Source organism: Myodes glareolus, chromosome 17 (genome assembly GCF_982192425.1).
Source record: "Myodes glareolus chromosome 17, mMyoGla1.1, whole genome shotgun sequence".
Lineage (NCBI taxonomy): Eukaryota > Metazoa > Chordata > Mammalia > Rodentia > Cricetidae > Myodes > Myodes glareolus.
In genome coordinates, this window is record NC_142042.1 from 321,552 (window position 1) to 393,640 (window position 72,089).

The 72,089-nt window shown below is 36.5% G+C and overlaps 1 protein-coding gene across 5 annotated transcripts; it reads right to left on the reverse strand.

Moving 5' to 3' along the window:
* Positions 1-11,996: 11,996 nt before the first annotated feature.
* Depdc1 (DEP domain containing 1) lies at positions 11,997-45,901 on the reverse strand. Of its 5 annotated transcripts, XM_048453493.3 has the most exons (12): positions 45,737-45,897; positions 42,603-42,868; positions 33,923-34,079; positions 32,343-32,464; positions 31,812-31,942; positions 30,834-30,881; positions 26,770-26,910; positions 24,412-25,251; positions 23,817-23,989; positions 15,006-15,182; positions 13,956-14,141; positions 11,997-13,287 (listed from the first exon to the last, which is right to left on the reverse strand). In XM_048453493.3, the coding sequence occupies exons 1-12, from the start codon at positions 45,830-45,832 to the stop codon at positions 13,147-13,149; spliced, it is 2,478 nt and encodes an 825-aa protein (XP_048309450.3). In that variant the 5' UTR covers positions 45,833-45,897; the 3' UTR covers positions 11,997-13,146. The 5 variants fall into 5 exon arrangements, with proteins under 5 accessions (XP_048309450.3, XP_085533612.2, XP_048309453.3 ...); XM_085677486.2 differs by lacking the exon at positions 26,770-26,910 and having other exon boundaries at positions 45,737-45,898; XM_048453496.3 differs by lacking the exon at positions 24,412-25,251 and having other exon boundaries at positions 45,737-45,895.
* Positions 45,902-72,089: the final 26,188 nt, after the last annotated feature.

The window sequence follows — 72,089 nt, forward strand, 5'->3', positions numbered from 1 at the left end:
CAGCACATGCACACAGGGGCATACATAGCTGAGTCATGTGTAGATCATGTGACCATGTTGCATGTATGTCACATTGGGCCTGAAGACCCTGGGTGGCTATGAAAATTGCCTGAGTATTCGCTGTTACATGAATGGCCCTGGAACCTGGAAGTGCCAGCCAAAGTGCTGGGTGATGGAAACCATAACATTCCACCCTTTGTTTATTATAAAAATGTGGTGGCCCTAGGGGTCACCAATGGGTGGAAATGGGGTACCAGGTTTCTTAAAGCTACTTCCTTCTGGCTTGTGTGTAATGATCTGCTCTGTCTCTTTAACAGATAAGCCACTCCCTCCCCCATCCACTGAAGCAGGAAGATCTTCCTTCCTGCTTGTAGCCGGAGTCTCTTCCCTTTCCTTCTCCCTCTCAAAGAGGCAGCTGAGGTCTCTCTCTTCTCTGTCTCTTTCTCTCTCTGTGTCTCTCTCAGCCTCTCTGCTCTTCTCCCCTTCTTCCTTCCCCCTCCATAACCCACTAAATAAATATCCAACCTCACTCTACATGTCTGTTTCTCACCTGCCGACACGTGTCTCCCTGCCCGGGACCAGTCACCTTTGGAGACCAGCGGTATGGTCTCGTGGTGTGCCCATCTGTCTGCCTGCATTTTGGGGACCTGCAGTGCTGTCTCATGGCCTGCTGCAGCTGCTGTGGATCCGCAGCATCTTTATTAATCCATTTCATTTTTGGCTTTGGAGAGTTGGGGTACTTGGCTGTGTTCTGGGATTGCTGGTTAATTCCGTGTTTTCTGAGCTCTGTGGAATTGACTGGCTGGCAGCTTGGACCTGACAATATGCTACCAAGGCAGAAGATTATGTTTAGAAAAAATTTAGATTCTGGTGATTGTGGGAGAAGGATCCCATGATGGAAGATGGAGGGGGGTTCCCCAAATTCCCAAAATGGAGGAAAAAGTTTCCCAGGGGTCCTGAGACCAGGAATGATACTTATCTTGGGTGACCAGGGAAGAATTATATGATACTTATCCTGGGTAAATCTGGTCTGTTTTCGTTGGTCTAAAATTTGGCTCTCTGGAGCTTATGAAAATGTTTAAATTTATAGAAAGAGATAAATTTTAAACACATTAAAAGTTTATGGTTTCAATAGTATAGTGTTGAAATAGAAGATTATGACTAGTTATAGTGAGACAGAAGGGAAGGGAAGAAAGGGGACTTATTAGACCTTTTTAATGTTTTACCTGAAGCAAATCTTACAGCACTTGTTTCTTTTAGCACCATGGTATTACCTTAACATCTAGGAGACAATGCTGCGGTCAAGGATAAATCAATTGTATTAAAATCTGTTTTGTGAGTCTCCCTTTGGAGTCTGGGGCTGTGAATGTCCCCAAACTGTTACTGTTTCCTACCACCTGGGCATCTGACAGTCTTTGTGCTTCTGACTCTGTGTTTAATGATGGTTCCTGTAATAACAGCTGAATGGTTAACTAGAAATTTAAGTATAACATTGGGAGATACAGAGAAATTGTTAAAGCAGGTAGGAGAAAGATGAAAAAAGGGAGACTCAGAAAGGAGAGCATATGGAGTTTCTGGCACAGGAAAGTTGAGTATGGTAGTGAGACTTTATTATTTCAGAACTGAGAAAGTAGCTGATTTTGGTGTCTTCTGAAACTTAAAGAAACAGGGCCGTGTTTGAGTTACTGTATACCAGGAGAGGGTGTCCTGGGCTGGAAAAGTAAAAGGCTTGAGATAAGATAGGTGAATTCCATGAGGGAGTCCTTTGAGTTTAGCAGCTGTGGGAGTTACAAAAATTACTTTAATGAATCCCTGCCATTTAGTGTTAAGGGGTGAGGAGAGTTAGTCTGGGGAAAAAATAGACACTAGCCCTTGATTTTAATTTTAGATGGGCAGGGTTTGGCACATGGTTGAGGTAGTGAGCAGTCAGTAAACTTCCATAAGAGGAAGCAAAGGTGGTGTAGCAATGGGGTGAGCAGGTGATCAGTGATGGGTGAGGTTTTAGGTGAGAGGCCAGAAGTTAAAACCGGCCACCCATACATGAGTGAGATTCAAAGGATGAGATGTAAAAGGGTCTTTTGGGGAAATCCCAGAGCTTAAAAAAAGTCAGAGGCAAAAGCTTTACCCAGTCAAGGTGAAGTTCTGGAAACATCTTAACAAGAGCAATTTTTAAGGAATGGTTAATTTTCTCTACCTTCCCTAAGGACTGAGGATGGTATGGGATATGAAAATGCCAGGGAATGTTAAGAGCCTTAGATGAAGTTTGAGAGATCTGGGAGGTAAACTCTGGGCCACTATCTGATTGAAGAGAGGCTAGAATTCCAAACTAGGGAATAGTTTCTTGAAGAAGGACATTAGAAACTGTCTGGCCTTTTTTTTTTAGTGGTGGGGAATGCTTCAAACAATCCAGACATGGTATCTACCAAAACCAAGAGATATTTAACCCATCTGACTCTGGGCATATGAGTAAAACCAAGCTGCCAGTCAGTTCCTGAATGGAAGTCCCTGGCCTGGTGGGTGGAAAAAGGTAAGCTATGCTATTTGGACTTGGGATCTGACTTTTGACAGATTTTACAGAGGCAGTGATAGTTTTCAAAAACTCTAAGTTTTCAGGGGTGAGTTGGAGGTGAGCCTTGATAAAGTGAGACAGAGCCTGGCTATTAAAATGAAAGAGCTGATGAAGGTAGGACAGAATTTGCTGAGTGTTAGGGAATGTCTGTGAGAATGTGGGTTGTACTATACATGTACTCCCTGAGATGATTGAGGTGGGTTTGGGCCCTGGAGTGCTGCTGCCCTGGCTGCTTGGTCAGCTCAGTTATTTCCCTTGGAAATAATGGAGCTGTTAGTCTGATGAGACTGACAGCAAATAATTAATTTAACTTTGGGGAGATGGGAGGACTTTAACAAGTCCTTAATGTAACCTTAGTTAGTTATTAATCCTCCTTTTGTCATAAGAAATCTGCACTCTTTCCAAATAGCTGCGTGGAACAGGAGAATATGAAAAGAATATTTGACATCTATATAAACATCTACAGATTGTCCCTGTGCCAACTGGAAGACAAGGGTGAGGGTTATTAATTCAGCCTGCTGGTTAGTGGTATGGGTGGGGAGTGCCTATGCCTCCACCACCCCAGTATCTCACACTATGGCATAATCTGCTCTACAGGTTCCCTTGCATAAAAAGGATCTGCTAACTGTGTAATAGGTATATGTAGCCTGGGGCAATTTGCCCTCCTGTATGTGTGAGGGATTATGTTCTCTAAGGTTTCTATGCGGTGATGAGATGGGGAATAATTAACATTAGGTTGAGGTGGGAGGTTTGAGATATTAAGGGGTGGGCAAGATTGGAAAGTGAATGCTGCATCTTCCATTAGTGCCACCTGTAGGGAAAGAACTCAGGAAGTAGATAAGGTTTGTAAGCCTTTATAAGTTAAGAGATGGGAGAGATTGTGGTAGGAGAAGACAGTAGTAGGTGACTCAAAAGTTAGTTTCTTTGACTCATGAATAAGGAGCTCAGCAGCCATTAAAGCACATATGCAGGGTACCCAGCTCTGCATAGTAATGTCTAGTTTCTTTGACAGGTATGCTACAGGTGTAAAGGAAGGACCCAACTGATACCCTAAGACCCCAAGGTCATTTCCCTCCCTTTCCATTACATAGAGGGATAAATGACAAGTTAGGTCTGGGGGATTGAGAGCTGCAACCTAAATAAGGGACTGTTGGAGTCTCTGTAAGGGCTTAGTAATGAGATTGGGAAGGGCTCATGCAAAGAGCTGAGGGCAGACTCATGTAAGTGGTAGGCAAAGAGAGAAAAAGAGGGAAATCAGGAACACAGGAAGCCAGCTATTGCCAGGAACAATGAAATCTCTTTTGTAGAAGGTACTGGATTATTTTTTTTTCTGTCTAGGGTAATAACTTTTTACATGAGGGTAATAATTAATGACCTCAGAGGTAGAGAGTTGGACCTTAGAAGGTGAGACTCTGTAGCCCTTGTTGGACAAGAAATTAAAAAGAGTGGAGGTATTAGTTTGACTGATTTCTAAGGACGGGCTGCAAAGTAAAAATAGCATGTACATACTGTATGAGATTAGACTTGGGAAGAGACAACAAAGGTAGATCAGAAGCTAAAGCCTGACCAAATAGGTGTGAGTTGTCCCAGAATCCCTGTGGTAGGATAGTCCAGGTGAGCTATGTGGAGAGGTGATTGTCAGGGTCAGTCCAGGTAAAGGCTAAGATATCTTAAGATTGGGAACTGAAAGCAATAGAGAAAAAAAGCATCCTTGAGTTCTAGAACTGAGAAGTGGGAGATTCTTGGAGGGATAGTAGAAAGAAGTGTATAAGGGTTAATTACTACAGGATGAAGAGGGACCACTGCAGAATTAATGAACTAGATGTCTTGAACCAGGCGATAGGTTCCCTTAGGTTTTCTAACAGCAAGTATAGGGCTGTTAAAAGAAGTGTTGTAGTGGGGGGGCACTTGTTTGGTTCCTGGCTGCCCAGTCCCAAAATAATCACACAGAAACTGCATTAATTAAATCACTGCTTGGTCCATTAGCTCTAGTTCCTTATTAGCTAATTCTTACATCTTAATTTAACCCATTTCTATTAATCTGTGTATAGCCAAAATTCCCAGCGTCTGTCTCTGGTAGCTCCATTGTGTTTCTCTGAATCTGCTTTCTTCCTCCCAGAATTCAATTCCATCTTCCCCACCTACCTAAGTTCTGCCTTATCAACAGGCCAAGGTAGTTTCTTTATTCATTAACCAATCAAAACAAGACATAGACAGAAGAATCTCCCACACCAGAGAAGAGAAGAGGTGGGGTGAAGTACCTTTTTTTCTTAGAAAGTCAGGGATGATAGGCTTAAGTCCCTAAGGTTTAGGATGAGAGAGGGCACTGAGCTTGGGTAATATACCTGGTAGAATCCTGTAATTCGATGACTATGGAGAAATGGTGTTTAGCAACAGAAGGGTTTTGCATGTCACAGACTTGGGGGTTCACCTGACAGGCTGGCAAAGAAAATGACACTTGGAACTGGGAGGTTAGGAGGCAAGGAGGAGGAGGAGAGAAGCTGTTGTTGAGTCTGGAGTGAGGCAAATGGAAGGAGCAAATAAAATGGAAGCTCCCATTTTAGTTAAAAAGACTCTTCCCATAAGAGGTACCAGGCAGGTTGGAATAACTAAAAAATGAATAAGTGAGATAAATACCCGTAAATATGCAATGAGGTGGTGGGGTCTGATGAGGTAGATAAGGCTGTCCCCTACCCCAACAATAGGGAAACTAGAAGCAGAGGTAGGTCCCCAAAACTCCCTTCGTACCAAGTATGTGGCTCTGGTGTCCAAGAGAAAGGAGATGGACTATTCTGATACTGTGATATTTACCCATTGTTCCATTTTACAGATGACAGTTGTGGTAGGATCAAAGGAGCCTCAATCATCCATGACCAGACCTAGAAGGTCAGTTTGGGAATTGTCTGGGTTTGATACCTCCATGCCAGTGTGGATCCTGTTCGAGGACCATCTCTGCCCTAGGGGGGTTGCTGTATTAGTCTGGTGAATCTCATCAGCATGTACTCTAGCCTGCTCCCAAACTAACCTGTGCTCCTCAGGAAGTAGGTTATTAGATAGGATCATAAAAAAATATCATGAACAGTGAGACTGTAAGATTGGGTAATGTATTGGAATTGCTCTATGAAAGAGGTAGAATTAGATGTGTAAGAACCCAGCTTTTGTTCTGTGTGATAGAGTTCTGAGAGAGAGAGAGAGAGAGAGAGAGAGAGAGAGAGAGAGAGAGAGAGAGAAAGAAATGTGTACCTTGACCATCCCATCCACACTGGCTACCTCTCACAACTGAGGAACTGCAGCAGGTTTGGTTTCATCACAGTTGGATTTCTTAGCAGCACTTGAGCATGAGAGGAGGGGTAAAAGTTGGTACTAGTGTCAGGCAGCTACCACATCATGGCACCAGAGAGGAGGAAGGATCCCGAGGGGCTGACAGAGTAGCTGGTGGGGCCGGGGAGAGAACTGAAGAGGTAGAAGTGACTGTCTGCTGAAGTTGGAAAGGTAGAGGTTCATTAGCAGGTTTTAGAGCAGAAGTGGGCGTAACATGAGGGCCTGCTTGTTGGGGTTTCTGTCCTGCTCAGTTCTCACAGCTGGTAAGCCCCAAAGAAATTACACAGAAGTCTATATTAATGATAAACTGATTGGTCCATTAGCTCAGGCTTCTTATTAACTCTTATAACTTATATAAACCCATCATTCTTATCTATGTTAGCCACATGGCTCAGTACCTTTTTCAGTGGGGCAGGTCACATCCTGCTTCTTCAGTGTTTGGACAGGACTGGGGAAAGAGCTTCCTTCTTCCCAGAATACTCCTGTTCTCATTGCCTCACCTCTACTTTCTGTCTGGTTGTTCCACCTATACTTCCTGCTTGACTACTGGACACTCAGCGTTTATTTAAAACATAATTGACAGAATACAGAATTGTCCCACAAGTGGGGTGTTCATCTGGCTTAGATGACTTAGCCAGGAACATGTGAGGAGGTGAATAGTTTATAAGGATGAGGGCTTAGAACTTAGATAGAAAAAGGCTTGGATATAAGAAAACCCCTTCTATCTGCCTGTGTGCTGGCAACAATCAGAAACCTCCTGCAAAATATTGGGATCTAAGGTGCTATTAGGCAGCCACTTTAGAATTTTCTCTAAAGGGTACTTAAGCCATTTTTTTAGAACAAAGGCAGACAAATATGGGAATCTGTAAGTAAAGCATTAAGTCTTGAGGCTTTAGAGTTTCTATAAAACACCCCAGGGGAGACTTTGGACTGATAGTTTTTGAGTTTCTCCCCACCCCCCATGTCTAAAAATGTGAGAAAGGTGAAAACCCAAAGGCAACTAATCAGGATGCCGTCGGAATAGTGTGTGGGTTGAGAGCTAGGCCAAACCAATTTCAAGATCTGTCAGTACCGGAATTGTGGGCTGGAAAGGACTGTTCCTAGCTGCTTGAGAGGACAAAAGTCTGAATGGCTGCAATAGGACCACTTCTGAGTGGTCCAAAAACAGGACCAAAAATCCAAATAGCAGCGGTGGTCAGCTGTTGGTGCCAAATCTGTCTTTATCCACTGTGAACAATAAGAGGTGAAAGTCAGTGAAGGGCTCAGGTGTAGCCTTAAAGGCCATTGTTGGGGGAATTCCCTCCATTTCTAGGACCATCAAAGGATTGTCAGGAGCTCAACAGTCAAGTCCTTGGGTTTGGAGAAATGGTTAAGCTGACCAGAAGGGAAAAACTCACCGATCGAAGTCACTACTGTGCATAGGAGTAAGCAGCCAGACAGATGGAATGTGGGTTGTTGTGAAGAATACTGGTCTAGGGTACCAGTCCTGAGAGAACCGATGGAGTCTGGGCACCAGTGAAATTATTGGGCATGAGTGAGAACAGGTCATGAAACACACAACAAAACACACTTTAAGAGTTTATTAAGAGAGAGGAAGACATATGCTCAGGCCTGAGGAAGTTGGTGCAGGGAAAGGGCATGGAACAGGCATGTCCAGCTTTTAAAGACTGCCAAGAGCATGCACATAGGGTCTTATGCATGTGCACAAGGGCTTATGTAGCTGGGTCATGTGTAGATTACGTGACCATGCTGTATGTACACCATGTAGGGCCTGAGGACTCCAGCAGTCTACATAAATTGCATGAGCACTTGTTGGTGCATGTGTGGTCCTAGAACCCAGAAGTACCAACCAAAGCACTGGGTGATGACAGCCATAACACTGCCTATACTTACTGCCTAGGTATCGGTCAATCCGCATTATATTAAACCAATATGACTGACAAATCTTTACAGTGTACAAGATCATTATCCCACAGCAAACCCATCTATGGCTCAACTTAAAGACTACCCATGTGCCAGCTTGCATTCCCACCAGCAATGCAGGAATGTTCCCTTTTCCTACAACCTTTCCAGCATAAGTTGTCATCAGTGTTTTTGATCTTGGCCATTCTTACAGTTTGTAAGATGGAATCTCAGAAATGTTTTGATTTGCATTTTTCTGATGATTAAGAATGTTGAACATTTCCTGAAGTGTCTTTCAGCCATTTTAGATTCCTCTATTGAGAGTCCTCTGTTTAGGTCAGTACTAAGTCCCTTTGGATGTCAATGTAGTGATTTCTCAGAAAATTAGGAAACAACCTTCCTTAAGACCCAGTAATACCACTTTGGAGTATATAACCAAAGGATGCTCAATCGTGCCTCAAGGACATGTGCTCAACTATGTTCATAGAAGCATTGTTTGTCATAGCCAGAACCTGGAAACAACCTAAAGGCCCCTCAACTGAAGAGTGGATAAACAAAATGTGGTACATTTACACAATGGAGTACTACATAGCAGAAAAAATAATGACATCTTGAATATTGCAGGAAAATGTATGGAGCTAGAAAACATTATTTTGAGTGAGGTAACCCAGACACAGAAAGACAATTATGTCATGTACTCACTCATAGGTGGTTTTTAAATATAAAGCAAAGAAAACCAGCCTAAAAAACCATAATCCCAGAGAATTTAGACAACAATGAGGACACTAAGAGAGACTTACATAAATCTAATCTATATTGGAAGTAGAAAAATACAAGATCTCCTGTGTAAATTGGGAGCTTGGGGACCTTGGGTGAGGACTAGAGGGGGGCAGGGAGAGGCAGGGAGGGGAACAGTGAAAAATGTGGAGCTCAATAAAAATCAATAATAATAAAAAAGACTATCCATGTGATCTATTCATACTGTAACTGGGCTAAGCTGTAATTGTGCTTAAGATCTCATCTGCTTTCTGAGTCTAGGATATTGTTTTGAAAATTATTCTTTTTTTTCATACTTTCCTTTTCTCACCATATATTTCTGTTCTACCAGATAAGAAATATCCAATCAGTCGGGCAGTGGTGGCGCACATCTTTAATCCCAGCACTCGGGAGGCAGAGGCGGGCGGATCTTTGTGAGTTCGAGGCCAGCCTGGTCTACAAGAGCTAGTTCCAGGACAGGCACCAAAGCTACAGAGAAACCCTGTCTCAAAAAACCAAAAAAAAAAAAACAAAAAAAAACAAAAACAAAAACAAAGAAATATCCAGTCAGAATATATAATCAGACTCTTAGTGATATTACTTAAAAGGTGAATAGTAACAGTTGTTCATCATTTTGATTTCTTTTCAATCCAAATTAACTGAACAACTATAGTTGCATATATTCGAATGTTTAAATTCTAATAATGGTAACTAATAATTTAAAGTACTTCTATGTCACTGTGAAACACTTTGATTATTTTACTAAGAGAGGCACTATTATAATCTTTATTGATCCAAGGAAACTGAGGCTTGAAAAAAATTAGTAACTTGACAGAGGTTGTTAGCTAGTAACAACATTCTTTAAACCAGGAAAAGTTTTAGAATGCAAATAATATCTAATTCATCTAATTAATCTATATACAAGTTTTCTGAGCTGAAGGTAAATTAATCATTTTTTTATCAAAATACAAAATGAAATATTATAACGTTATAGGGGTCATTATCATTATTCATATCAATTGTGTAAAATTATAGTGAGAAATCAGAAGAGTTATGGAGCATCAAGAGTTTACTGCCTGTATTTTATCTACTTTTACACTTAAGGAACGAGGCATTTGAAAATGGAAACAAAGAAACAATTGCCTTAGGCTGTACCAAGTCAATCAATTAATTTCTGGAGAACCTTTGTTAAATGGCATTGAAAGTGGACATGTTTACTTCGAATGGCCAGAAGACACTTAAGGTCATGCTCAACCTCCTTAGCGATCAGGGAAATGCAAATCAAAACCACTTTGAGATACCATCTTACAACTGTCAGAATATCTAAAGTCAAAAACACCAATGATAGCCTGTGCTGGAGAGGATGTGGAGTGAGGGGAACACTCATCCATTGTTGGTGGGAATGCAAACTTGTGCAGCCACTGTGGAAATCAGTGTGGCGGTTTCTCAGGAAACTGGGAGTCAACCTCCCTCAGGACCCAGCAATTTCACTCTTGGAAATATACCCAAGAGATGCCCTATCATACTACAAAAGTATTTGTTCAACTATGTTCATAGCTGCACTATTTGTAATAGCCAGAACATGAAAACAACCTAGGTGCCCCTCAATAGAAGAATGGTTAAAGAAGGTGTGGAACATATATACATTAGAGTTTTACTCAGCGGTAAAAAAACAATGACATCTTGAATTTTGCATGCAAATGGATGGAAATAGAAAACGCTTAACTGAGTGAGGTAACCCAGACCCAAAAAGAGGAATATGGTATGTACTCACTCATAAGTTTATTCTAGCCATAGTTAAAGGTCTTTGAGTCTATAATTTGTGATCTTAGGGAAGCTAAATAAGGTGAACCTGAAGAAAATCATATAGTTATCCTCCTGGATAGTGGAACTAGGCAAGATTGCCAGGCAAACTCGGGTGCATGGGGGGTGGGGGGTGGAAGTAAGGGAAGATGGTTAGGGAGAGGGGAGAGGGGGAGGATTGGGGATGTCTTGGGGGAATGGGAGGGAGGAGGGAGGAAGGATGGTTGTGGGAGCAGGGAGGTTTATATCTCTGCTAAGGGAACCATTTTAGGGTTTGCAAGAGACTTGATTCTGGAGGGGTTCCCAGTAAAAATTAAATAAAAAATTAAAAAATTTAAAAAAAAAATAATAAAAAAAAAGAAAAGAAAACGCTTTACTGAGTCAGGTAAGACAGACCCAAAAAGAGGAATATGGTATGTATTCACTCATAAGTGGATTCTAGCTATAATTAAAGGTCTTTTAGCCTATTATTCGTGATCCTAGAGAAGCTGGATAGGAGAGTGAACCTGAAGAAAATCCAGGTAGTTTTCCTCATGGAGATTGGAAATAGACAAGAGTCCCAGGTAACCTTGGGTGCATGGGGGGGGGTGGGAGGGTTGTTGAAAGGGGAGAGGGTTAGAGAGAAGGGAGCAGGGGAGGAATGGGGAATGCTGGGGGGACTGGAGGGGAGGAGGGGGGAAGGATAGATATGGGATCAGGGAAGAATATATCTCAACTAAGGGAGTCAGTTTAGGGTTTACTAGAGACTTGATTATAATTGGGATCTCAGGTCCAAGGAGAGATCCCCAGATTGTTCTCTGGACAGAAGAGAGGGTGCCTGAACTGGCCTTGGCCCATAACCATACTGATGAATATTTTGCTTATCACCATAGATCCTTCATCTGGCGATGGATGGAGATGGAGACGGAGACCCACATTGGAACACTGGACTTAACTCCCTAGGTCCAAACGAGAAGCAGAAGGAAAGAGAACGTCAACAAGGAAGGCAAGATCAGAGGGAACCTTCATCCGACGATGGATGGCGATAGAAACGGAGACCCACATTGGAGCACCGGACTGAGTCCCCAAAGGTCCAAATGAGGAGCAGAAGGAGGAAGAACATGAAAAAGGAAATCAGGACCGCGAGGGGTGCGATCACCCACTGATACAAGGGGACTGATCTAATGAGAGTTCACCAAGGCCAGTTGTCTGGGACTGAGCGAGCACGTGATCCAGCCAGATTCTCTGAATGAGGCCGGATTCTCTGAATGCGGCTGGCCCGGAGTCTTCCTGAAAAGCCATTGACAATGACACTGGGACTTGTTTCCTCTGCATATACTGGATTTTTGGGATCCAGTCTGTTTGAATGCTCACCTTCCTGGACCTGGAGGGAGGGGGGAGGAGCTTGAACTACCCACAGGGCAGGAGACCCTGAGTGCTCTTGGAGATGGAGAGGGAGGAGGGCAGGGAGTGGGGGGAGTGGGAGGGTGTTGGGAGGAGGGGCGGAAATGGAAACTTTTGTATTTTAATAAACTTTGAGAAAATAAATAAATAAATAAATAAAAGAAAGAAAGTGGGCATGTTTTCATAGTGATTATATTATTGGTGGGTCATCGTCCTAAGGGCATGTTAAATGTAATTACCTTGATTGAAAAAAATAAATGTCTTAAGTGAAGAAATTTTGCTTTATTTATCATGGTCACATTTAAGAAACAATGAAAGGCACATTGCTGATGCTAAATAACTATTACACATCTATTTCAGCATTAGAATGGATAAAGAATATAAAGATTCAAAAGATATTTCCAGAAAAAAGACTGAAGTAGTTGAGATAGTTTAGGGAAAAACAAAAACCTTGAACAAACATTAAAAAACCCACCTACATAAGCCAGGAATGGTGGCAGATGTGCATTCCTACCACTGAGGAGTAAAAGGCTGAGGTGTCAGAGTGGGATGCATATTAAGACTTTATCTCATAAAGTCACCCCTTTTATCTCCCAAGAAACCAAATTCCAATAAACAGAAACCAAGCTACAAGCGTATGTTTAAACACATTTAAATAGATCATACGTATAAAAAGATTATACAAGAGTACAATATTCTTCACATTCTGATACTTAAAAATAAACAATCATAAACAGCCAGTTCTTTAGGTAATACCCATAGGCACACATCTAGACACAGGCATGTTTTCTTTTAAAACAGCACCATAATTTAATCTGTATGATACAATCCTAATAGCCTTACTAGATCATTATATTAAAAGTTACAGTTTCTAATTAAAATATTTGGTATGGGCTTTTGTGCAGTGCTACTTTAATTGCATTTAATAAATAAAGCTAGCCTGAAGATCTGAGAGGAAAATAACCCCACTGGTAGCCTTACAGCCCAGGTAATGGTAACACATCTTTAATCCCAGTTGCCATAGAAACTGGGTGGTACATGCCTTTAATCCCAGAACCAGAGAGGTTATAAAATAGGCGGAAACAGCTCTCAGATGCAGTCTCATTCTGAGATTCCTGTGTATAGGATCACCATTTCAGACTGAGGTCAAGGTAAGAGTCAGTGGCTGATTGCTTTGCCTTTTGGGTCTTCAGGTTGAACCCCAATTTCTCTCTCCGAGTTTTTATTAACCATGCTTCACTTTTGTTAGGTATTCTGAGCTAAGAGCCAGTAGCTTTGGCAGTTTCACATGGATAAAAGCCAATTTGACAACTCCTTATATAAGATTCTTATCAGGGAAAAAACAATATTAATAGATTTCCTTTTAAGTAAAAAATATTCTCATATATGGGTTCATTTATTAAAGTTTTAAGTCAGTATCGTAGACGGTGCAGCTTTGGGTTTCTTAAATTCAGCATTGGTTGCTTGATGGTAGGTTTGACATCCAAAAGTGCTGCTTCACTCTCAGGGGTTGGAAATCTGTTCTGATATACCAAGGGATATTCCTTCTGAAACTTAAAAATGAGGAGAAGAATATTAGAAGCTCTTGAGTATTATTTCCCTAGATGAAGTTTGTCAAGTATCCTTTCATCTGGCACTTGCTACTCTCTGCGCATTTGTGAAGGTAACGCTATAAAGTCCTTCAGACCCCTGTAAGTATTAAAATTCTAGGATGTTTTTCTGTTAATTCTTACTCTAAACTCAAATCTTTCTCTCTGATAAAGCCCATGAAGGCCAGAGGAATTTGGTGCAGTTTTTAGTTCTCTCTTGAGTTTCTCAGGCTTTGTCCTTTCTAGAATGATGTAGTTACTTAGCTTTAGAACTGAGGGAGTTTTAAACAGTGGTAAGAATGAACCTTTCAGAGATAGGTATTATAATCCAGATTTTACATAAGATTTCCCAAATTAATTCAAAGTATAATTATGCAAAAAACAAGTAAAATAAAAGGAAATCAATTAAATTTTAATTATTTTAACTTATTATATTATTAAATTATAATTATTTTAAATTTAAGATAGAGTAAAATGAAATAGACACTAATTCATATACTTCAATATAATAAACATCAATATATAAGCTATATATTTAAAAGTTAAAATTTTATCCCAAAATGTCATTAGAAATAGCAATCCCCGATTACAAACTAGACAACATTTGTAAGATGGATTGTGCATTTTTGTACCTGCTTCAGTTTCCTTCTTTTCTCCTTTGGCGGCAAGCTTTTACTTCTAATAATATTCTCCAAAAGTTCTTCAACTGCAGCCTGAGAAGTCGAAATTTTCTGCTTATCAAATTCTTGAGTACTGATCTGCTTACAGTAAGAATATGTTGGCAAAGGAACAATTTGTTCCTCTCCAGGATTTTTAAACTGTCAGTGAAGAAAGCAAAACAGTGAAAATCAGAATGCTCTGGTTTTATTTTCCTGTCTCACTCTTAATCATGGATTTTCTTATTTGAAGTATGAAACATAGCAATCTAAATGGTGTTTTAATTCAGTTTGAAACACTAATATTTTGACATAGTAATGAACCACTGATTCATTGTTTTGGAAAACCAGAGAACAATCAGAACTGTGTATTTACGGTTATTGAAGTTTAAGGTACAGTTATATTTATGGTAAGTCAGTACAATATTATAATAATATACATGAGAAAAAGCACAAAAAAATGTGCTTGTTAGCCAATGCCTGATTATGGAAGATATCTGCTGCTTAGTGTTTTTTCCTTTTTCTGACAACTTTCTTCCATCCTATGTATTTTAGCCTTTTTTCCTTCAGAATGAATTCTGCTTTAACTATAGAATGTATCAGAATAAGATTCTTTCCATCAAACTTACTCTTACATTTTCAAAAAATGGACATTTAACTTAGCACTAGACAATCAAGGGTCCATATGTAGGGTCTGAGGAGATGGCTTAATGGGTAAAAAATATTTCCCAAGCAGGCATGAGGACTTTAGTTTGGATACTCAACATCTACTAAAAACTGGGCAAAGAAGCATGTTTCTGTAATCCCAGAGCTGAGGGTGGAGTCATGAAGTTTCGTCTGGCCAAATTAATGATGAAAGGCCAAGAAGAGTCTCAGTGCCGTGCGAATCTATAGGCTCTATATATTTCCGACTTAGTGAATGTTTATGTGAGCTTATTAGTGTCCATTTTTATGTGGTTATTCTGAGACAAATTTGCTATTTGTGAATAACTAATGCAGAGATGTTTTTAAGGTTAAAATACCTACATGGCCTTTTCTAATGTAGTCAAGATGCTTCTCCACAGCAGTTTGTAAATAAGTGGGTACTTGAAGAATTTCCTGGTGATGATCCATTAGGAAAGATATTAATCTTGAAGCCAGAAGCTCATCAAGATCCACTTCTTCAGCACAACACAGCACACACCGAGAAAAAGTATGTATAATCTACAAAATGATGACAACTTAAGAACCTAAGATTTCATATAAATGGCAATATCATTAATTTCCAATTTGTATTACATGATGTGTGGGGATCAAGTGATAAGCAAACTTCAGTTTAGAGCATGTGAAAATAATTTATTATAGTTATGAAGGAAAGAATTCTATTATATTACAGTACTTTAAAAGGCATTTGTTATGTATTTTTATTGAAAATTTTTCAATGGAGTATGTTTAGTGGGTTTTCCTTTAATTTTTATAGTTTTATTAATAAATACCATGGGTTCTATTAATATAGAGATATAATCCTTAAGCCAAAAGCTGTTAGAGAACAAATACTTATTTTATTAAACTAATTCCAAAAAAACCATAAACCAAAAGAATATATAACACATGGAATACATAAAGAGGTATAAGCACAAAGAATTTTTGTAACACTGTTTTCTCTAGACAAGGTCAGGTTTTTAGGGTTGTTTTGTTTTTAAGTTTAACTAACTTTTAAATACAAATACTTAGCATAAAATAAAACAACAATGAACTGACCAATCATACAAACAAATAAAAACTAAAAAGTTAACCTGTAGAATTATTAAACTCTATTTTGTGCTTTGCACACATGGCTTTACTTTTCTGGGGGTGTTTTGTTTTCTTTAAAGCGATTTAAAGATACTTTGTATTTTATTTTATTGTTGAAAGTTTTTTTATAACAAAAGCATTATAAGATAAAAGTATAACATAAGCAGTACTTTCAAATAGCTTGATCTATTTTTAATTAATAAACCATGATGAAAAACATTATAAATCCATTATAAGAAACACTCTCCACTCTCCAGTCTCACTGCCACACACACACATAAAGCACACCAATAAAACCTCAGAGATGGGCGACCAAGAGGTGAATGACCAGTCAGCCAGCTAAGCACTCCACAATCTAGGCCCTTGGTACCAGGGCAAAAACTCCGGGCCATTCCATGACCTGTCTCATCTTCATTGGCCATCCAGCAGGCAACTTTCCTACAGATAGGCTGCTCCAACAACCCCCATCAATGGCACCCTGTAGGTTACAAGGCCCACTCTACCCCAAACCAACTCATCCCCTGCAACCTCAGAGGAACTCTGAACCACAGACTGCAAGTGCACACAGCAGACCAAGAAGTGATTGATCAGTCTGCCAGGTGGACACTTCACTTTCTAGGCCTTTGGCACCAGGGCAAAACCCTGGGCCCCTCCCCCACCTGCATCAGTTTCACTAGCCAGGTAGCAGGCAAGCTCCCTGCAGATAGGCCGCTCCAACACTCCCACCCCATCAATTGGACCCTGTAAGCTACAAGGCCAGTCCTTCCTCAAACCCACCCATCCTCTGTGACCTCAGAGAAACCCCTTAGCACAGGCACAGAGTGACCAAGCAAGCAGGCCAAGAGTGACCCCAGTGGCTCCTGGAGACACAGACAGTGACTGTACAGAGCAGCTCCTTAAGGCACAGCCAGCAACTGCAAAGATTGAACAAAGAGGCAAAGACACTGACAGTACCAATTGGAGAAAGAAATGGGCAGGCATCAATGTGAAAATTCATTAAAAAAAACAAAAAAGCAACGTGGTAATGCCAGAACCCAATGGTCATACAACAGGAAGACCTCATCCTAAAGCAGAAGGAGCAGAAGAAAACCATGTGAAATATAACTTTGTGAAGATGACAGAGACTCTTGAAGAAGAAATGAAAAATACCCTCAAAGAAATGGAGAAAAGGACAAAGAAAAAAAAGGGAAGAAATCAATAAATCAAACAGGTTAAGGAAACAGTTTAAGACTTAAAAACAGAAGTAGGGGCAATAAAGAAACACAAACTAGCACCCAAGTCTGGAACAACCAAGAGAGTATACCTGAACCAGAGACCCTTGTGGGACAAAGCACAAGTCAGGAACCTCTGCAGGAGTGGACCCAGACCAGGGATATTTACAGAAAGAGGACTGAGGCAGTGACCTAGGCCAGAACAGTCCTGAGACAGTGAATTCCACAGGAGCAGGTACAAGGGAGCAACCACTGAGTGAGTAGGCAGGAACCAGAGACTTCTGTGAGTCTGGGCTTGAGTCTGGGACCACTAAGGGAGTAGTCCTGAGCCAGGGCCTCTGACAGAGCAGGCCCAAGGCAGCAACCTCAGCAGAAAGAATCCCGAGCAAGCAATCTCTGTGGGTTCAGGTATGAATGGCCCATGGTATTGCAGAGCAAACTCTGGGAGCACAGAGAGACCTCCAGAATTAAAGAATAACCAATGGCCTGACTGGAACTGTGGCCCTTACCGCACCACAAGAAGCAACCATCTGAACCTTGATTCCACTGGCATCTGCAAAATTGATCACCAGAGTCACAGACAGCCCCAACTACATCAATCAGAGGAAAATATGGGTAGACAAGGTAAGAACACAAATAACACCACAAAGAACAACACGACGTCACTAAAAACTAGTGACCTTACAAGAACAAAACTTGAACAACCAGATATGGATAAAGGAGAAAAAAATGACCTGAAAACATCTTTAGGAGAATGTTTGAGACTCTTAAAGAGGAAATGAAAAATTCCCCCAAAGAAATGGAGAAAAAGACAAACAAAAAAATGGAAGAAAGACATCAACAAATCCCTTAAAGAAAATCAAGAAAAAGCAACCAAACATATGAAACAAACTATTCAAGACTTGAAAACTTAAAAGAGACAATAAAGAAAACACAAACCGAGGGAATTATAGAAACAAAAATCATGAGAAAATAATCAGGAATCACAAATGCAGGCATAAAGAGCAGAATACAAGAGATGGAAGAGAGAATCTAAAGCACTGAAGATACAATAGAGGAAATAGACTCATCAGTCAAAGGAAACATTAAATCTAACAAAAACTTAACACAAAATATCCAGGAAATATGGGACATCATGAACAGACCAAACCTAAGAATAATAGGTATAGAAGAAGGAGAAGTTCAGTTCAAAAGCACAGAAAATATATTTTAAAAAATATAGAAGAAAATTTTCTCAATCTAAAGAAAGATATGCCTATGAAGATACAAGAAGCTTACAAAACACCAAACAGATTGAATCAAAAAAAGTACTCTCACCACATAATAATCAAACCACGAAACATACAGAATAAAGAATATTAAGAGCCGCAAAGAAAAAGGCCAAGTAACATATAAAGACAGACCTATCAGAATTACACTGAACTTCTCAATGGAAACAATGAAAGCCTGAAGGTTCTGGTCAAGTGTTACACAGATATTAAGAAACCATGGATGCCAGCCCAGACTACTATATCCAGCAAAACTTTCAATCACCATAGGAGGACAAAACAAGATATTCCATTACAAAACCAGATTTAACCAATACCTGGTCACAAATCTAGCCCTACACCAACTGCTAGAAGGTAAACTTCAACCCCAGGAAGTTGGCTATATCAACAAAAACACAGACAATTAATAATCTCACAGCAGCAAATACCAAAGAAGGGAAAACACACACAGACACACACACACACACACAATAACATCACCACCAACAATAACTAAATTAACAGGAAAGAGCAATCACTGATCATTAATATTCTTTAAATTAATTGAACTCAACTCACCTATAAAAAGACATAGGCTAACAGATTGGATATAAAAACAGAATCCATCATTCTGCTACATACAAGAAACACCTCTCAACCTCAAAGACAGACAGTGCCTCAGAGGAAAGGGTTGGAAAAAAAAAATTCCAATCAAATGGACCTAAGAAACAAGGTGGTGTAGCTCTCCTAATATCTACCAAAATAGAGTTCAAACTAAAATCAATCAAAATAGACAAAGAAGGACATTTCATATTAGTCACAGGAAAAATCTATCAAGAGGAAATGTCAATACTGAACATCTATGCTCAAAATACAAGGGTACCCTCATATGTAAAAGAAACACTTCTAAAGCTTATATCACACATTAAACCCTACATACTAATAGTGAGAGACTTCAACACCACACTCTCACCACTGGACCGGACTGTCAGACAAAAATTAACGGAGAAATAAGGGAACTAACAGATGTTATGACTCAAATGAACTTAACAGACTTCTATAAAACATTCCATCCAAACATAAAAGAATATACGTTCTTCTCAGCACCTCATAGAACCTTCTCAAAAACTGACCACATACTAGGTAGCAAAACAAACCTCAACACTAAGAAAAAAATATGGAATAACCTCATGCATCTTATCGGATCACCATAGCTTAAAATTAGAATTCAACAGCAACATTAATTCCAGAAAGCCCACAAACACATGGAAATTAAACAATGCTCACCTAAAGCATCAATGGGTGAAGGAAGAAATTAAAGACTACATAAAATTCAATGAAAATGACCACACAACCCATATTTATAGGACACAATGAAAGCAGTGTTAAGAGGAAAGTTCAGAGCACTAAATGCCTATATAAAGAAGCGGGGAAAATCCTACACTAGTGAATTAACAGAACATATAAAAACATTAGACAAAAAGAAGCCACTCACCAAAGAGAACTAAACAGCAGGAAATAATCAAATTGAGAGCTGAAATCAACAAAATAGAATCAGAGAAAACAATCCAAAAAAATCAACAAGACAAAGAGTTTGTTTTTTGAGAAAATTAATAAAATAGAAAAACCTTTATCCAAACTAACCAAAAGGCAGAGAAAGAATATCTAAATTAACAAAATCAGAAATGAAAAGGGGGATATAACAAACATGGAGGAAATCCAGAGAACCACTAGGTCCTATTTCAAAAATCTGTACTCCACAAAATTGGAGAACTTAAAGGAAATGGACAACTTTCTGGATAAATATCACTTACCAAAATTAAATAAAGACCAGATAAGCAAATGAAATAGACCTATAACTGCTAAAGAAATAAAAACAGCCATCAAAAGTCTGCCAACCAAAAAAAGCCTAGGACCAGATAGTTTCAGCTCAGAATTCTACAAGATTTTCAAAGAAGAACTAATACCGATACCCCTCAAATTATTCCACACAATAGAAACAGAAGAAACATTGCCATATTCTTTTTATGAGGCTACCATTACCCTGATATCCAAACTACATAAAGACATCACTAAGAAAGAGAATTGCAGACCAATGTCACTCATAAGCATTGATGCAAAAATACTCAATAAAGTACTGGCAAATCAAATCCAAGAACATATGTGAAACATCATCCACCATTATCAAGTCAGCTTCATCCCTGAGATGCAGGAATGGTTCAACATACCAAAATCTGTCAATGTAATCCACCATACAAACAAACTGAAAAAATAAAAGCCACTTGATCATCTCATTAGATGCTGAAACAGCTTTCCACAAAATACAACATCCCTTAATAATAAAGGTCTTGGAGAGAGCAGGGATACAAGGAACATACCGAAACATAATAAATGCAACATACAGCAAGCCAACAGCCAACATCAAACTAAATGGAGAGAAACTCACAGTGATACAACTGAAATCAGAAAAAGACAAGGTTACCACTCTCTCCATATCTATTCAATACAGTTTTTGAGGTCCTTGCTAAAGAAATAAGAAAACAAAAGGAGATCAAGGGAACACAAGTCAGAAAAGATGTCAAATTATCACTATTCGCTGATGATATGGTAATTTATATAAGCGACCCAAAAATTCTACCAAGGAACTTCTACAACTCATAAACAACACTTTCAGTAATGTAGCACAATACAAGATTATCTCAAAAAGGTCAGTAGCCCTTATTTACACAGATGATAAACGGGCTGAGAAAGAAGTAAGAGCAACATCACCCTTCAAAATAGCCACAAACAACACACAATATCTCAGAGTAACTCTAACCAAACAAGTGGAAGACTGGTTTGCCAAAAACTTTAAACCTTTGAAGAAAGAAATTGAACAAGATACCAGAAAGTGGAGAGATCTCCCAGGCTCTTGGGTAGGTAGAATTAACAAAGTAAAAATGGCAATCTTACCAAAGCAATTTATAAATAGATTCAAGGCAATGACCATCAAAATCCCAGCAAAATTCTTCACAGATCTTGAAAGAACAATACTCAACTTCATATAGAAAAGCAAAAAACCCAGAAGAGCCCAAAAAATCCTGCACAATAAAGGAAATTCTGGAGGTATTACAACCCCTGACTTCAAACTTTACTACAGAGCTACAGTACTGAAAACAGCCTACTGTTGGCATAAAAACAGACAGGAGGACCAATGGAACTAAATCAAAGATCCAGATATTAATCCACACACCGATGAACAACTGATTTTTGACAAAGAAGCAAAAAATATCAAATGGCAAAAAGAAAGTAAATTTAACAAATGGTGCTTGCATAACTGGATATCAACATGCAGAAGAATGAAAATAGATTCATATCTATCACAATGCACAAAACTCAAGTCTAGATGGATCAAAGAAGACCTCAACATAAAGCCAGCCACACTAAAACTCATAGAAGAGAAATTGGAAAGTACATTTGAATGCATTGGTACAGGTGACCATTTCCTAAATATAACCCCAGTAGCACAGACACTGAGAGAAACAATAAATGGGACCTTTTGAAACTGAAAAGCTTCTGTAAAGCAAAGGATATGGTCAACAAGATAAAATGACAGCCTACAGAGTGATCAAAGTTCTTCACCAACCCAACATTGGACAGAGGTCTGATCTCCAAAATATACAAAGAACTCAAGAAATTGGTCACCAAAAGAAGAAATAATCCAATAAAAAAAATGGAGTACAGACCTAAACAGAGAACTCTCAACAGAGGAATCTAAAATGGCTGAAAGACACTTAAGGAAAGGCTCAACATCCTTAGCCATGAGAGAAATGCAAATCAAAACAACTCTGAGATTCCATCTTACACCTGTAAGAATGACCAACATCCAAAGCACTGATGACAATTTATATTGGAAAGGTTGTTAGGTAAAGGGAACACTTCTGCATTGCTAGTGGGAGTACAAACAGGTATGGTCCCTTTGGATATCAATATGATGATTTCTCAGAAAATTAGGAAACAACCTTCCTCAAGATAGGCAATACCACTTTTGGATAGATACCCAAAGGACGTTCAATCTTACCACAAGGGTATGTGCTCAACTATGTTCATAGCAGCTTTGTTTGTCATAGTCAGAACCTGGAAATAACCTAAATGCCCCTCAAGTGAAGAATGGGTAAGGAAAATGTAATACAATTACATAATAGAGTATTGCACAGCAGAAAAAAAGTAATGATATCTTGAAATTTGCATGCAAATGGATGGATCTGGAAAACACCATACTGAGTGAGGTAACCCAGACCTAGAAAGATAAATATCATATGTACTCAACGCATAATTGGTTCTTAAACATAAAGCAAAGAAAACCAGCCTACAAATCACAATCCTAGAAAACCTAGACAACAATGAGGACCCTACGAGAGACATACATGGATCTAATGTACATGGGAAGTAGAAAAAGACAAGCTCTCCTGAGTAAACTGGGAGCATGGGGACCATGGGAGAGGGTAGAAGGGGAGGGGAAATTACATTCAATAAAATCATAGAAGAAAACGTTCTCAAACTAAATAAGGATATGCCTATGAATGTAAAACAGCCCTTCATGATAAAGATCTTGATGAGATAAGGGATACAAGGAACATATCTAAACCTAATAAAAGCAACATACAGAAAGCCTACAGAAAAGACAGTTGTTTTTAATAAATTAAAAACAAAACAAAACAACTTCCCCAAAACAAACTCAGGAATGGAAACTGGGGTTCAACCTTAAGGTCAGTAAAGTAAAACAGCCAGTCACTGGCTCTTACATCTACCTCAGTTCAAAATGTCCAGGCTGTCTCAAGGAATCTCAGAATGAGACTGTGACTGTGAGCTGTCTACTGCTGTTTTATAGTCCTCTCTAGTTCTGGGATTAAAGGTGTGTACCACTGGAATAAAGGCATGCACCACATGGTTCCTATGGCAAACTAGTGTAGCTATTGAGAATAACAGTGTTGATCACACTGCTGTCTGTAAGGCTGACCTTACTCTCTGATCTTCAGGCAAGCTTTATTTATTAAAATACAAATAAAATACTAGTAGTACACACACACACACACACACACATACACACACAAGATTCAGGGAACATTATGGAAGAGGCAAAGGTTAGGAAAAATTTGAATGAAGCAGAGTCTTTGGGATAGGACAGGACTAATAAATTCGTGAACTCACAGCAATAGTTGCCTGAAGAAGATCAAACCAATCAACATTCCAGCGTTGAGGTGGAAGGATTTTAAAGCCCCATTCATACTTGAGGAGCTATAGACAAGTGACGACTATTAGGGGAAGAAGAGTCAGTTTTCTTTAAGAATTTGGCCCAGGTCGGCCAATGTTGCTCCAGTGAATGGCCCTATAACCATGTACATGGGAAACATAATTGGGTTCAATGAGTTATTTAAAAATGAGAATATAAAGTTGGGGAATATATATATATATATATATATATATATATGTATATATATATATATGTGTGTGTGTGTATATATATGAGGAATAGGGAGTTGATACAGTCAAAATACATTATATACATGAATGAAATTCTTGAGGACTATATATGATATAATAAAACTATATTAAAATCAACTTACCAATGATCTTGTACCTATTTCTTCATGAAGTTTGGGCATATCAACATTTTGACTCATTCGAGAAATCATGCGCATTAAGAGTTGAAGCTTTCTACGATTTGGTGGGGGAAGTAACAAACAACATAACTGTAGAGCATTGATGGCAACTCTCTCTAAATGAGGCTGCAGCAAACCTAGAAGGGAAAGTGACCCCATCCCCCAAAAATCATCAGTGATAATAATTTTCAAATAAATAGAATGTGCAGTCATATAAAGAATGTAATATATTGATAGTATTTTCCTTTTAATTAAGAGTTACAAATTTCCACATTCTCTAAAAGTATATAGTAAGATAATCACTATCATTTTACAACCTATTTCTAAGCACCAAAACCCTTCATTTATATATAAAGTGACACAGAATAAGTAAAATTAAAGGAAAAGAAATTAAGTGCTTTAAGTAGGGTAGAATAAACATTGGTTATGCCATGATCAGTCTTTTACAAAATTTCTTTTCAAGAAATAAAAAAGCAATTTCAGACAAGAAAAGTCAGGAATACAAAGCAGAGTTAGTAAACATTAATGTTAACATTGCATGCACAGAAAACAGCCTTACTTTGTGTGCCAGTCAACACAGAAGCAGCAGGAAGTAAAGAATTCTCTGAAAGTTCTATTGTGCTTTTGCACAGTCTTTTATAGATTGTGGTACTAGACTCTCCGAGCTCACTTTGCACACTTGTACTGCCTTGTGCAACATGTGGTTTCATTATAATTTCAGCCACTGGTGTATTGATATATTTATTCTGTCTCGTACTACTTCTTAAAAGCAAACTCTGAGACCTACAAAGCTGTTTTGAATTATATTTTTCTTTATTAAATTCTCCTTGGTCTTGAACAGTCAAAGCAGAGCTTCTTTTAAGACTAACACAGTATGACTGTTGAATATTTTCTTCTGGGTGAAGATTAAATAGAGATTTCTGTTTGGGCATTGGCACTAAAGGTTGTTTACGATTTTGCTCTTCTATGTTCAGAAAAGACTGGTAGAAGACACTGGATGTCTTTTTACTTGAATTCCCTGACATATCAATAATTCCTTCCAAAGAAGAACACCTTGGTTTGATGCTAGAGGACAGGGCATGTGTATTACTTAAGCCTATTAAATTATGACAGCTTCCTCCCATTATGTCATTGGCACTAGCTCTTCTGTTTCTTAAATTAACTAGCTGCATTTTCTTGGCACATCTTTCTTGAAATCCTTGGTCACTTCTTTGCAGACTTTTAGTAGAATCCAATTCTTCACTGCTTTTTTCTTTGTGAAGCAGACTCAGTAGCAGACATTCAGTTGATTTGAAGGAATTCAAATTGCTTAAATGATGGATATTTGAAGACTGTGGATCATCATGGATTTTATGTATCCCACTTGCTCTATCTGAAACTGTGACGTAGCCACAAACAACTACCAGAAAATGAAACAAAAATTAAGATGCAAGTGCAAGACAGTGAATAAAAATAAAACAAAAATAAAGTAAAGTTAAAAATAAGCAACACTATAATATATACTGTTAGTAAAGAACATATAGAAGTTCCTTAATTTGGAAGTCTCTTCAATGGGACTCATGCAAAATTTAGTTATAAACATGCAAGACTGACTAGTAATATTTAAATTTATGATATAAATTATCTAAAAATTAATTTAACAGCCTAATTAGGATTGAATCAGGATACACTTAAAAATATTTGTTTTTAATCCTACTAGTATTTGAAATCTTTCAATTATAAGACACCTGTATATAGAACCACACATATAGCCATCTTGGTGTTCATGGGAAGATTGGTTCCAGGGATGCACATGAACAAAATCTTCACATTTAAGACTCTTATATAAAATGGTGCTCTATGCACATACATATAACATAGTCATTTATTAAGAGAAACTCTGTCTCAAAAAACAAAAATCAGACATACAACAAAATCTGTAGATTACACATATAACTAACACAAAGCAAGCATTATGTATATGTTTATTGTTTACAGAATAATGACAAGAAATCCCCCCTTCCACAAATTCTCTGTAGCTACATTAAAAACAAAACATTTTTGAATGTGGATTGGTTGAGTCCAGGAGTATGTAACTAGCACATGAAGACTAGTGACAAGGGTACCTATATTTGGTCTCTGTTCTTGGTTACTGGCATAGAACTCCTAAAATCCTTGGAACTTCCTGAGTGATCAGTCTTGTTATTCATGAGGAGCTATTTCAACATACACGAGTTTGTGCTAATGTAACTCATGGCTAGCCACACAAAAGCATTACCTACAACCTCTTGGGAAGGAAAGGGGGATGGAGATTGAGTTTAATAGCATAAAATGATAACTTAATCAATCATACCTAGCTAATAAAATTTACTTAAAATTCTGAAACAGTGAAGCTAAGGCAGCTTTAGGTTGATGAACACACAGATGCTCAGGTGTATTCCTGAGAGGTACAGAGACTGTGCCTCCCCCACTCCTTCCATGTGCATTTCTTCTTTCTGTCTGTTCCTGAGTTCTAGCCTTTTTAAAACAAAATATCAAACATAATTAATTACTTTCCAGGATTTCATGAGAGAATTACAGAGGGGTTCAAATATACGTTTTAATTGGTAATTGGCTGAGCATAAGTGTGGAGCACAGGGAACTTAATTGTTGCCAGAACCAGAAGGAAGAACAGTTTGTGAATCTGAGCCTTTCTCCTGTAGGATCAAGACTAAGTCTAGGAAGCTGTGTCCCAACTACATAGCTATATGTTAGTCGATCTGAGGCAACTGGCGTTACAGCATATTTGAACCATTTGAACTAGAATAACTATAGTATTTGAAATAGTTTATAGCCTACCACATTCACCATGTTTTTAAACATGGAACCATGTTTAAACTTCAAGGAAACATAAAATTTAATAGAATAAATTTAAGTAAAAAGTAAAATTTATACATACCCATAATGTTCACAAATAATTCATAATATTTAAATGTAAGTAGAGGTTCAGGGAGATCTAGAAAATAATCTGCAATTGTTCTGAATACATCACGTTCAAATCCAACATAAGTTGGATTATTGGTTTCATTACTTCTTGGCCCTAAGAGGCAGAGGGCAAAAAAATTGGGTAAAATATATTTCAATTTAATACAATTAAAAGTACACCTAAGTTTAGACTTGTATTTTATGAGGGAGGTATGTTTAACAATTCATGTTACAATATATGCAGTTCATCAACTCAGGTCTCATCTTTTCACTGGACATAACTGTAAGCAGCCTCTGACTAGTATTTTGTTTTAATATTTTTTAATATATGAAAAACTATAAGAAAGAAAAATTTAAGGTATATTTTAAAGTCATCAATTACTTTAGTGAGACTTTGATGAAATTTATTTTGTGAAGACAAGAATAGAATAACAAATAATTCTAAACTATCTTTTGTATGTCAGTACTTTTATGAATAAATTTACCCTTTTTAAAATTCTTACTAATTTTAGTGTTTTGTCATATTACTTTTAAAGCTTGATATACTATTGAATCATAATAATTAATCATTGTTAATCTATTAAAAATATAAACTTCTGTACACAGTCTAGTACTCATGAAGGGGAAGTAGGAACATATTGCCATAGAATTATTTGCTCTGGTGCTGTAGAATTACTACCAGTAGCCTTTAAGTTACCTGCCTATGTGGATGTGGCCTCTCATACTATGTATACCAAAGTAAAGCGCTCATCTGGCCTCTTTTCTAGCTGCAGGATTTAGTTGCTATTCCCCGTTCCAGCAGAGGATTGTGATCTGTGAGTCTACCCCTAAATAAATAACTAGCTCAATTCTGAGCTAGTATGGGATTTCTTTTTTAGTGTTATTCTTCACTCTTGGGTCTCTAATATAGCGTCTATAAACTGAGCTGGGATTCTTTCCTATAAAAAATAGACATGGTTTACAAATAAGATTCAACTGCACTGGAGTCTTGGGAACATCTCTCTAGTGAATGAAATATGTACTCATTGCTACAAGCTGCAATATTATACAGTAATTACTCAGTCGTCTTTTCACAAGCAACTTATCAGAATCAAGAGATCTGACAAAGGCTAAACCAAAAAGCAAGGCTTTTGGGCATTATTGCTTTGTGAATAAAGTGGCTGTCTTTTGCTGTAGATTTTTACTGTAGCTGACTTCCCTTTCTGTTACACATTGGGGAATTAATTCACTAGTTCAGAACAGTTTCCCACTGCCAGGCCTCCATTTCTCTTTCCTACATAAACACAGAGATCTGCTTTCCTGCAATTATCTTTATTAGCAGGCATTTGGTCAGTTCTTAGGGTCCAAGGACATAGAATTACTACTTGCCTGAGCTGATGCTCTCGTTTTACCCCACAAGCACCCACCGAAGAGAGCAACTGATAACAGCATACCCAGGAACCGATAATTTTAGAGGCCTGGTTCTCCCCCTTGTCTTTACTGCTTAGGTGTGTACCCAAAACCTGTAGGCCCATAGAAACTGCAGCATCAGGTGTAGGAGTTATCTGATCAAGAGTCATGGCTTCTACCTGTTTATGTAGGTTGCTTGGCTACCTGATTACCTCATGCATGCTGGGAGAGAAAAAAACCGGCATGCTAGAAATAAACTGTTTAGCCCTTTACTGACCACTAAAAATGTAGTAAAGCATACTAACATTCCCCTCTAGAATTCCCTCATCATTTAATTACTTTCTTAACTAATGTTCTCCATTAAGGAGTTCACAAGCCTTGTCTTAGCCACTCCCATGGATCTGTGTGTACATAAAATTCCTTTTCTGATTTTCTATGGGGCAAAAGAATTCTGATCCTGGAATCTGCGCGGACTGGGAAATTGCTGGTGCTAAGGATATATATGACAGGAAACATTTTTAAAATAGGTAGAACAAAATACAATGAGAATAAAGGAACAGGGATGGGTAATTCCTGTTGTGAGTAGACTTCTTTACCCTCAGAATTTTAGCCTCCCTTTAGCTATTCATAGTTTCTTTAATTGAACCCTGAATGGAAGCCTTAAAAGCTAGAACTTTAAGACTCCCGCTAACTCATATTGTTGAGTTATCCTTACCAAAAACTTTTCTTGAGCCAAATAAAGTTTTTTTGTCTTTCTGTTTCCAAATTTTTGTATGAATACACAAGTTGTAAGCATATACACTCCAAAATGATTAAAGAAAAAACAAATCACACACATAATACTTTTAAAACTAATATTGAATTTTATAGAGACCAAACAAGGTATTTTTCTAAAGCAGACATAAATATTCTTAATATATAGAATATTAAATAATCAATAGTATAGTTTCTAACACAGAAAACACAGGTTCACTAGAAATAAAAAGAAGAATTTATAGTTAGATAATTTAGGTTTGAATTCAGAAAATTCTAATTTTCCTCTCTGGGAAAAAAGTTGTGGGTAGTATTCTTAAGACTAATTTTCAAGATTATTCTTCATGTAGGCAGACCAGTGGTTCTACCTTCCTAATGTTGTGACCCTTTAGTACAGATCCTTACTGTGACCACAACCATAAAATAAATGGCACTGCTCCTTCAGGACTGTAATTTTGCTGCAGTGATTTGACAGAGGGGATGTAACCCACAGGTTCAGAACCACTACTATAGACTCTAGATAACGTATTGCCATTAACTGAAATCCAATAAATTACCTTCTTATTATCACTTAGGTACAATATGAACTGGGAAGAGAGAAAAGCCAGAAATCTCTAAAGATGGAAGATAAATGCCTCTGAGAATGCTTTTCTATTTTGTTATCATTAGTAATAGGAGAGCAGGACAGTTGAGTAGGGAAGATATTCAAAAGTCCATGCTTAAACACAAGCTCTTTATCTTAATAAGTTTTTGTAACTTATTTATATAATTGCTATTTCTTTTGCTCTTCTGTTATTTTGACATACAATAAGGAATATAATCTTTGACATTTACAAAATTCCATTATATTTCCAAAAGTAGTAAGTTTAAAAGAACTTCACCAATCACTAGAATTTCTAAAATACATCTTAACTTTTGATGACTTAAAAGTGTTGCATAATATTTTAATTTCATTCTGAAAATGAAGCCTGTTTGAGTCAGAGGGCAGAGCTAGCCATTAGCTGACCAAAATTGACTGCAGAGGTTTGGAGGACTGTGGACAGATGTGAAATAGGAAGGTGGGACTGAGAGAGGATCTCAGCCCTTCTGGATGGAGGAACAAAAGAGATAGAAAGTTACTGGTCGCTGTTCTGCTGCTTCTCTGATATTTCCGGATCTTACTCTAACATCCAACTCCTGATTTTTATAAATAGAGAATAAGTAGACAAATGTATCATAAAAGCAAATACCTCTGCAAATTTTTAAAATTTATTTTGAAAGCAGGAAGAATTTTGTAAACCAACTATCAATGTTTACTAAGAAAAAGGTTGAGCAATAAAATGCTAAACAGTGGTTTGTAAATACCTAACAGCTTTTCTGTTAATACATCCTATGAAGTGATCTACCTTGGGAAAGTATGGGTATGGGCGTTATTAAACTCGGATTCTGATTTAACATCTTCCACTCCTATGTTGCTTCATTTTTATTTATTTATTTTAAGTTTTTGGAGACAGAGTGTCTCTGTAGCTTTAAGTGCCTGTCCTAAAACCAGCTCTTACAGATCAGGTTGGTCTCAGACATCCACCTGCCTCTGCCTCCTGAGTTCTGGGATGGCTTCATTCCTAAACTGCCACCTTTAAGTCTATAAACTTCATGTGGCAACCACTGTAGTTTAGCATTTTACTTAAGCGTCCTTTCAATATCTATAAACCTATGAGTTTATGACTTATTTGAATTGAACCATAAATGACCAAAAAATCATTTTTACACTGAAAATAAAGAGCTTGTAATCAATTCTATTTGACAATTATTTCACTAATAATTTCAAATATTTACTTCATTATTGTTAAACACTTTCAATATAATATACCACACACACACACACACACACACACACACATTTCTGGTTTAACTTACAATTTGCAAGGCACTTCATAGCCGATAATACCCAGTGTGGAAGATCCTCTAGATACAAAAATCAAAAAATGTATATTAAGTCATAGATGTTTTATGATAGTATTTTTTTAAATATTTATTTATTTATTATGTATACAATATTCTGTCTGTGTGTATGCCTGAAGGCAGAAGAGGGCACCAGACCTCATCACAGATGGTTGTGAGCCACCATGTGGTTGCTGGGATTTGAACTCAGGACCTTTGGAAGAGCAGGCAATGCTCTTAACCACTGAGCTATCTCTCCAGCCCATGATAGTATTTTTTAAAAAATATTATACTTGGCTTAGCACCAAGGACTTTTACCAGCTGAGCTAACCACTAGTTTAGTACAGATTAATATCTTAAAATAGCAAAAAAACTGAAAAAGTTTTAAATATCTTGAGCTTGATTCTATCTATGATACTTAAATCAAGTAGCTACCCCAAATCAATAACTAATTATATGAGAAAGGTCTATTTGAATATAAATTAACCCTCAACTTTATTTATTCCATTACTTCTCTTTAGTCCTATTACTATGCTACATGACTATTACTGATTTAGGTGAGGCCTCTGACCAAAATTAACAATGTCTGAATATTAGGGAACTTCTACACCAACACCTGCTTAAAATATTTAAGTTGGTACCATATTCAGCTTTCTCAAACCTAATAATGATTAATAATAGTTTCTTTTTTTGTCTACATTTCAGATACTTATCTATGTCATCTTTCTAAAGTCATGCATTAATTCATGTTAGCAACTAAATATTTTCTTATGATAGTATGAACAATGATTATTTTTAAAAATGTTTATTTTAAAATTTTTAATTTTAACAATTAAATGAATGTAGCCTTGGAAAGGATTCTATTTTCTATATCTGGGCCTCTACATTGCCCTTTGAAGCCAACTTTGGTTACCAAGTTTAAAAAAGATCCCAAAATTGTTTCTAAACACCTACCTGATTTGTCTTGTAGCACAACCACTCCATGCTTACTTGTGTTGGACATGTTGTACATTATATATTGAGGAATTACTTGGTCTGGGTTTATGAGGTCTTCTATGGATGGTACACCTAAAATACTCTGCAGGCTAAAAAGAAGAATATGAATAATTTTTCTTTATAAAACTATAGGAATAGAATATAAATGTGAATATGACTTGCAATAAAGCCAACAGAGTACTTTATTTTTCTCTTGTCAAAAATTCAAGAATTATATTTACTAACTACTCTTACATATATATACTTACTCAACAAAGTTCAGAGGAATCCAATAAAAATCTTAAACTACAGTGATGACTTTAATTAAAAAGGTGAAACTTTTCTTTGTGTACTGGATCTGTACCAAAATCAATTACTAAAAAAAATACAAGCATATTAAAATTCTAATTTTTAAAAATAAGGTTTTTATTCATTTGAAGATTTGGATGAAAAAATCAAATTAATAATCCACATATTTAAGAATCTTAACTACAGCTCAATTTGTCTTACTATGTCATGATAATATATCTCCAAACTTCTTCAACATCTTCTTGGCTTATTTCTCTCTTGTCAGCTGAGTTTTCTTGGTCTTCATTGATTATCTTCTCATGATTTATGTTTTCTGTATTTTCCTTAAGAAAAATATTATTTTGGTTTGTTACAGTCTGATGTGGGATGCAGTTCTATATATGTGTTGCTTTTATTGGTTAATGAATAAAGCTGCTTTGGCCTATGGCATAGCAGAATATAGCCAGACTGGAAGAAATATAAAGAGAGAGTAGGTGGAGTCAGACAAACACCGACCCTTACTGATAAGTCACAGCCTCGTGGAGATACACATATTAATAGAAATGGGTTAATTTAAGATGTAAGAGTTAGTTAATAAGAAGCCTGAGCTTATTGGCCAGCATGTAATTAATAAAGTTTCTTGTGTGATTGTTCAGGTCTAGGAGGCTGGAAAATAAATGAGCAGTCTCTCTTTACGACAGTTTATACACAAAATAAAGGAAAGTGGAACACTTTAAACACAGGATTTTTTTTGTTTGGCCTTCCTGCCTGCCTGCCTGCCTGCCTTCCTTCCTTCCTTCCTTCCTTCCTTCCTTCCTTCCTTCCTTCCTTCCTTCCTTCCTTCCTCCCTCTCTCCCTCCCTCCCTCCCTTCCTTCCTTCCATTCCTCCTCTCTTCCTTCCTTCCTTTCTTGTGAATATCAGACTGAATTTGACATTTGCTGTCTTCCTTGATGGATCTCCACTTTATTTATTGAGTCAGGGTTTTTCATACTTGTAGTTTTATTAGTGAACTGTGAAGTTACAAAGTGTGCAAAAGAAATGGAAAACATAGCAAAGGTTTTCAATTTTGCACCTTTTCCAATACATCCAAATCAACTGCACATCTATGAACTTTGTAGTCTGGCTATCATTATAAAAGAGTAGTGGCAGAGACACACTGCAGAGTTATATAATTATGCAACTATTGTTTAAATAATGAGTATACTGCAAATGACCCATATTGAAGTCAGTCTCTAACCTGATCTTACTAGGAGATGCAACCTTTAAGAGGCAAGGTCTGGTGCAAAGCAGCTGAATCACAGGTAGCAGTCTTTTAGAGCAGCTAGCTATTGGTACCCTAATCCAGGCCTTTTTCCTTCTTTTACCTTCCATTTTCTGTAGGTAGCTTTAGCTTCCTTCCTTCCATGCTCTTCCATTGCAGTACCTTGTCACAAGACCAAAAATAACAGACTAGAGAACATGGACTGAAACTTCTGAAATCTAAGGTTTAACTTGCTTACTTGGAGAACGATTCTTAGGTATTTTATCACAGTGGTGGAAATCTAATTAATACACCAAATAGGAATAACAAATGACAAAATATTAAATTAGAGCAATCCTTTCCCTTTTCGAACTCATTACTGAATTCAGCACTGTTTCTGCAGGTTCCAAATGCATTTACACATTTTTTGTTTTTAAGATTTTAATGTAAGGCATTACAAGATTGTCTTCAAATATTAAAACATCATTTACTTTTAACGATCTTATTATGAAACATATGACAATCCTATTTAAACTACTGGTTAGTGAAAGGATATTTTACCTGAGAGAAATGTAATCCATGCTTCTTAGGAGTTTTACGAGATACGTTTCGCAATTTAAAAATACTGTCTTTATCTTTGGGAAAGTACTCTTTGCTTGTTCTCTTAATTTCTGTATGTCTTTGTGGAAGAGTTTTAAGTGGAGAAGTTGCAGGGAATCTGTTTTAAAAATAATATGGAGTTAAATAGGATATGATAAAAATAAACTTTTAGAATACATTTGAAAAGTCACACAAAGAATCTGATTTAATTACATTATCAAGTAATGAAGATTCTAGATAAGTCAATATTACCAATAAACATTTAAAGTATTTTAGTAGTTTCCCGCTTTCTTTACAATGCTGTGCACATTTCAGTTTTGCTTGTCTACAGTACAGGGCTACTATCAGGATTAGTCTGGTTGAAGAAGTAATACATATAAATAGCTCCAGAATATTATTTTGTGTATCTCTTTAAGAAAAACATCAGAGGCAAGGGTGGCACACACTTTTACTCCAGCACTCAGGAGACAGAGGCAGGCCTGTGGGTTCGGTGTCAGCCAGGGTTACACAAAGAAAATCTGTCTCAAAAAACAAAAACAAAAACAAAAAAAACAAAGAAAGGAAGGAAGAAAGGAAGGAAGGAAGGAAGGAAGGAAGGAAGGAAGGAAGGAAGGAAGGAAGGAAGGACGGAAGGACGGAAGGAAGAAAGAAAGAAAGAAAGAAAGAAAGAAAGAAAGAAAGAAAGAAAAAGAAAGAAAAAGAAAGCAGAGTTTGGATATACTTCCAGCCTTTTGACAGTTTGTCCCAATTTTAGAATGGCGTCTCTTGCTTCTTTTGACTATGATACATTTTTATCATCTTAATGTGAAATATTTCAACAGCACAAATTGAACAGAATATAAACCAACATGTATATATGCAACAATCAATTAATGAAGCTGTTGATATTTCACCAAATACTTCTCCATTTTTAAATACAAGAAACTCCTCGGCTTATTTAAATTTTTAACCCTCTCCTAAAGGAAATCATAAACTTATCTTTGTGTGTGTGTGCGCATTTATGTTTTCAATAAATATATGTAAATGGCATAGTGTTGTGTGTTTTTATTTTTTGGTATTTTTTTATCACACATTAAATTCACACTTAACATTTTAGTGGCATTAGAAGCTCTTTCCTTGTTATAATTTTTCAATTATCCCATATGAATTTTATTTTTAATACTGAGGCATTTAAAACAGGTATAATGTTTTGCTTTGAAAAATATTTAATTATGTATCTGTGTGTAGGTATATACATGTGGGTATAGGTGCCTTCAGAGGTCAGAGTCATCAGATTCACCTTGAGCTGGGAATTGAACTCATACCCTCTGAAAGAGCAGTGTGTGCTTCTAAGTGCTGAACTATCTCTCCATCACCAACCTTTTTTGTTTATTGGTTTTTGAAAAACAGTCTCTAGCCCAGGCTAGTCTTAAACACCTATGTAGCTAAGAATAATTTTAGACTTCGGATTCTTATGCACCTACATCCCAAGTGCTGGGATTATAGAACCATCTGATTAACACACCAAATGGGAAGAACAGATGACAAAAATATTAAATTATACAAAAGCATCCTTTTCAAGTATACCTCATTACAAACATTGTTTTTGTAGTGTCGATGGGATTACAAATAAATTTTTATCAAATTTCTACCTATGTATTAATATGTTTTCTTTGTATGTAATTGTTTTAAACCCAACTATCAGGTGAGGAAATCTTCTCCCCTTGTTCTCTGAAATGTCTTAGACCTTTATCAAGATGAATTTTAGAATTTGCTTATCTTGCCTATAAACATGGTCTGCTTTTCTATTTCTTTTCAGTAATAATTTTATAATTTTCCCTAATAAGATTTTATATTTTTGAAACCTTATTTATGGTCATCTTATAATTTTTGCTTTTCTAATCATTGTACAGGTTGGTTTTGTGCAACAACTTGACACAAACTACAGTCGTCAGATGAGGAAATGATTCCACGAGACCCAGCTGTAAGGCGTTTTCTCAATTAGTGATCAGTGGCAGCTCCCTTCCATGATCTCTACATCAGCTCCTGCCTCTGGGATCCTTCTCTGTTTGAGTTCTTGTCCTGACTTCCTTGAACATCAATGCTGAAGTATAAGCCAAATAATCCCTGTCCTCCCCATTCTTTGGGTCATGACATTTTATCACAGCAATACAACCCTAACTAAGACAATCATTGGAAATCTAGAGGCAGTGAGATTAAATGATGAGCTATAAAAACTCCAGTAAAGGAGGATGGCTCAGTGATTAAAAGCACTGGTTGAATGTCCAGAGGACCTGGGTTTGGTTCCCAGCATCACATGGTGGCTCACAGTCTAAGGGGATTCCATGCCCTCCTCTATTTTTATCATCTCTGCACACACTTGGTATACAGACATACATGTAGGAAAAACATCCATACACATAAAATACAATTTTAAAATCCAAGTAAGAAAATAAAATCTAATAAAGGGTATTCATAGGAAGACATATACAGATCAGAGTACTAGGTAGTATGACAGAGTTTAATAATTCCACCATGTTTAAAGGGGAGAAGAGACTAATGAAGGCAACTATAGGGAAGATTTCACCCGTTTGGAAACAAAACATAAAAAGGCAAAAATTTAGGTTAAAGATGACAGTTGCTATAATTTAAAAAGCAACAAGAGAGAGAGATACCATCATAGGACAGGGCTCACATAGAGGGTTTATGGGCGGGGGAAATAAAAGGGAGGGGAGAAGAGAAGTGCAAAGGCCTGCCTCTTTGGGGGAGTGGCAGGAAAGCATCACACCATACAACAGGGCTCACATGGGAGTTTATTGGAAGAGAAAGGGAACAGACATGGTGACAGAGAAGGGACAAAGGTGGGCTGAGGGGTGCAGAGATCAGCCCCTGGGGACAAGAGTGGCAGAAGAGAAGAGATGGGAGGCATGCAAAGCCTGCCTTTTATAAGGGAACAGTAGCAACTGTGCACAGAGGGTGTTCTTAGTGGCTTCAGCTGAGGACATGTCCTGCAAGGACAATAAGGACAGGCCAGCACAGATGCCTGAATACTAACAATAATGATTTTTGGATATGCTGTATTTAAGTTTATATCTAGTAAGGGATTAAAAAAAATGACTCCAAAGCTTATGGTACATGTATTTGAGATGTTTGATACTGGTAGGAAAGCAAGTAAAGACATAGAATGAGACACTGAAGGAAAAAGGTCAAAGTGAGGATAGGGCCCATACTGCAAAACTATCGTGCTGTAACTAAGAAGGGGAAAGAATGCCACACACTATTCATATGTTGGTTACTGGAATTCACTTGTATGTTGAAAATCCTTTGATACAAAGGTATTATTATGTTTTGTTTTATCTGAAACTCAGGTAAAATTGTATTCCTAGGTAACGAATACCAGGGTGGTTGGGCTTTTAAGATAGATTAATGCTTCTTTTGAAGAAGTTCTGGTTCCAGAATGACTCAAATACTATTACCAAAACATAAGAACCTTCCATGTTTGACCTTTTGCATTGCTTGTCCTTCTGCTTTTCTGCTAGGCTATGATGTAGCATAAGATGGAGCTGAGATCAGAAGATCTAATCCCACAGTCTAATAATCTTGAACTCTGTAGTAGACCACCTATTGCCATCTCCCTTTTCTCTCTGCTTTCATCTTCAGAAGATCATGACTATCTTCCATATACCTGCCCTCACTACCCCATTCCTGTGTCTCAGTCTCCAACTTCCAAAGGCACTCCCTGGGAAGTATTAAGCCAGGAAAGCAGGTAGGCAATCTTCAGATCTTCGCTCTGTCTCCTGTCCTTCAAATTCAACCTCCCAGCCTCATTTCCAGCTCTGTAGCAAGTCACCTGTTATGGCCTCTCATTCTTCTCTGCCCCAGTTCCTACAGGACTAAACAGATACTGGTGATAAACCATGTTTATATTCCTACTGTGGTTCCCCTCAACATTCTTCATTTCTAGCACATCTCTATCTCTAAGTGTTATCTCCCAATACCAATAAAACACATTCTAACCAGAACCATCAGTGGCCACACCTGACAGGATTTCAAGAGCAGTCCCTATCAGGCAAATCACATCCTAAGAACCAGAGAGAGTAACAGAAACCAAGGAACAGAACTTCCACCCAATAAAGACAAGAAAAGATATCAGCACCTAGAATTAAAATGATCCCAAATCCAGATGCCTAGACCCAGCGTAAAAACACAATCAAAATATCCAGAATAATATGTCAATATATCTCTACTAAAGCCAAGCAATCATGCTACAGTAGGCCCTGAGAAATGTAATATGGATAAAGCACAAGAAAATGACTTTAAAATAGCCTTTATGAATATATGTAAGAAGTCCTTAAAAAAGAAATAAATATCCTTTAAAAAAATCTATGAAAACATGAAACAGTGGAATGATATGAAGAAAACAATTGAAGATTTGCAAGTAGAAATAGAATCAATAATAAAAATCCAAACTGAGGGACAAATGGGAATAAAAAAATTTAGGCACTCAAATTGTGCAATTCATTCATAGGCCTCACCAACAGAATATAATATATAGAAAAGAGAATCTCAGCTTTTGAAGTCAAAAAGAAGTGGATTCCATAGTCATATAAAATGTTAAGTATAAATAAATTCAGGCACAAAGCATTCAAGAAATCTAAGACATCATAAAAAGATCAAGTTGAAGAATAATAGAAACAGAGGAAGAAAAAGAAACCAACGTCAAAGGAACAGAAAATATTTTAAAAAGAATCATAGAGGAAAATTTTTTCAACCAAAAGAAGACCTATCAAGGTACAAGAAGAATAGAGAATATCAAATAGATTGCATTAGAAAAGAAATTCCTGGTATCATATAATATTAAAAACACTAAATGTATGGAACACAGAAAGAATTTTAAGAACTGCTAGGGAAAAAAACCAAGTATATATAAAAGCAGACTTATAAGAATAACACCTGACTTTTCAGTGGAGACTACAAAAACCAGAAAGATCTAGAAAAATGTTCTCCAAATTCTAAGAGTCCACAAATTTCAGCCCAGATTATTATAACATGCAAAACTTTCTATTACATCAGGTGGAAAAAGAGATTCCATGATAAAACCAAATTCAAGCAGTGTCTATTTACAAATTAAGCCCTATAGAAGGCACTGAAAGGAAAACCTCCAACTGAAGAATCTAACCATACCCAAGAAAACATGAAGAACAAATATTAGACCAGCAAATTAAAAAATGAGTTGTAGGGGGGACACTCCTCGACAACAAAATAGGGGGATCAACAAATACTGCTCATTGATAATACAAAATCAATGGACTCAAATCTGAAATAAAATAAACAAATCAAAACAATGGATTCAAAAACAGAATCTAGTTTTTCTGCTAAATGCATAAAATACTCTCTACCATTAAGAATAGCTGTCACCTCAGGGTAAAAGGAAAGAAAAAGATATTACAAGGAAGCTGGTGTAGCTGTTTTAATATCCAACAAAATAGTCTTCAAACCAAAACTAATCAGGAGTGATAAGCAAGGACATCAAATAAAAAATCCACCAAGAGGACATTAGAATTGTTAACATCTAAACATCAAACACAAGGGAACCATCTTAATTAGGATTTCTATTGCTGCGATGGAATACCATGACCAGAAAGCAAGTTGGGGAGGAAAAGATTTATTTGGCTTTTACTTCCACAAGGCTATTCATTGATGAAGTGAGTTAGAACCAGAATTCAAGCATAGCAGGATCCTGGAGGTAGAAACTGATGTAGAAGCCATGGAGGAGTTCTTACTGGCTTATTTCCGCTGGTTTACCCAACCTGCTTTCTTATAGAACCGAGAATTACCAGTCCAGGGTATTGGCACAAGAACAGAGATGTTGATGGATGGAATAGAACTGAAGACTCAAATATAAGTCCACATATCTATGGATACTTGGTTTTAGATAAAGAAGCTAGAAATATACAATGGAAAAAAAATAAAACATCTTCAAAAAATGGTGGTAATTAAATTAAATGGCATGTAGATGAATCCAAATAAATTCATACTAATTACACTGCACAAAACTCAACTTCAAAACCACCAAAGACATCAACATAAGGCCATATACACTGAATCTCATAAAAGAGAAAGTAGGGAACAATCTTGAACTCACTGACACAAGAAAAGTCTTTTGAAGAGAACATCAATAACATAGGTACTATGAGCAACAATCAGTAAATGGGATCTCATAAAACTGAAAAGCTTATGTGTAGCAAAGAATATCATTATTCTGACATAGCAGTGGGCTACAGAATGGGAAAAGCTTTTGACAAACTACACATCGGACAGGGAGTTAATATGCAAAATATATAAAAAACTCAAAATACTGGATGTCAAGAAAATAAATAACCCAATTAAAAACTGGGTACAGATCTAATCAGAGAATTTTCAATAGAAGAAACTCAAATGGCTGAGAAGCATTCAAAGAAATGTTCAATATTCAATATCCTTAGTCATCAGGAAAACACAAATCAAAATTACTTTGAGATTTCATCTAATATCAATCAAACTGGCCAAGATCAGTAAAACAAAAGACAGACTCTGTCGCTGAAGACAACACCTACACAATTCATTGAATGTGGAGAAGTTAAGCTGATGCTTACATAGAGCCTTCACCTCCATGTTCTAGCATCTTTAGTAAATGAAGGTACTCTGCACAATGTCAAAAGAGAAATGTAAACACCAACCTAGACACAAACCCTTTTATAGATGGAGATTTTTCTCCATCCTGCAAATCCTACTTGACCCGTTCCTCTCTGACCACTGGGTCCCCATAGCTGCTTATGAAATAACCACGCTGAAGCTTAATATCAGTTACAATTGTTTCGCCAATGGCTTAGGTGTCTTACTGGATAGCTCTCTCTTATAAATTTCTATTAATCTATGTATCACCACATGGTTGTGGCTTACCAGTGATGCCCTGGCATTTCACTTCTCCAGCGAATAGGGGGCATCTCCATGGTGTCTCCCTTCTCTACATTCTCTCTCTCTCTCTCCCTCTCTGTCCTTGTTTCGATTTCCTGCCTAGGTATATTCTGACTGGTCATTGCCTGAAACAGCTTTATTCATCAACCAATAAAACAAACACATAATCATAGCATACAGAAAGACATCCTACATCACCCTTTCATCTACAATGTGTCCTCCCTACAAAGTATGCTAGTGCAACAGAGGCACAAAGCTTGTGGAAGTAATCAACCAAAATCTGAGACTAGGTAAGCCAGGGACATAGGAAAAACCCAAAGACTACTGTTCTAAAACAAAACAACAAATAAATGTAGCAATAAAATGACTTCTCATGACATTCTGTTATACTCAAACACCAGTGCCAAGCTTAACTATCATCAGAGAAGCTTTCTTCTGCAGTAGATAGGAATAAATATAGAGACTCACATAGCCAGATATTATGCAAAGAATGAGAGGCCTTGGAACACACAGTCATAAATAGAAGGTTTTTTACCAAATCCCACCCCTCAGGGCTCAGGGAATTCTAAGGCAGAGAAGGTGAAGAGTCTAAGAGACACAGGAGATCGAAGACAGCAAGCAATCAAGGCCTTCTAGATACAACACTACTGGCACATGAATTCACAAAGACTGACAAAAGACACAGGATTTAAACATGGCTGCATCGATGGGTCCTAGAGCTGAAAGGAAGAGTAGATGCATACCCATTCTTAACCCAGAAGCTATTTCCAATTGATAACCACTTGAAAATGAAAACTTAGTTTTCTCCAAGGGGACCTCCCTGGGAAAACAGAACACTCTTAAGGGTGGCAGCAGCAGATAACAAACAAAAAGCAATTCAGTCACATTTTTGGAGTTTCTTTGTCTCATAATGTTAAATCAAGACATTGCTTTGTTTTTCTACATTACAGGTCCTTTACATATATATTATTACTTCCAATTTTGGGTTTCTATGGGATTCCTGAGTGGGTGAATGTATACATCTCTGCAACTATATGGGCTTCTTGTACTTTTTCTTGTTTGACGGTTTTATCATATTTTGATTTATTTGTTAATTTATCTTATTTTATTTTATTACTATTCCTTAGATATACTTTGTTTTCTAAGAAGAGAATAAAGGGCGTGGTTCTGGGTGTGAGTGGAGGTGGGAACTGGGAGAAACGGGAAAAAGAAAAACTTATTGAGAACATATTATATGAAAAAAATTGTTTTCAATAAAAGTGGAAAAAGATCAACAATACCGTTCTAAAAGAAACATTATTTCTCTGAAAGAAGCTGCTATTGCTGCAAAAACATAACAATTGTGGAGCTACAATTTCAATGTAATTTCAGATTTTTTCTTATTTGTGTTTAATTTTTCATTCTTGAAATTAAAACACAATTACATGATTTCACCCTTCTCTTTCCTCCCTCCAGTGCTTTCCTTGTACCCCTCCTTACTCTCTCAAATTCACATATATATATATATATATTGTATATGAATATTCTAAATAGATCAATGCATACTGCTCAGTTCATATGAAGTTACTTGTATGCATATGATTTCAGGGATGATCACTTGGTTTTGAATAACTGTTTTGGGGGCTCTTTACCAGGGGAGACTCTTTCTCTTAAGTAAAATTCTGGGAGCAGAACTAGATTTTATAATGACACATCTGTTCAGTACCTGAATAGTTGATTGTTGTCATCAAGGTTTTCCGATCCCCATCTACCTTTGATATCTTCAATCACATGATTCTTAAGAAATTTTCTTAATAGTTGAACAGTCTGTTGTCTTGTGACTTCAGGACCAAAATTACTATTATTTCTTAATAGATCATAAAGCCAATCTACTGCTTCTTCTGCAGTGAAACAATTGCTATATTTTTTTAAATGTTGTCTATGTTTTCTTAAAGGCATTCCTACTCGAAAAGATGTGGTTACTTCATTCCACTGTGAAGAGAAGAAAAATATTGTTCAAAACAATCATGCAATAAAGTGAAATCTCATTGATTCAGGTATGTAGCCAGTTCTAGGCTAATTTTGACTACATGAGTCCCTATCTCAAAATAACCAAAAGAAATAAAGAAAATCATTAGACAAAGAAAATTCTTTATTTCACAACTGATTATACTGTAAATATTCTTGAAGAAATCATCTTATCTGTACTACATAAAATCTTATATCTCACTAGTTTATTATTAATTATAATGCCAAAATAATATTTTCTGTGTAATAGGTATTTTTACTATACGTTCATTGGGTATTCCACTTAGGAAACTTAGTAATAAAAAGAACTGTAATGTACCTGTTTCTTAGTCCTTGATAAACATTTTCTATTAGGTTTTTTACTTTAATTAACATTAATAATATGCTTCATATTCACTATTTAATTGTAAATCCTATAGTTTTATGAAGTTACTATTATTTCATTTTTCATATAAGAAAAAGGAAGCACAGATGAACAACTAGACCAAGATCGTGCATCTAAATAATGGTTCTCAACCTTCCTAATGCTGTGACCCTTTAATACAGATTCATGAAGTGAATCCCAACAATAAAATTATTTCATTGCTACTTTATAACTGTAATTTGCTACTGTTATGAATTTTAATGCAAATATCTGGTATGCAGTATATCTGATATATGACCCTCAAAGGAGTCACAACCCACAGGTTGCATAGTAATCTAAATGATTAACATAAACATTCAAATCCAGGTTTAGATGGGTCTGGTGGTGCAGGCCTGCAATTTCAGAGGCTGAAGCATGAAGTTTATGTTCAGGTCTTAGATGGGATACAGAATTATCCTGTTAAAAACCAACCTTCAAAACTTAGTGAAATCCTGTCCCCAAATTAAATGTAGAATGGATGCCATAGTTATTACAAAATAAAATCCAAACAAATGAAGAAGCAATAGCAACAAACGACCAGGTTTACCCAATTCTGTCTAGAATCTGTATTCAATAATTTTACTAGTCAAATAAAACTTCTGCCATGTAACAATTATAATGGCAAAGTGCTTTTAATATCAAACATTTAGTACAGCATCTCTTATGAAAAATCCCTGTGGTTCTGGGCATGGTGGCAAAGGCTGTTGGATCTCTGTGAGTTCAAGACCAGTCTGTCATTCATGGTGAGTACCAGGACACCCAGGGCCATATAGAAAGTCTTGTCTCAAAATAAATAAATAAATGGATCCCTATAATGAACATAGGATTATATATAATGATAAAATAAATGAATTCATCGCACATTTAATGAACCTAAGCATTAAAAAGCATTTATTTTCTGAAAAACCCTCCGTCAAATGTCTAGATTTGAGACATTAGCACTAGAATATAAAAGTGGTGGTATACAATGAATACATCACTTTTTAAGAGAAAAAGTCATACATTAGAAATCAGATCATCGGCCTGATTTACGAGACTGTGAATTATATTACTACTGTATAATATGTCTCACCCTGGCATCACAACACTGAATTTACCACTGAACTGCATTTCTTTTCTTCCCACACCTCTCTATTACTTACATTCAAGAAACTTTACTGAACTGCTTCGCTACCCATTGTCCTGAGTACACAGGAGTAAAGTGACATGTGACTCTGAACGTAAAGACATCACAGAATAGTTTTGAAATGCAGGAAGTTTATAAAATCCCAGAGTGAAAGAATTAGGATCTGTTTAAGCTTTACTTCTTGTTTATAAATCTTTGTTCTTTTCTTCTCTGGACTTCAATATCTTTATACTAATATTTACCATGTGATAATAAAAAAGACTTTATGTAAAGTATTTGTAAGTATTTGCTGAATTTTTTTAAAGTGTGCTTGTGTTGCTTTCATCTAAGATAGTAAATTTTTATGTGGCAAGATTACATCATTGAGGTACCTTTCCGCACTAAATTCTCTCCTTTATATTGATAAACATAACCACCAATATTTGGTGAACAGTTGAATATATGTCAAGATCACCATGCCAGAAAGAGTTCAATTTTTTTAGCTCTTCCATATACCATTTATATGTCTTCGGGAGAGTCCCTTCTTTGGACTTTGGTTTCCACACTGGTAAAGTAGGACAGGTATTTGTGAGAGGACAACTTGCTTATTATTCTATAGACAACCACACATTCTCATAGACAGTTTATTTTGAGGAAATCTCTTAAAGTGAACATGTCCTACAAGCCTGTTGTGCCAATGTGGAAAACGAGGTTAGGTGAATCTCTTAATGTCACATAACCGGAAGTATACTACTTTATAGGATACGAAATCCGAAAGCACAGCCCTGGTGACAACCCTCAGAGGTTACTAAAAGTACTCTGGGTTTAGCTTCAACAGTTCTTTTCTAGTGCGATTTGCATACATGTCCTACAATAAATTTTATAGAGCCAACAAGTCAAACTGCCATGCCTGAACTTCTGATTTGAAACTTCAATTTCTAATTCCGGGAGGCAGCAAATAGCACATGAAAAGTGTAAATCGTATTTGTGAATCAGGAAAAGGAAGACACCTGTGCAGTTTTCCTGCAGAACCAGAAAATTGTGCAGCTTTGGGGCACCGCACTTTGGATCTGAAGCTGAGAGAGACTAGAGTGGTGTGTAACTCAGTGCCATTACTAACCAGTGTCCCTCAGTACCTTTCTCAGAAATCTGGGCTCCTTGTGTCCTTCAGGGTACCAGATCTCTGGCTCATCAAGAATCCAGTATCTCTGAGTCCCCTCAAGAAACCTACATCCCTCATATACCCAGGTCCCCAGGATCTCTGGGTCCCTCAGGAGACCTAGGTTCCTGGTCCCTGTCCTCCAGCGATCGTCCACGCTCTTACCAGCTTGGTGGCCCGGTAAGGTCCAAGAGGAGCACCCTGATCCTCCATGCTGTCAGTGCCAGGCAGAGTCCATGGAGGCCGCGGAAACAGCGCCATAGCTGGACCCCGGAGCCTGGTGTCCGGGTCTGCACAACTGCCGCGTTGCTGATTTGAATATCTCGGAGCAGAGCTGATTGGCGGTACCAACGAGTCATGTGACCTGGCAATCCCTGTCTGCCGGGAGGGGGGCGGGGGAAGGCGAAAGGGGAGTTACTCTGACGCTCAGTCTGTGTGGGTGGTACAAGCTTTGCCAAGTCAGTTACTAAGTTGCTTAAGGGAACTGTGCGCATTAGAACCGAAGGAATTGTGTACCTCGTGAACAGTTCAACAGCAAAACGATTCTCCCTTCCTGAATCTAGGGGCTCTTCGACAACACTAATATAAACCAGGAATTTTACGGGGACACTGCACCTAAACGGGTTAGTGTGTTTGTTTCCTTTTAACTTCCCGCACTGTCTGTCTTTTTCTCTTACACACATATTAGTAAGAGCCATGGTTAGGGTCTAAGTAAAATAAATGTCGGCTCCAATTCGTCTTCTTCCATGACTGGAATGGAGCATAAGCAGATGTTCCTCTAAACCTTGCCTTCCTTAAGAAAATCTACTGCAATATCCTTAGAAGAAGCCTGGCTATGCTTAAACCATGACCACACACTTAAAACATTACGGGTGTCTTTAAAAATGCATCCCCAAATGACAAAACTAAGCTGAGCTAAGAGATTTACACAAAGTCTCAGAACCCCTTGCTGATTTCAGGCTTGCTTTAATAAACAATTAAAGCGCTGTTAGCATTCTGTAACTATTTGGTAGTAGAAATTGCTCAGCGCAGTGACTGAGAGGTTGGTTTCTGTTAAACTATCCTGAGCCAAAAAGCTGTCATCTTAAGACAATCAGTGTCTGCTTTCAGCACATCATGACTGGGTTTCTGTTGACATTCCCACCCAAAAGAAGTGGGTGGGGAGGGTCATTGGACCCTAACTCATGCATCCAGTCAGTCCTCTCAGCTAGTTCTATGCAATTCTGTCCTAACTGCACTTGACTTCCGGTTTCAGGGAGGGACCAGAAAGGAAGGGCTCTGTACCTATGAAGCTGTGGGGAAACTTTCACCCATGTTGGGTGCAGACCTTCCAGTGCTTTAAGGTCATACATGCTCCTGCTCATAAACACCCCTCCGCCACCATGTTGTGTATCTAAACCTAAGAAATCAGTGATTTGAACTGAACTTTGGTTTGCCATTGGAACCATATGAGAAGATGATGAATAGTTCTTAATGAGAAAAATTCTCCCATCAGTCTATGAATTCATTCTACTTCATTATATCATATTGGCAACGCCTGTAGTTACAAAAAATTTTAAAAGCCAGATTTTACAAAAGTAGACTTTTGGAGTTTCTATTATTTTAACTTCATATCTCTGTTCTTAGGAATTACTTATATTGTTGGGATAGCTTAAAATTGATTTTCAATTTAATTAGATTTAGATGTCTATGGTATTAGTCAAACACAATTCTAAGTTTTATGTTGTGGGCATTTCCAGAGACTGACGTGTGGAACAGTAAGTCAGAGAGGAAAACCAGTCTGGAATGTGGGCAGTACCTTCTAGTAGGTTGTATTTCCTCTATTTAAGTTGTTTCTATCGGGAACTTATCATAGTGATGAAAACCTAACTTGTTCTAATTGAATGGCTTGAATCTTTGTATTAATTTTGTTTCCATTACTACATTTTATTTTTAGTCACTCATACTTTTTCTCATTCCCATTCACAATGATTTCTCAGAATGTGTTATAGACTACTTGTACCAGGATCATTGAAATATATTATCCCTGGAATCTTCCAAACAATCTGTGCGGGAAGGGACATATGCAGAGCAGAGGATATTCCTTAGGATTCAAGATCTTGCAACTCTAATGTTTGTGTGGAGTTGAGCTGATCTTCTTTAATGCCTACATACTATTTTACTGTCAACTAAGACAGAAAGAAATACAAGCCTCTGTAACTTTTATAACTGAACCCAATGTTAACTGATGCAATGACACTCCTCCCCCACCTCATGCATACACACACACATACATACATGCATACACACACACATACATACATACACACATACATGCACACAATGGACATAAACTTAGCATCTCTTAAATATGACAGAGCATAATGTTTTTCTACTTATAACTGATTCTGGTTGGCATTCTCTGTTTTGCCTGTGGATCTTTATTTATTCTTACTAAAACATCCGATCTAATGCAGAGAATTTAACCACTGTGTTCATTGCTGTATTTTGATTCCCTAACCAGTACATAGTAATAATTTAATAAATATTTGATGACTGGGTAAATGTTTTTTCTTAGTACTAGAAAGGAACTGTAAGTGATACAACTCAGTTGTCTTTCTTTCCTAACTAACTTTTAATAAATTACTTCCATAAGATTCATTTATCTTTAAATCTTAAGGCTTAGTCATTCTGCAATATCATGTCTAGTTATAAATTTTATTTCACCAATCTTATCTAATATTTGTCTTGCCTGAGATAATTTTTATTCTATTTTAGTTATGATAGTTTGTTTTCCTTCATGTTTCTGAAACTGTTTCCATTTAATGAATTAGAACTTTCTGACTTCCATATATAATTTTACATATAGAATTTTCCGACTTCCATATATAATTTTGATTTTCTTATTTTTCCTCTCAGATTGTGAGACCATTCACTCTAGTTGAATTTCTAACTCACTATTGTAAGTCCCCTCCCCCTTCTTCATTTTTTTAACATGGCCTCTTATTCATATCCAAGAAAGTTTTTCTTTAGATTCTTTGGTTGATTTTATTTCTGTGTAGCCTTCATTAGTTTTATTGAAAACCCGAATTATGAATTTAATTTCTTTTTTCTTATTTTTATGATAACTCACTATAATATGTTCAAATACAACCTTCATTTAACTGCTGGTTTTTCACATTATGGGTGTTGTGCACTACTTACTTTTGATTTGCTGTAACCAAAATATGTGAAGAACATCTTAAAGGAAAAACTACTTACTTTGGCTTACTGTATCAGAGTTGTCAGTCTGTAATGGCAGAAAGAACATGGCAGATGCTCTTCCCAGAGTTGTATTTTACTAATCTAGGTATTTCTCAATCCAGTAAACTTGACAAGATTAACCATTACACATTAACTAAAAAAAAATGTTTTTATAAAAGATATTTTTATAAAAGATATTAAAACAACTACTATAATGGCTTAGTTCTAGTAAATATTTGTTCAAACATTTTCCAAATAACTATTTTATATATTTAATTATCCTATAATACAGTATTTTGAAGTGTTAAACAGCCACTATCGAATTTAGGTTTGAAAGTATAGTTGATATACATTGTATTGTTTGGCAGCAAGTTTTCATTTCCTCTGGGAAAAGCTGCCTTCTCACTTGGGGAAATATTTCTTTTTTAACATAACTAAACTTCATGACTTTGAGTCTGATAGAAATGAAAGTTGGAAGTAGTCAAGAAATCATTGACACAGGTAAGTACTTTCTAAACAGAACACTTATAGCACAGGCACAAGGATCAACAATTGATAAATGTGATCTCATGAAGCTGAAAAGATTATGTACAGCAAAGGACACCATCATTCAGCTAGTCTGGTATTCTCTAGAGTAGGTAAAGATCTTCATCTTTTATACGGTAGGATCTGTTTGCTAATGGCAACCAGAGGTGTGGCTTCTTTAAGTAAGGATTACTGACTCAGCATTAGTTGCAAAAACCTCGCAGCTCTTTTAAGAGGTTCTGCAACCAAACATTTAAATGGTGTTTATGAGCAGCTGGCATGAGCCATTTTGGTGGTGGCATGGATCTAGAAACTCCACAGAGTTGTGTCAATAATTGTAGCTCCTAGTACCTCCACCAGGAACTCTCTCTATATACATCTCTTCCAGCCTGGCTACGTTCTGTTAAGCCAGCCAATGGCCGAAATAAGCTTCTTCATTCTTTAACCAATAAAAGCAACACACAGACTGAAGGACTTCCACACCATTTCCCTTTTTCTATTTAAATGAAAAGGAAGGTTTTAACTTTAACATAGAAAAATTACATATATCAAAACAGGAATCAAGCAAAAATTACAGTTATAACATTTATATATAATTTTATCATAACTAAGGAAAACTACTATTATAACTATCTATTATTCAACTCCATCAAAGACTCCAGAATGCTATAACATTATATAAGTAAACAGGACATGCATTGTAAACAACTTCAAAAGGTCTAGAATTGACAGAGATATCTTGCTGCCTGGACAGTCATCCAAAGTTCTTCTATATTGTTGGAGCATCCATCTTCAACCAACAGGTCCATAGTATCCATCAGACTTTTCCATGAAGCAGGAAATTTCAAAGACAGAAGACAGTTCCACCTATATTGGCAGTTAGTCATTTTCTTCTATGTCCTGAAGAATGTCTGGCAGAAACTTTCATAAAACAGGACCCAAAAGATCATCTCACCTTTAGGCAAGTTCAGCAGTCATTTCTCTGTGGGTCCTGCATGTCCAGTCAAACAGTTCAGGCAAGAGCAGTTTCTTGCCAAAATGGCTAACCAACGTCATGAGGAAACTCTTTGGTGTCCATGATCCTCTTGAAGTAGATTTGTACTACCAGGAGCAGATGTGTCTCATTGTCATGAAAAGTCCTAAGCTCTCAAAACACTTTTAATGTCATATTCTGAAGGTCTCTGAAAGACTGTAAAAATGCAATCTAACTGAAATATATCTTTCTATATCTAGAAATCCTAACTAATATAACTACAATCTTGACTATCATAGATGATTATCTATTAACCTATATTTATTAATTATAATTACATTTTTGAATAAGCTACACAAATACAATACCTTAATCAAGAACAGAAATATACATTTAACAAAATTGACATAAAATTTTTATCACTAGACCAAGATACATACCAATACAAATCTTTATCCTTTTTAAAATATAAATAAACATTTATAAATAATCATTTATGGAATTTGGGTGTAGTTCTCTCCAATCAGCTTTCTGCTTTTTGTTGGGCAAAGTATTTTAGGGGGTGTTCATGGCAACCTTTTGGGTTGTCTTGGTCCATCAAATCATGTTAGTCTGGAAGTAATCCATAGGTTCTCATTCTCTGTGGAAACAAAAGCAGAATCTTTTTTCCAAAGCAACAAATCCTTAGACCCAAATTCTGAAGTCAATATACCTTTAAAATATATATACTGCTTTAGCTTATAAGCCCATACAATGAAATGTCTCTCTGTATTTAGGTCTTTTACAGTTAAAAAAAAAAATTAAAGCAAACACAATAATGTACTTAATCCAAATTCTCTGTGTATATCCCATCTTTACATGGCTTATTATTTTTTTTTACTTTTTCTAATCTATGACTGTACTCTGTCTCTTTACAGCATTTGTGTTATTTTTATTTTTAAAATGATTTTCTTCTTTTTTATAACTCTCTATACTATTTTTCTTCACTCTCTCTCCCAAGCCTACGTAATTTAGCCTACGTACATTTATCCAACATTGTGACCCATTGAGAGGTTCTTTTTTTTAAAATCGGAAACAGTCTTTATTGTGTATCTATTTACTTTCTGACCAGAAGCACCTTTTTTTTTTTATGCTAAGTGGGTCTGGTTAAGACCAACTCTGTGGCACTGCCTGTCAGCTCCACCCAGTACAATATGGCAGATCAGGTTTGCTGCCTCTGAGAGCCATTCTCTCCACCCCCGATACAGGGTCAGGTAATAGCAGGTCTGTGTTGACATTAAGCAAGTTGTAGCACTCTGCTTACAAACCCCACTTAAGTGCTTGACCTCCTGAAAGATCCTGAGTTCATGTTGGCAGTGCAGACCAGGAATCCACTGTTTCGAAACCTCTGAATCAGGAGAACCTGGCAGTTGCAACACACTGCCAGCAAGCGGAGCCATCTGAGAAAAAAAAATGCGGCTAAACTTTGTTTTTTAATGTCTAGAATTCCTTTCCAAGCCCTCTCAGGCTTTATGTGGATTTAGCTAGCACACGTTGGAGCACCAGTTTGTAGTATGAACTCACTTATTTGTTTCCATTTGCTCAGCCCTGAAATAATCACACAGAAGCTGAATTAAATCACTGCTTGGCCAATCACTTAAACATATTGCTAGCTAGCTCTTATATCTAGAATTAACCCATTTCCATTAGTTTATATTTTATCATGAGGCTTGTGGCCTACCAGCAAGGTTCCAGCTGGTAGCTCATGTCTTTCCTTTCAAGCAGCTAAATGACATCTCCATGACTCCACCTTCTCTCTCTCTCTCTCTCTCTCTCTCTCTCTCTCTCTCTCTCTCTCTCTCCATATATATATATATCTTCCAGCCTGACTATGTTCTGTTAAGTCATTGGCCAAAAGCAACCTTTTTATTCATTAACCAATAAAAGCAACACATAGACAGAAGGCCCACACCACCCCTCCAACACCTGCCTCAGCTTCCATAGCTATCCATCAGGAGAGTTTTCTGTAAGTAGGCAGCTCCATTACCCCCACTACAACCATTGGACCCTGCAAGCTACAAATCCCACCCTGCCCCCAAACAGGAATATCCCCCTGCAACCTCAGTGCAACTCTGAAAAACAGCCTGCTATTACACAAAGAGAACTAAGAGGTGAGTGACTATCCACTAGAGGGATAACCAACCTGCTAGGCCCTCCATTACAGGACAAAACCCTGCCCCCTCCTTTGACTTTTCTAGCTAGTTAGCAGGTGAGTTTCCTGCAGGCAGGCTGCTCCACAGCCACTGAGACACAGACAGTGAAAATACATAGCAGATTAAGAACAGTTCCCAAGACACAGACAGCCACTGCAAGGATTGAACCCAGATGAAATGACACCACAGGAATCTTTTGAAGAAAAAAGATGGGTAGGTGCCAATGCAAGAATTCATGCAACAAACTAAAAAGCAACATACTAACACCAGAACCCAGTAGTCATTTATCAGGAAGACTTGATCATCCTAACCCAAAATATTTTAAACGGAAATTTATGAAGATAATGGAGACCTTTAAAGAATAAATGAAAAACTCCCTTAAAAAAATGGAGAAAAAGATAAACAAAAAATTGAAGAAAATAATCAATCTCTCAAAGGATAAAAAAGAAAAAAACAAAAAATAAACAATCAAACAGGTAAAACAAAGAGTTCAAGACTTGGGTACTGAAATAGAGGCAATAAAGAAAACACAAACCAAAGGGATTTCTGGATATGCAAAAATCAGGGTGAACAAACAGGAACTACGAAGGCAAACAAACAAAAAGAATACAAGAGATGGAAGAGAGAATCTTCATTTCTATCAGTCTCAAAGTCATGAAGTTTAGTTGAAGGCTGATAAATATATGCCAATTTTTATTCTTATACTTTCACTCATCCATTTGACTAGAATCATTTGTAAAAGATACTGTCTTTACACGAGTGTATATTTTTATTGTTAAACACACACATGCATGCTTGTGCACACGCTCACACACACACACACACCTCAGATATTTATAGGTATATGGACTTACATCAGGATCTTCAATTTGATTCCATTGCTTTCTCTCTATTTTGATGTGAATACTATGTGCTTTTATTGCTACATCTCTGTAGTACAACTTGAAATCTGGGGTGGTGATGCATCTAATTTTTTTATGGACATTAGTATTTTTCAATGGGAAGTTTTGGGTCCCCTGAAACTGGAATTACAGAGAGTTGTGGGCTGTATGTGGGTGCCTGGAGTTGAATTTGGATCCTTTTGAAGATTTGTCAGTGCTCTTAAACTGCTGAGCCATATTTCCCCCAAGAGACTTTTATATAATTAGCTATATTGTATGTGTGAGTATATGTTATCTTTTCAGTTTCGGTGAAAAATTGTGCTAGAATTTCAACAGGGATTGAGTTGAATCTGTGAATTACTTTGGTAGGATGCCTATTTTCTCTTTCTTAATCTTGTAGATCCATGAGCATGGGAAATAGTTCCATCTTCTGGTGTCTTCTTCAGTTTCTTTTTTCAGTGTCTTAAAGTCTTTGTTATGTAAGTCTTTAGCTAGCATGGTTAGATGTTGTCTGAGGTTTTCTGTCCTGCCCGGTTTCCACAATCTTTAAATTCCAAAGAAATCACATAGAAGTCTACATTAGTTATAAACTGATTGTCCCATTAGCTCAGACTTCTTATTAACTCTTATAACTTATATTAGCCCATTATTCTTGTCTATGTTAGCCACATGGTTCAGTATCTTATTTGGCAAGGCAGTCACATCTTGCTTCTTCTGTGGCTGGGTTAGAACTACAGAAAGCAGAATCCTCTTCCCAGAATTCTCCTGTTCTTGCCACCCTGCCTCTACTTCCCACCTGGTTGTCTTGCCTATACTTCCTGCCTAGCTACTGGTCAATCAATGTTTATTTAAAATATAATTGACAGAATAAAGATCATAGTCCCACAAGTTATCCCAAAGTCTTTTAATTATTGCGGATGATGTTTCCTTAATCATTTTTTTCATTTTAGGTCATTTGTACAGAAGTGATGTGGGATTCCCCTCTGCATGATATTATTATGCTTTATTCCCTTTGGTTAATAAAGAAGCTGCCTTGGCCTATGGCTGGGCAGAATATAACTATGTGGAAAAACTAAACTAAATGCAGGGAGAAAGATGACAGAGTCAGGGAAATGCCATGTAGCCACCCAAGAAATAAGATGTGAGGTAATAAACTATGAAGCTCATAGTAAAATATAAAATCATTGAAATGGGTTAATTGTAGATGTAAAACCTAGCTATGAATATGCCTAAGTCTTTGGCCAAACAGTATTGTAATTAATATAGTTTTTATGTGTTTATTTGAATATCTGTTACCGGAAAATGAAATTACAATCTTCTTTTACATAATGGTGACTAACATTCAGACATGAACCTCCAAATAAAGTCAAAGAAGGCTTAAAAAAAGTGGCTTCTAGATCCACAATACTGGGAGTCAATTGCAACTTCTTGGTAGCCCTATTTTTTCCATATTGGCTTCATTTGCATGGCTTCTTTAAAAGACAGCTTTCTGGTTCATACTGGCATCATAAAGGGCTCTGGTTCTTTGAGAAGGTCCTGCTGTGGAGCACTTAAATGGGGTTTGTGAGCAGAGTGCTACAAGTAGCTTAATGCTAACATAGGCCTGCTGCATTCCTCTAGCTGAGGCAGTGAACTTGGCTCACAGAGGTGGTGAACTTACCTCTGCCATGTTGGGTGAAACAGAACCAAAAGGCAAAGCTGCAGCAATAATCTTTACTATGCCTGCTTAGCTTTAAAAAAAAACTTTCCTGGATGATTACAGATAAGACTAGTTCTAACAAAAAGACCTCTGAATGGGTCACAGTATTAAAAAGTGTACATAGGCTTTGAAGAGAGAGAAGAAAGAGTACAGACAACAATATAGTAAAGGAGAAAGATGATAAAATAATATTAGAAAGTAATAGAGTAAAAAAATGAGCCAGGTAAAGGTGAAATATACACAGACAGCCTGGATTATGTGTGTTATTGTGTTTTCTTTGAATTTTTTGGTTGTTAGTGAGATAACTTCTAAAAAAAAACATATAAATCTGGGGACTAAAGTGGTTTGATAGATCAAGATCCCCTTAGTGTCTCAATGAACACTAAGTTACTTCACCAAGCAAACAGCAGGTAGAACTTTGGGGAAAACAATGCCCAAATTCACAAATTGACTGTTTATAAATGTTTGTTTTTACTCAAAGAGGGTTGACTATAAGTGGTTAGTGGTCACAGTCAATCTCTTTCTAAAAAAAGTGGTAGTGGGGTAAAGTTTAGAAATGAATACATTGGTACAGACTTTGGCATACTGATACAAATTTAAGGTCAATTTTGTTATACTGTCTATGTATTTCTGCTCATGTTTAAAGTATTATGTTTGTGCAGCTCATTTAAAAATGAAATGCAAGGCCGGGTGGTGGTGGCACATGCCTTTAATCCCAGCACTTGGGAGGCAGAGGCAGGTGAATCTCTGTGAGTTTGAGTCGAGCCTGGTTTACAAGAGTGAGTTCTAGAACATGCTCCAAAGCTACAGAGAAACCCTGTCTTGGAAAAACAAAAAAAAGAAAGAAAAAAAGAGAAATGCATAGTTAAGAATAGTTAAGAAATATATATTAATAGTCATCTATAATAATCAAACTTTTAATTATGCTAGCTAAGTTTTCTAGATATACAGAGATGATTTTATTGAGATAGATAACCTTAAACACTTCAAAGACCTATGGAATATGGCCTTTAAAATGTTTTAAAAACTTAGACTTTTCCCAACAGTGAGACATGTCTGCTTCTGTCAGCACCAATCTACGTCAAGAAAATGATGGGTATCACAGAGGCTCCATATAGAGCTTGCTAGCCTTGCCTGTACTGCATGATAGTATGCTGTATAAACTGGACACTCAGGATACACATACAAGACTGCAGAACTTGCCAAAAGATTGTGAGATAGTCCTTTAGATTTCCTGCTTCATGAAAAAAAAAAAAAAGACATTCGGCGGGACACAGACGAAACTGACTGGCAAGCTGCCAATATAGGCAAAACAGTATTTCAAATTTCCTGCTTCAAGGAAAAATCTGCTAGATTCTATGGGCCTCCAGGAACTTTGGGTGACTGTCCAGGCCAGTGAGATGTCTCTGTCAATTCAGAATTTTGGAAGTTGCTTACAAGGCACTTCCTGTTTATTTAGGTAATATTAAATCCTTCTGGTGTCTTTGATGAAGTTGAAGACAGATAGCTATAGTTATAGTTTTTCTCAGTTATGACAAAAGATAAATTAGATATAAAACTTGAGACTCACAAAATTAAAATAGATAACAGAATATTTTCTTTATTTTTGCCAGACACAAATGGATTAAATATTGTAACTGTAATTGTTGCTTAATACCTATTTTGTTATATGCAATTTTACTGTGTTAAAGTTAAAACTTTCCTTTTTATTTTAACCAGTGGTAAATAAAGAAGCTGCTTTGGCCTACAACTGAGCAGAATATAGCTAGGTAGGAAAACTGAACTGAATGCAGAAAGAAAGAAGGCAGAGTTTGGAGATGTCATGTAGCTGCTCATGAAGTAAGATGTGAGATAACAAACTACAAGCCTTGTGGCAAAATATAAAGTAATAGAAACGGGGTAAGTTAAAATGTAAGAGCTATCTAGGAATACACCTGAGCCATTGGCCAAACAGTGTGGTAATTAATGTAGTTTTGTGCAATTATTTGGGTCTGGGTGGCCAGGAAATGAAAGTACAGGCGCATTTACACATAAGAAGTATACTGGTTTTGGTTGTTTTTTTTTTAAAAATCAGCTTTCATAATCGGATGTTTATTAGCAGCGATCACTCCTCCAGCAGTCAAAAAATTCAAAGATAACAGAATAATATACAGTGTCCAGAGTCTCTGTGTATTCTCCTTCTTTACATGCCTTTTTCTTTTACATTACTTTACTCCCCCTTTATTATTATAAAACTATAAATTATTTTATGCCGTGAAGGTAGGTACTCTTTATCTTCTCTCTCCTAAGCCCATGTATATTTTTAAAAAAATATTGTAACTCATTCAGAGGCTTTTTATTTTGGTCTGAATCTACTTTATTGAGCATCTGTATTGTGTTTTGGTTGCATGAGGTGAATATTAATCTGCTCTTTGAGCCACTGCAGGTGCAGCTTAGTGCATGGTGGGAGTGTATGGTGGCTGGAGGCTGACTCTTTTTGTAAGCAGCTACTAGGAGACACATCTTGGCACTGTGGCTGACATGAGATACACAAGAATATGAAGTCACATTTGACTCATTTTTTGTTTTTTTTGTGTGTATATGTGTGTGTGTGTGTGTGTGTGTGAGAGAGAGAGAGAGAGAGAGAGAGAGAGAGAGAGAGAAAGAGAGAAAGAGAGAGGAGAGCAGAGGAGAGGAGAGGAGAGGAGAGGAGAGGAGAGGAGAGGAGAGGAGAGGAGAGGAGAGGAGAGGAGAGGAGAGGAGAGGAGAGGAGAGGAGAGGAGAGGAGAGGAGAGGAGAGGAGAGAGAAACTGAGTTTGATCATGAATACTTGTATAAACTTTGGTAGGTTATTTACAGAAGCACAGGCAAGTTGCCAGTAATCATACTATTGAAAAAAGATCCTCTCTTCCCCAATACCCATTAATTGCCAACTGCTGTTCAGGGAGGAATGAGCCTTTGTGAGCTCCTCTGCCATCCACTATGGAATATTTGACAAGCCCAGCATTGTGCAGGTCTTGTGCAGATAATCATTGTCAGCGTCCAGACTTGACTTTGGTTCAGGTCTTGGGATGGGGAAGGGATATTGGTACCAGGAAATATCTGACTAAGAGGTGGGTTGAACACAAATGGCCATGAGTAACTCCAGCAGTCTTTATTTATTCTTTGATAGAGTTTTTTTCTATTCAGGCTTACAAAAACATTTTACTTATTAGCTCATATTTTTGATTTTTAAGAAGTACATCATATTTTAATAAATACATCATAGTCATTATATAAGGTCCCATCGTTACCTTTTATGTTTCCCCAAATACACTTTCCCACCCCCACACAATCTTATTCTTGATATAGTATTCAGAATTTATGCAAGCTTAAATAAATATCGAGCCAGACACATTCTGCTCTTGCAGTATCTATTTCAGCTGATAGCTACTTGTTACAAATTTAAAAATATATGGATATATTACATTAAGGATAGAAATATTCAAAGGCAAAGAACGGTTTTATGTCTGTAAAATATGCTTTTATATAGTTCCATTTTCTACAAGAGGGTTCCATATTTCAATCTCTCTATAAAAGGCAGACTTTGACAAGATACACTTTTTTCCATCCTACCCTACCATACCTCTTACACCAATATAAGCTCCTGTTTATAGTAAAGATGAATCTATCCATCTCATATTTACATTGCATTTTCCCCATTGGCTTATACCAGATCCTACCATTGATTCTTTATGCCAGTTTATGCTTGGTGTCCAGAGAACTTATTGACACTATGTACATTCCTGAATTTTTTTCTCTATTCTGAGTATGCATGTCTTACTTTCCTTTCCAGAACTATGAAACATGGTTAATGTTCCAAGTGTTGTTTTCTCATATGTACCTGTTTCTATCAAATCAGAAAATTTCCCAAGATTAGAAGTTGTAATTAATAATTCCACATAAGAAATTTGAGAACCATTAGGTCCCCTGCTAATTTTAAGGAGAAAATATGCAAGAAACAATTGAATTTCAAGGGAAAATTATAGCATGTCACATGTGTGACTTACAAAGTGAAACTAAAACCCACCAAAGCTTGGTATTCTTTTATTAGTAGCTACACTTTCTTCTTCCAAACTCTGGAAACCATAATTTTATTTTCTTCATGTGGTTTCAACCTTTTAAAATTCCTCATGTAAGTGAGACAGTTATGTACATGTGGCATATTTTGCTTGGTACAATATCCTCTAATTGGTACATATTGAATAAGACAGATTTTTTCCAATTAAAGATAGATATGATTTCATTATATATAATAGTTCACTACTATTGGATTTTGGTCAGTTACATCTTTTGTCTCTTTTCAATATTCCTGCAGTGATCATGGAATTAGATATTTTTCTAAAATACCGACTTTCATTCATATGCAACCTGAAGTGAGATGACAGAATTATGTACTAGTTCTGGTTTTAGTTTTTCTCAAAACCTTCTATGTTATTTTGCATAAGGGCAGTGTTAATTTACATTTTAACCAACATTATATAAGAGTTCCCATTTTTCTGTATTTTCTCTTTCATCATTTTGATCAAAGTCATCTAACAATTGTGAAGTAATACTTTGTTGTAGTTTTGTCTTATATTTTCCTAATAGTGAGTGAGCAGAGCTCTTCATATCCGGGTGACCATTTGAATGTCTTTATTTTGAGAAATATTTGCTCACTTTTTTTGTCTACTTTTAATTGGATGACTTGATACTTTACTGTGTAGTTGCTTGAGTTATTTGAATATTTTCAGTATTAACTCCTTATCAGATATATAACTGACAACTTCCTTTCTGTAGGGTAGCTTTTGATTACTTTTGTACTTGTGAAAAATTTATTTTCAAAACTTTATAAAAGTTTATTTTAAAATATTATAGCAAAGTTAAGGAAATAGAGACATATAAAAGTAAGGAATGAACACACCAAATAGAAATTACTAGTAGTAGAATATGTTGATTACAAAACTTCATTCTGTGAGCAACTACAGTTTTCAATAGTTCCCAATAAGCTATACAAACACTGAGAAGCATCAATACAAATGGCAAATATCAAAGAACATATTTTAGAACTAAAACAAAAATAAATCCATAAGTGTATAAGGTAGAGTTGGCTCTTTTGTCACACTACACAGCCGAATAATGACAAATATAGGCAGTACATTCTATCATCTTTAAAGGAAGCTTCTGTGGGTATAAGGGAACAAGAAGAAAGGAAAATGGAAAGAGAAGAGGAAGAAATTCAACAAAATAATATTTCCCCCTTCATGAGGAATAGCATTCATGCTACACATGGAAACTCCCAAAGGAGAAAGCCAATAAACAGTCTTATCCAGCTATGGACTGCATATGAACTGCATAAACAAACTACAAGACACAGTAAACCTAAGAGTAACAACACTTTTGTTTTACACCTTGGTGGTATTTTTTTGTACATTTTATTGGATCTACAAATTCCATTATAATTCTATTGTCAATTTATTCGAGTCTGGGCTTTTGTTAGTTGGAAGGCTTTTTATCATTGTTTCAATATCCTTATTTTTATAGATCTCTTTTGGTTCTTGATCTTAATTTAACTTTGGTCATCTTGATGAATCTAGAAATTCCTATTTTTCTCTTTGATTTTCTAATTCAATGGAGTACTGATTTTTATGGTACTTTCTTACACTATTCTGAATTTCTCTTGTGTCTATTGTAATGTTTCCCTGCCATCTCTAATTTTGTTAGTTTGGATCATTTTGATCTTTCTTTTGGTTCATTGACCTAGAAGTCTGTCAATATTGCTTATCTTCTCAAAGAATTACTTGCTAGAATCATTAAATTGTTTTCTTTGTAACTATCTTACTAATGTGTGATCTGATTTTATTATTTCTTTCTGCATACTGAATTTGGCTTTGGTTTATTCTTGCTTCTCAAAATTCTTAAGTTACATCAATAAGCCACTTACTTGTACACATTTTTAATGTTTTCCAGATGTTATTTTACTGTTTTATGATTTTGTTGTGTTTTCCTTTTAGTTCAGCTCCATATTTATAAAAAAATTCTTGATTTCTCCTTTTACTCATCCATCATTTTGTAATATGCATTCTTCATGAGTTTATTTACTTACCAAAGATACATTTGCTATTGATTTTAAGTTTTTATTACATTGAGCTCAGATAGTATACAAGTAATTATTTAATTTTCTGAATTTATTAATATCTGTTTTGTGTCCCAGTATGTGATCTATTTTATATAATTTCCGATGGGCTGATGAGTACATTATATATTCTTTGGTGTTTTGGGTAAAATATTCTGTTGAAGAATGGTTTGTGCATTTGATATACGATGTCATTCAATTCTATTTTTTCTAAGTTTATTTGTAAAGATGATCTGTCTATCAGAGTACTGTTAGAATCAATTAATCAACCCTTGAAAAAATATCATATTCCTTAAACTGATTAAGTCCTAGATTTTATTTGTATCTTTCTAATATTCTTAGCATACCTATTTATGTTAGTTAGCTATGGTTACACCACTGAAATATAGTCAGTAATTGTTTACCAGGCTCCTGCCTCATGCTGCTTTTCAGCAGTATTACACAAGAAGGCCAGAATTGGCAGTTAATTATCTAACTTGAAGACGCTAATGACAGTCTTCTTCATAATTTTCTTCTATTACAATTCAACTAAACTTCATTTTTAAAATGAGAACAAGAATATTATACAAGTAGTATATATTTATTTGAAACATCACAGTGTGAATTTAAATTTCATCTATGACTTTTTTTTTCTCTTTTGCCACACGATGGTGATGTTGCTTCTCTTAAGACACAAAAACATATTTTAGAGGCCAATATTTAAAGTATGTATTTGGCCAACACTATGTAAAGTTTAAAAAGAACACCCTCATTTTTGTAGGCAAATTTGACTAATTTTATATTAACAATAAAATTATATGTATAAAACCCCCCCAAAAAAATAAAGTATGTATTTGTATGTATGTTATATGTTATATCCAAAGAAACATAGCAATAAAGAATTAGTTTTATAAAGAAGAGAGTCTCCTATGCATTTATTATTATTATTGTTAATTATTATTATCATAATTATTATTTGGGGTATTTTGAGAGAGGATTTCTCTCCAGATTTGGAGCCTATCCTGAAACTAGCTATTGTAGACCTGAAACTCACAGAGAGTCACCTGCCTCTGCCTCCTGAGTGCTGGGATTAAAGGCATGTGCCGCCACCACCCAGCTACATTTTTGTTATTTGTAAAGAGCAAGAAATATTGATGCCAGTATTTCCCAAGAAGTGCAATTTCTTCTTTAGGAAACAGGAATCATCATAAATATTTTTGTCATCTCCTGCCAAAGGAAATCTTTGTTTTATCTTTCAAATTACTATGGAATTTAATTGACTTTTGTAGGTAATTTGTTTCCTCCTAAGTATCTGTGTATATTTATATTAAAGAAAAAGTTTAAATGATTGGTTACATTCCACAATAATCTCACAGAGCAAATTTAGGATCAGTGGCTGGCTTGGAATTTGTCTGGTGTTTTGATCTGTTCTCAGAGAGAAATTTCTGTATCATCCTATTTCCAGGAAGCCTCTGCTACCATAAATTCCTCAAATAAAGGTCCTTTTTGCTTTTATGCTCAGCACTATGTAGTGTTGTTTGGAGGCTACATGACCTCATTTTCCTAAATTCAAAGAAATTTTATTTGTCTGGAGGTAACTTTCTTGTTGGGAATTATGGGATGGAATGTTTACTTCTTGTATTCAGTTACAACATGTCTCGCAGCTCCAAAAAGACTGACAGCAAGAGAAGGCACGTTTGCTCTTGTCCCTTTATATCCAATAAGTCATAAATCGTTAATTTTCTCACACCAATCATAGATTTATTGAACTACAAGAACTTGGGATTTCTGGTTATTTTGTTTTCAGAAGTACTCTTTTCGATAACAGTTCTACCACAGGAAGGTTTAGAAGAGGAAATAAATCTTTCACCATTTTGTGCCAGTCAGCTTTTTGTCAGTGTGGTGAAACAGCTAATCAGTGTAGCTCATATTTCTGGATGCTCAAGAGAAAGATGTTGGAGCCTGTTTGCTTTTTTTAAGCTATATTACATCCTTTTATCATCAGTGGTGGGTATGTGCACATCACAAAAAAACAAGAAGTGCTGGCTGGTGCCAAAGTAAGATATTACCCTTCTCATGAGAACTATCAGTGAGTCTTACAAGAGATAAATTATAGAGGCACATATTCAATGGTTTGAAGTTTCCCACTGGTCTCCACCTCAGAAATAACATTGCCTCCAAATAACATCACTCTGGGGACCTGTCAGTCCTTTGGTACACTCAAGTCACAACAGAACTATAATATCTAATTATGTTGAGAAGGCCAGCTTCATAATAAACAGTTTTTGTGGAGAAAATACATTCCCTTGCATCTCTGCAAATGGAGTGTGGTATGTTGGGAAGGCAGGCTGCTTTCAGAGAAATCTTGGCTTTATGCTTATGAACTATTTCTCACAATATACTTTTGTCCTAGTAAGGTAATCCTATTATTCTGTAATTTGTTGAAGTTGAGGTTGTGTAGGGAGGTATGGGAAAATGTTTTAGGCTTATTTACAGAAATGTGACTAATCGGGCTTAATCTACCTGAACCTTGTAGTTATAGAAGTACCCTCTTGTCAGTTCACATAATGATGTTCTGGGAGAGAGCCTACTATAATAATTGGTGTCATGAGAAAAGATGCTGTTCATGGGATGACTGTGTATTACACATCTGTGTGGCCATTATCGTGCTAGTTTTCCTTAGTGGGCTGTAGAACACCAACTTCTCAAGAAATATCATCTGTATGAAGACATAAACCAGAAACAATGGAACAGAAGGGTTGTCAAGCACTTTCATTTTGTGTTAGATTTTACTGGTTACAATTTCAAAGGTGATAATTATGACTCTGAACCTAATTCTTTATTTAGGTCTTAGAGTCACTACAACAAAATAATAAGGTAGACCTCTATAATTATAATTTTTATATTATTCAAATCTGGGAAATATAAATCCATCAGCTATTTTTGAAACAGATAATACCTGTAATGAAGTTTCTTTATTTTATCATTTTGAACAAGAGAAGATGGACAAATGTGAGTTTTTTTCATATTTGATTATAAATACCAAACATTGTATTAAATTAGGAAGGTAAAATAGATTTATTTAAAAAAGAATATAAAATTAAAAAATTAATTTAATGAAGCAAAGAGTTATTAAAAAAGTCAAAGTTGATCTTTTTCTCTTTGATGAATGTATATATCTGACAGATATTTGTCACTCAAAATTTATCTAATGGTAGGACTATATTAATCATTCAGGAGAAGAATATAAATAAGACAGTCTTCTTCAAAAAGCTTGTAGCCCAGTGGCATATTCTAATAAGTAGGCAAGAAAATTAATTGAATGAGTTATATGAGGAGACTGGCAAAACAAACAAATAAACCAACCAAATAAGTAAATAAATAATTGCTAATGATATTCTGCTGGGCTTATAGATTGGTGTTTGCAGCAGAAATTCTAACTATTCTTAATAATAAAAACTGAAGGTCAGATATTAGAGGGTGAAAGCTGAAGGATCAGAGAAGAGTAGCCAGCTAAGAGTTTTTAATCTCTAAAAAAAAAGATAAACTTTTTTTTTGAAACTGACTACTGTCAGGAGGGCAAAGAAGCTACAGAATTCCAGGAGCTAGGTTTCCATCACATTATTCACAGGAAGATTGTCTTTATGCAACCAACTCTATTCTATATTCATTATTATCTTATAAATTTAAGTCATGTGATGAGTTCTTAACTAGTTGAAATGGTCAGGACAATAATCTTCCAGGTGAGTTAGATGTGTTTATACTTGAGCAAGTTACTTTGTCAGGGAGATAATTTGGGATTTGACTTAATGCATTCTGTGTTTCCCTGCATACATTCCCTTTAGTATGTCAGTCATTCAAATAAGAAACATTCAGACAATGTTTCAGGGCTGAAACAAGGAGCAACATCCTTGAATGAAAAGCAAAGCATGAGTAGTATAAACACTGGACTCCACATAGTCAATCTTTTTTTTTTTCTTTTTCTTTTCTTTTTCATTTTTTTGGTGTTTCAAGGCAGGTTTTCTCTGTGTAACAGCCTATCTGTCCTGACACTAGATTTTGTAAACCAAAATAGTCTCAAACTCACAGAGATCCACCTACCTCTGTCTCCTGTGTGTTGGGATTAAAGTGTGGAGGACCGCAACCACATACTCCATTACAAGATGGCGCTGGCATCCGGTTTCACCGCCAGGTGAACGCACATGTGCTTGATAACTTTCCACTGCTGTCCCTGCCTACTCCCAAGGCATCATCTCGGATAATGGGCAGCGGACCAATCCAAGAGTGACACGCCCGAAGCGAGGACTGTTTCCTATATAAGGGATGGGTTCCCTCATTTCTGGGTCTCTGCCATGTTTGCTTATGCTCTCTCTCTCAAGAAGCATTAAAAGCTTTTCTGCAGAAGGATCCTAGTGTCCCGCGTGGTTCTTGCGGGCGAGACGGTAGCGCGGGACATTAAAGGCATGTGCCACCACTTCCAATCTTTATAAATTATATTACATACAAGATCTTTAAATTTATCCTGACTGGATAGTAACAATTTAACTAAAAAAAAATCTCTGTAAGGACAACTGGGAGTAGTCAAAAATCAGACTCCACCAATGTAGAATTAATTAAATATTATTACACCAGAATAAAATGATATATAATATATGATAGTCTTCAAATGTAATAATGAGAAAAATATTTACTAATAAGCAATTATTCTAGATATGTGATTAAAGCCAGATCACATAAAAATATTCACTAAAAATTACACCAAACTATAGAGACTTTACCTAAGAATAGAAGTATAGATCTCAATATGTACTATATAGGGCATAAATCGATATCATCTCTTGAGCACATCACATACTTTCATCATATTTACAAAATCCATTGTGTTCTATTCCAGGAAGCTTCTTATTCTTCCCAATAACTTTCATGTAACTGACTCTAAGTGCAAAAGTTGGTCTTACCTACTTGGGAATACAGGAGGGCTGACTACACGTGACTAACAACTTCAACAATTGAACTGAATAAGGTTTTTAAAGTCAGTTAAAATAAAACCTCATTTATTAATTTCATAATATAGAAAACCTAGTACAGAAACCAAACATGCATTGTTGCAAGGTTCAGATACATAAGACTTTTGGAAATGTTGTATGTGTAAGCCTAAGTCAAACAGAGATATCAGAGATAGTTTAGGTTGCAGACTTGGCTTGTTCTTACAGCTCATAGCAGCATAGCAGATCCTTCCTATAGTTGTCTCTGTTCTACATCTGTGCCATGAACCCTATTCTCTAGTGGGCACAAAGATTTTCCAAAAATTTCTAAGGATGCATTTTAACATTTATTTTTAAAATAAACACCTACTTTCAAGCCAAATGCTTAACCATCACTCTGGATGAATATGGGTCATGTACTCATTCCTAAATTAGCTAATAAGAAGAATACTTAATAATGTTACCAATATTGGTCTTAAAATTTCTGAGCTCGGGATTTCTCCAGCCTTTACTAACATTATAATTAACACTAAAACCCACAAAAGTCAATGTCACCAACTGGACTGATAAGGAATAAACAACTTTTCCTCCTTTGCTTTTTTGTTTCCCTCTGCTTCTTTTCTTTATTCCTATTCCCTTCCTTCTTCTTCTGTATCCTTGGTAATGTTGAAAACTTGTACTCTTGAATTGGGTTATATTTGAATTTTTTTCCCTGCCTTACTAGAGCTGTTTAATAGGTAAGTTTTAGAAAGTCTTTGAATAAATAATAATAAGATCCAGCAACTTCCTCTTGGTATTCTCATAAAGATAAAATGAAGTATTCATTTTGTAAAATTGTGCAAATGTTTGGATTTTTACAATTTTGTTTTTATAATTAAATTGTGAATTCCTTGTGTTCTTTTTTATTTTTGGAGAAATAATTTTCAAAGTGAGAAGAGCATTCATTTAATTTAATACCCATTTTCTTCTTTGAGACATACATTTAGATACTCATACTATATTTATTAAAAGACAAGGCTGGCAGATATGGTCACATGGGTCTCGAAAGCTGAAGAAATGATGGCTTCAGAGTGAGAAGTCAAACATGGATGAAAGCACAAGAAAAATCTGTCTATATGTTTTAAATTTTTTCTACCCTTGAGAATTTTGCTTATACGTGTCTGGTGTTGATGTGGGAGTCCCCTCTGTGTGTTGCTTGTATTGGTTAATGAATAAAGAAACTGCACCGGCCTGAAAAGGCAGAACTTAAGTAGGTGGAGAAGACAGAACTTAATTCTGGGAGAAAGAAAGCAGAGTGAGAGAGAGACTCCATTGATCTGCCAGACGCTGGGAATTTTATCCAGTAAGCCACTGCCACATGGTGATACACAGATTAATAGAAATGGGTTAAATTAAGATGTAAGATTTAGTCAATAAAAAACTAGAGCTAATGGGCCAAGCAGTGATTTAATTAAAACAGTTTCTGTGTGGTTATTTAGGGGCTAAGCTAGCCAGGCAGCCGGGATGAACAAGCAGGCGCTCCTTGCAACATGATGTTAACATGATAGCTTTATGTCATCTACTAAATATCAGGCATCCTCGACCATATGATTTCAGACACAAATGCCCTCAGGGAGTGTTAATGAAATGAGTAATACCAAACAAGTCACTTCAAACAAAACCAGAATCATAAGCAGTAAATGCTCTGTTTATACTTTTAAAATAATTTTTTTTTAACAAACAGCAAGCTGTAAATGTCAGTCTTTACAAATACTTTCAAAAGGTGAAGGAATTGTTTGGGAATGAAACAAGAATTTCATTAAAAAATTTTAAACAACATAGGTCCTAATGTAGGTCAAAACTTTATAGATCTCCATACCTCTAGTATGGGATAGAAGCACCTACTGAGGTCTTCTTCTCAGGAGCTTTCTCTGCTATGCTGATGAACCCTTGCTAGGAATGGCCAGGCAGAATCCAGGCTCTCTTCCTCCCTTTCAGATGGATTTTTGACATTGGTTATGACCAAGATACTTTAAATTTTCTGAGTAAACATTCATCAGTCCTCTGAATCCTGGACAGATGTGTTCTAGAGGAAACAAACCTGCCTGTTCCACAATTACATCATGCCCCACCCCACCACAATCACCTTTCTAATTGATGGTATTTAACCATCCTCCTCTTCATTTCTCAGGAGGTATAACTAGAAACAATGGAAAACTCTGCCATGCAAATGGTTTTTATTATCTTAAGCTTTAAAAAACACTTTGTAAGATTGTAGGAAGGTATGCCCTGTTCTGTAATATTTGGCAGTATTCATTTTAACTGAGTCACTTGTTAGGGCAAAATTGTTCTAACCTATAATAAATGTTCAGACTGTCGAATGCATGCTTATACTAAATTAATATTTTATGGCTCCTTGGCCTTGTGTGGGCTGGCTGCTCCACTGGAATGTTCAAGCACCATGGAAACGCTGGGAGATATTTTTTCTTAATTGTATGAATGTTTGACAGATAACAATACAGTACCATGGAATTAAACTCTGCTGCTGATGAATTTTGTTCAGCTTATAGCCCGTTTTATTCTATTAGTTGCTATGTGTAGTTATATTTTATTTTTAAGCACTGTATTCTCTGTCCTTGTCCACAATCACTGTTTTCTCAAACTTCAATACAGTAAGTATTGCATTGTCTATATAATTATCATAAGAAACAGGAAAGTATCAAGTTTTCTTTTTTAATTAAAATTTCCCTGAATTTAAACAATTCCATTCTGTGGACAAATCCTTTTGTAGTAACTTTCTTTAAAGAAGGCTAAAAATTCTAACATCTAACATTTCCATGATTAAGCCACAATGTCAGTCACAACTATGCTGTACTTAAATTACTACACAAAAATTTTTGTCTATTAGCTGGGGAAAACCTTCATTTTAATCTTAAAAAATGTCTGAAAATCAAAACCACAGTGTCCATTGTCTATTATTATGTGTGTAAGAGAAGTCTTATCCTTCTAGTTCAATGCAATGTAACCAAAAACATTTACTACTTTTCTAAACTTATGACCTCTAAATTAGCTGACTGACGTTTTCCTTTAAAATCACTTTGAGCCTTATGAATATGTTCATAATATAAGTCATTCATCCAGATGTCTAGGCAGAGCTTCCTGGACAAATAGGTAACTGACTTGTTGGGCAAGGTGGCACATACCGGTAATTCCAGCCCTCAGAAATGTGAGACAGAAATATTACACATTCAAGCGCTGCATGTGAGATAATGCTTGAAATAAATAAATGGAAGGAAGGAAGAAAGGAAGAGTCTTTCTTGTTTTTCTTTTAACTCAAACAACATTAAAAAAGATTCAGGGAGGTGTTCATAATGTCTACAGAGCCTCCTCATATCTCTATCATGAGCAACAGAAACTCTTATGTTTTTATGGAAGTAAACAATATAACCCTTCATTATTTGGTTGCTACCTTCCTTGGGCAGGCATATTTTTTTTCCTTTCCTCCACTGTGGTATGTTCTGATGCATTCTATTAAGTCCTACCGTGTGCTGGACCTAGAAAGTCTGACATCCTCTTTCCCAACTGTGTATCTCTTGAAAATCTCCTCATACTTTTGGACCTTTCTTCACAAAAATTAACAGTGAGGAGTAGAGGAAAAAGTAATGGTCAAAATGCTCACTGAACATTGCTACAGGAAAAATGAAAACTTGATAAAAAATCTATAACAAGGAAGCTAACAAAAACAGTAGTTTTTTTTTTTTTTTTTTGCTAGAGGGATCTTAATGAGGACAGAGAATGTTCCAGGTGGAACCAAGTACTAGCAGAGTACCTAAACCCTACTGCAGCTTATCATGCACAGACACTCAGCAAAATGTGAACCAAAAAATGATCCTAAACTGTCCACATTTTAATCCCTACCACTAAGGGCTATCTGCAAGGTAACTTCATGTATATGAAGGAATTTGTGTGTGGTTATGAAGGAAGGTCCTTATATATGGGATTGAGCAGAAGAACAAATAATTATAGACCTCAATAATAAGTTATCATTCAGGAGAGAGTGGTCAAAGACAGGGTTTAAACAGAAGACTGAAAATTTTTTTTATTGTACTTTTTTACCAAGGATTGAAAATGTGGAAAGCAAAATAGTTAAAATCCACTGAGTACTTATCAATAACCAGGCATCATCCTGACACCAAACAAATCACATAATCATAGTTCATTCTACATAAATACTATATCTTGGAATGAAAAAACTCATCTTACAATACAGGGACATTAAATTCAGAAAAATTAAGTAATGTACCCAAAGTCACACTATGGTAGGAATTAAATTTTGAACCTAAATCTATTTAAATGCATGTTTTGTTCTTTTCATTATATCTCATGGATTTATTTGTATATATTCAAGTTATTATAGGTAAAAACAAAAATATAATGCTTACAAGCTGGTTAAAGAGTGATCTTGTTCACCTAATTCCCTAGAAGGTATCTTAAGCATAGTGTGTTTTCATAAGAAATGCAAGAAGAGAACTATTCTGCCCTGCAGTTTAAATATCTCTTCAAAAGGCTAGAAACGTCACCTCAGAGGTACAGTATTTGTAAAGCATACACAAGGACTTAAACTGGATCCTTGGCACCACATATATTTAGCATGGCGAGCGATACACTTCACCATCTGATTGGTTGTGTCAAAACAGACACTGATGGGCTCTGCTGCAGCTTACTGTAAGCTCATGGTAGGTTTATCAGTAGATATAACAGAGACATCTGTGATCAGAGGAAGTGGATGTGAGGATAGAACTCTAGGTTTGCCTGGAACTCTGCCAAATCAACATTCAAGACTCCATCAAATCTCAGGGAAGTGATAAAGCAAATAAATGGCCTCCTGACTACTGTGCCCTGGTGATGTGATTATGAAAGGTTTCAAATGCTGTCTTTGGCAGCATCAGCTCTAGGTCAGAGTAAGCAAGCATTTTTCGGGTGGGCAGCAGATTTCATCCTATCTCTGGAATGGATTCTGGGGCAATGTCCCAGAGGTTGGCTAGAGTTTCAATGTGAAGGTCATGACCCTCATACTTCCTATTGACTTAGACCCTGATTTATATGGTTTCCCAGAGCATTTTCCCCACTGTTTTTGTTTGACTCAGCTGTGCACTGGATGAACATCTTCCTAAACATTGTTTACTCTAGGCTTGCCTAGATCACAATCTTTGTGTGATGCATGTCAAGGATGTAGTTGTCTGTTGGTGAGAAAAGGGAGGAAAGAGTATTCTGATGCTTGTGAAGACAGGACTTAACTGAAGAAGGATGTTAAAGAGATTGATTTGGGGTTGCACTACTTAGTACAATCCCAGTTTTGTTTATTGAAAGGTTTGGAAGAACGGCACTTTTAATGTTTTAATTAAAAAGCAAGTACTTTACATGGGATATATCATTACAGATTATAAACTGAAATGGTATTTTGAATAACTGTAAACATAGATGAGCTGTAACAGGCACTGCAGAATAATTTTTATTTTTATTTATTATTCTCTCATTCAAAACATACCAATCACATCGCCTTCTCTCTGCTCTTCTTAGTTTGCTCCCCCGACCCCTGATCCATTTCCCCCTCCTATCTCACTCCAGAAAAGAGAAGACTTCCCAAGAACATCAACAGAACATGGCAAAAGATAAAATAAGACCAGGCACAAAGCCTCTCATCAAGACTGGGCTAAGCAACCAAATAAAAGTTCAAAGAGCAGGCAAAAGACACCCCAAATAACACTGTGAGAAGTTCCCCAAAACACCAGGCAACAAACATGACATATATACAGAGGACCTAGCATAGACCCATGTAGGCTCTGCGATTGCCGCATCAGTTTCTGTGAGCCCCCATGAGCCCTGCTTAACTTATTCTAAGGTTTGTGCTCTCTTGGTGTCTTCGAATCTCATTGGCTCTCTTATTCCC

Coding starts and splice junctions, on each gene's coding strand:
- Depdc1 (XM_048453493.3), bottom strand. CDS start 45,832: ATGGCGCTGTTTCCGCGGCCTCCATGGACTCTGCCTGGCACTGACAGC. Junction 34,080..42,602: donor GACAACAATCAACTATTCAG/GTACTGAACAGA, acceptor TTTTTAAAACAG/ATTCCCTGCAACTTCTCCAC. Junction 15,183..23,816: donor AAATAGGTACAAGATCATTG/GTAAGTTGATTT, acceptor ATCATTTTGTAG/ATTATACATACTTTTTCTCG.